Raw genomic sequence first — 60,948 nt, 5'->3', positions numbered from 1 at the left:
TCTTGCAATCTAACACTTGCTAAACCTAGGAAAAGGTCAGAGGGGAAATATCACGGTTTCCCATGGGAATGACTTAGAGGTTTTATTGACAAAGACAACCAATGGTTTTAAGATATCCAATTTCAGTAGAACCAATTAATATACTGATAGAAAAACACATTTACAGATTTTAAAATGATTTCAGATGCAGACCATCAGCAAAAACATTTGCTTCTTTGGCTAGATATCATTTGCTTAGTAATATTATTTGCAAAATTGAATGAAATACCAGTTTATATTTAAAACATTCGATATTTAAACCAAGTTTATCTGGGATTTAAATGGCTGCTACTACATTTTATTTGGTTTTCAAATGAGCTAAATGAATTTTGTTCATTTTAGATAGTATTAAAGCACACAAGTAAGTCTATCTGACCTGTCGAGGTCTGAAATTAAGTATGATGATTTGATGGTTAATTGGTGGAGTTTCTTAATTGTTTTATTTTTTAAATGGCGTCAAAGCAAAAGGAGTGAAATGTGAGAAAAATGTAATTACCACACTCGCCTTAGCTGTTGAACTACATTTAAGCTGAAGTTAAACTTTGTGTATACTTGATTCCCTCTAACAAAAACTATTTCTTTGCCTTGTTAATTGAACGCAATTTTATTTCCTCGAGCAACCACTCACGAGACGTTTTTTTGTAATGAAACAATATTTCCACAACGTTTTAAAAACAGAAAAATAACCAGTTGATTTATACACTTACCAAATAGCAAGTCACCGCGTTCAGTCTTCACGGATTTTACTGAAGGTACTATTCTGACGAGTATCTACAAAATAAAAACCCAGAAACCGAATACTTGTTTCGCAGGTTCGAACTAGCCGAATATTTTTGCACATTGAGAGTCGACTCGCATGTGTGACTCATGTATGTGCATGTGCGCTGGTTTCTTGTCCCCCCCCCATGCCTTTACCAACAATCACAAAGAACGATATGTGAAATGGTTTCATTGAATACATATACAAAAATTAAATAAATAGGCCCAAAATAAAGAAACCAGATTACATGCTTTCACGTCATCTCCTTGAACCGACTCTTTTAGGTTCACACTCACGTAAGAGTTGTTATTCTTTTACTTTCTTTCTTTTTTTGGGAAACCGTTTACATGTTTACTTGGAAACTTGTTTTCAGCACCTGAGCTGTGTGTGTTTAACTTTTAGCTGTGCATTTCTGATTCAGGATAAAGTTTATTTAATTATATTTGATATAATGCAGTGCAAAGTAATGTTATTTTTGTTAATGAGTAGGTGGAGTAGAATTTACCGGAATAATTTTAGTTATATATAGGCATCACTAATCATAACAGGGCAGTGGTAGCTCAGTGGTTAAGACGTTGGTCTACTGATCAGAAGGTCGTGAATTCAAATGCCAGCAAAACCAAGCTGCCACTGCTGGGCCCCTGAGCAAGGCCCTTAACCTTCAACTGCTCAGTTGTATAAATGAAATAAATGTGAGTCGCGCTGGCAAAGGGCGTCTGCCAAATGCCAAAAATGTAAATGCAAATAATTGCATCAGTCACTTGGGAGCCTGAAGAATCGACTCTTGCAAATGAGCCAAATGATCTGACCATCTAATATATTATTGAAATAGCACGCCCTCTAGTGTCCAGAAACCAGCTCGCATGCACATACATGAGTCACATATGCGAGTCGACTCTCAATGTGCAAAAAGCCGACTCCATGGCGAAAGGTATTCGGCTAGTTTGAAACCGCAAAACAAGTATTATTTTATCCTTCCTTTTATTAGTTTATCCTTCCTTCAGGGTCAAGGGGAATCCTGGAGCCTATTCCAGGGAGCATCGGGCACAAGGCAGGGTACACACTGGACAGGGTGCCAATCCATCACAGGGCACACTCACACACCCATTCATACACTACAGACACTTTGGACATGCCAATCAGCCTACCATGCATGTCTTTGGAGTGGGTAGGAAACCCGAGTATCCAGAGCCCCCCCCCCCAGCACGGGGAGAGCATGCAAACTCCATACACACAGGGCCATGGCAGGAATTGAACCCCTGACCCTGGAAGTGTGAGGCAAACTTGCTAACCACTAAGGTGGTGTGTGTGTGAAATTAACTTTTTTTTCCCCCGTTTTTAAAACGTTTAAAATATTGTTTCATTAAAAAAATGTCTCGTGTGGCGTTTTCCTTAATATTATATCTATTACTGCTATTTTATAACTCTGCATCAGCCCGATATTTATTCTATGCATTTTACCCTTACTCATTTTTTCCTTTTATTTGTAAAGCAATTTGAATTGCACCTTGAAATGAAATGAACTATAGAAATCAATTCATTGTAGCACTTATTCAGAATGTCAGTAAATACACACAAAAACACACAATCAATTTTAAATAATTTACAATTCACAGTATGTAATCCCAACTGTCTGGAGCGAGACAGATACCAAAACAAGAAGGGCAATCTGTAGTTAAAAATAAACTAAAATGAAATTCTCACTTGATCTCCACCACCTTTCTTCATCCGATATAATAAAACCTTGGTTAAATTAATTACATAAAATAGGATTCACATTAGGGATTCACTTAGCACTTAGCTCACTTAGTTTTGCATACTTATAACAGCATAAAGCAGAGCATCAACTCTTGGATATTGCGTCTGGATTAGTTTTTGATGTTGCATCGTTTTCACCACGTTTTTGTGAGGTTGTTGAGCTGGATAGAGTCTGAAAGGGATTAACAGATACTTTCCACAGCTCCTGTAAAACAATAAACAAAATACATTACAACATGTGCAAAGAAAGTACACATTCGGTTAGGTTAAAATTATAGAAGGTGGGCGATATTTTTGTCATATCATACCACGATTTTCCAAGCCATGATGCGTGTTACGATATATAGTACAGTAGGTTTGCTCACAAACTCCTAGCAGTACTGTAGTGTTGTATTAAAAAGACCCTTATACTGTAAATAATAAAGTTGTTTCACAATAAGAAATAATTTCTCATAAATTATAATCAAATTATAAAACTTAAGTATTTGTTTAAATATAATATAAATTATTTATAAAATATTTTTCAAATACATTTGAATATTTTCTTTATAAACAATACAAAACACTTAAAGTCAATGCAATAAAAATGAACATTTCACAATTTTAAAGATTAGACTAATTTCAAATACTGAAAAAAAGTCAAAGATATCGCAATATCTCAAGAAAGTGGATTGGGACATAATTTATCATAAATTTTGATATCATATCACCCATCCTTAGTTAAACTTCATATAAAAGTTAGAACTGATCAAGTGAAAAGGAAGTGAAACAGTCATACAAAACAAAAAAAAAATCCACAGCGCCCCATAAAGGAGGGACGGCATCATGTGAGAACCCAGTAACTGCTTTTTAAGCACCGGGCCATGTCTCTACTGGGAGTTAAATATATATATATATATATATATATATATATATATATATATATATATATATATATATATATATATATATATAAATAAAACAAAAAAAAATGAAGACATGAAATTCTTCAGTAAATAAGTTATGTACAGTATTTACTGACATGAATACTGAGATGTGACTGAGGGTTTCACAGATGTTCCTTCATCATCATCAATGTGGTCAAACAAATAAAAAACAAACAAACAAATAAATAAATAAATCAGCTTCGCATCTATGCTTTACTTCCTACAGCTTTCAGAATCTTGGTTCTTTTTAAAAGAATGTCTATTAAATGTTGTTAATTATTATTTTATTTTTTTACTGGCTCTATTTTTATATGGTTCGTTATTCATGTTTTTTTCTTGACAGGTTTGCCACCATTATTTCTCAGCAAGGCCACTTGTTAATCAGCTATTTTAATGGGGGGGGCGAGCATCTCACATCTAACGTTTTGAAACTACGTTCTCTGCAAGAATCATTTAAACTGCAATTCTGTACATTTATAATCTGCAAAGCTGTAAGCTTTGAGCTCTGCTTTCTCTCTCTGTTTTCTCTTTATATTCCAGAGAAATAGGACAGACAGACAGACAGACAGAGTGTGACTTAGCATTAATTTTGGAAATAGTAAAAAAGTTGAGATTTATTTGGAACAAAGGTGTCTGTGTGTGTGGGCGGGGGTTCAAGTGTTTGTTTTTTAAAAAATAGTTAGTTATTTGATGTATAGAAAATGGGGACGTGACATCATGATTGACAGCTGTGATTGACAGGTTCTCTGAGCAATGTAGTCACTGAGGCACCAACAGACTTTTTTCAGGATCTTTGGGAGGAGATTGGAGCTTTAACCTTAATTTCTACATTTCCATAACTGTTTATTTCACACCAACATAACGAGCTGAAAAAGTTCAGGGGCATGTGCTTGTGATTGATTCTGATTCCACAGCTCTACTCCACTCTCACTACCGCGCAGGCCCGGGCTCCAAGATGTCTGCGCCAAATTGGGACATTGGCAGCTTCACTTTTAACACAATGGAACATCGTCCATCGTTTTTTTACAATCTATGATCCACACCGATAGTTTTTCCCAGTTGCATCCGTTGTGGGAGCGGCTGAGAAGGGTCCGCTGTCATTACACAGTATGAGGGTGGCCTCTAGACGCGAAATAAAAACTGACAAATTTTGCAGTGTTATTTGAACTGCTTTTTGGTTCAGTTTGGATGATTTGGATTATTTGCTACTTTTTGGTTCAGTTTGGATGATTTGGATTATTTGCTACTTTTTGGTTCAGTTTGGATGTATATCTTTTAATTACTTTAATATTTATGAACAGCTAACATATATTAATATTTATATCATTTTAAAAAGTACAGTATATTTTAATGGTACAGTCAGCACTGTTTTTTTCCTGCAATATTTTACTCTGAGTGTTATGTTTTCATTCAGTTTTAATTTTAAAAAACTATCGTTTGATTAATCGGTTATCGGCAGCTACCGCCCAACTTAGTTATTGATATACTATCGCTCAACCTGTAGCAAGATTTATAAGAATTATTGTTAAACCTCAATTTTTAGTTATGTAAGCAAACCCACATTTCTAAAGTTTTAAATTGAGCACAGGAAAAATAAACGCGACGCACCAGTTGGTTCACTCGTTCGTACTGGAAGAACTGAGGGAAGGAGCAGGAAACCGGTGACACCGTGAACCTCATTTTCTTCTCTCTCAGCTCCGTGATCTGCTCCAGGCAGTGGCGGAAATGGTCATACGTCTCGCAGGACACGTCCATGTGGCGCAGAGTGAAGTTCAGCCTGTGGGAACATCGTAGACACGAACCAGCAGGAAGACACTCTCATTATCTCTTTACACAAGTCAGGACAGGGCACGTGTCACAACGATTCACACCTCTAGGTCTCCAGGTCATGTGACCCTGATGTCCAAGATGGAAAATCACACACGAGGTTTCAGTGCCATTTCAAAGCACCAGCTGGGTAGCTTTCTATCTGCAATTTTCAACAACTGAAGAAAAGTCTTTGAGATGTAAGATACATGAATGAGAATCAGCATTAATATTCAAGTCCTGCATTTACAACTTAATAACTGACTGCTAGATTAACCCAGGAGTGTTATAATGAGGTGGACCACAGCGCTGGATAATTCTTTAAGCTGATTGGCCAGAAGGCGTTTAATTTTCTGCAAATTACAGGTTCACATTAACACTTTCCAATGTAACACCTCATTCATGGCTGTTGATTCAATATATCAAAGATGTATAATCATTGATATGGTAAGGTTTCTGTAAGGAGATTTTTATTTTCTTTTATCTTTTTAACATCATGAAAGAGAAATAAGACAGGCTGATGAGGAAACAACCGTTTATAGCCGCTATAAAGTAAGTAAGAACAGGAACTAACATGTTTCTCGGATGTTCCACAACATGAAATGCAACTATGAATGGATAAAAAAATACAACGTGGCATTCTTTAATAAACTGTTGACAAACTGCTGTGGTATAAGAGGAATTAAAACACTTTAGGATGTGCTGTTATCGGAAAATAATCACCTTTGGGGTGGTAACAAAAGACATGGCGGTCATCACACCACCCCAGTATCAAAATGGTTCAGTGGTTAAGGCTTTGAACTTCTGATCAGTAGGTCACAAGATCAAACCCCAGTGCTGCCTGTGCTGAATCCTTGAGCAAGACCCTTTAACCTTAAACTGCTCAAACACCTCAATCTGAAAAAGTTTCCCAGAAGCAGACTATTTCATCATTACCTTTTCTCTATGCTGATGTAGGCAGTGCTGGAGTGACGCAGATTACTGGAAATGCGATACAAAGTCCGGAACAGGGCATCGGTGAGGTCGTTGTCATAGCACACTTTGGCGGGGAGGGTTACAACAACAGAAATGTAACAACATTTAAACATCAGGGAAGACTAGATTAGCTCTCTTGCAATTAAAACAAACAAAAAAAAGTTAAAAAGGTCTGTGCTCGTGATCGCTCACCGTCTGCTGCGATGATGACCGTGGTGTTATCGTAGAGGTCCGAGATCTCGTCCTCACTCCAGCCAAATTCTGAATCTGCATCTGAATGTGACATGAGGCAACAAACTCGCTATTAACCCTCGTTTCTTTTTGTTCATAGCAATGCAAGAATGCAGTTTGCATCTTACATACCTGATATAGCTGGTATACATCTCAGTTGTTACTAATATTAACCAAATTTTCAAAACAGATCTGCAACAAAACATTTAATCAGAGGAACTGACCTGTGAGGAAATCGTCTGTGGTCCAGTCCAGCTGTCTCACTTTCACACCGCGCTCGTCTGAGGAATCACATTCAGCAACGAGAAAAAATGGAGTGTTGCAAAAATGCTTCCTGACATTTAACAGTCATTTTATGGATACATAATGTGTGTGTGGGGTTTTTTTTTTTGTATGTTCATTTGAAATTTGTAAAACAATCGTGACTAAACATGACAGATGTTTGTCCTTCTGAGTGCTTCACATTAAATCTATTAGAAGGAAATCTAGTTCAGACTCCATTACCCAATCATAGTTGTTTCTGGCCCCTGAGGCTTGTTCTGATTGGATGCTGGTAGTCAGGGAGGTACACAGTGCACTCAAGAAAAACGAACAGTTAAATCTCAGCTGCAATGAAGTCAAATCTGATGTTAAAAAAAAATCTGATTATTGTAGAGTTCTATTTCATTTCATTAAATTTGATGATGGCATTTCCTGTAATTGTCTTACATGCTGTTTTGATTTACTTACCTATCCACCTATTTACAAGTTGCAACCTTGCCTCTAATGCAACACCATCTACCTACCTAAGCCCTACATAAAGTTGTGCTCATAAATTTACACACCCCTTGCAGAATCTGCAAAATATTAATACGTTAAAAAAAATTTAATTTAGGTTTGTTATTTAGTTCTGCTCTGAATAAGCTGCTTCATATAACAGATATTTACATATAGTCCACAAGACACAATAATAAATTGATTTACACAAATGAACCAGTTCAAAAGTTTACATACGCTTGATTCTTAATACTGTGCATTGTTACCTGGATTGTGTTAATGTTTTGTAAGAGTTGTTCATGAGTCCCTTGTTTGTCCTGAGCAGTTAAACTGCCCACTGTTCTTCAGAATAATCCTCCAGGTCCTGCACATTCTTCTTCTGCATATTTGACCACTTTCCAGCAATGGCTATATGATGTTAAGGTCCATCTTTTCACAATGAAGACAATTGAGGGACTCGTACACAACTATTACAAAAGGTGCAAACATTCACTGATTCTCAAGGCGGCAACACGATACATTAAGAGCCAAGGGGGTGTAAACTTTTGAACAGTATGAACAGTGTAAGTTTTTATTGTTTTGTCTTCTGGAAAACATGAAAATATCTTATGTAACTTCTGAAGGGCAGAACTAAATGAAACAATAAGAACTTTAAACAATATAATAACAATTTACAACAGTATCTACACACTTACCTACACATCTTTTGTGTGCTAATATGTTTTACCTGATGCTGCAATATAATGCTGATTCAAATGCACATTTCTCTGACACATGCTGAGGAGATCTTCACCAACATCTGCAAAACACACACACACAGTAAAGAACTCGATAAACATGAAAGCATTACCACTTTACCACTTATTCCATTCAAACATTAATGATTATGAAGCCATTTATCAAACGGCCTGTGGTTTTCTCTCCAAGAGGTATATAATACCTTTCTTATCATGCTAACGCAACACTGAAGGTAATTTTCACAATTATGGCACAGAAAAGAAAAGAAAAAAACCCCCACACATTTCCCTTCTTTCCCTTACTTCAGGCAGAAGGAGACATCATGATGATTCTTTGGATTACATAATCAAGAGTTTTTAGCTAACGTAAATATAAAAATATACAGAATTGATCAGCAATTAAAATGCACTTTAGCTGATTAATGAGTCTGTGTTTGAAACAACAATGTCTAAAGCATCACACGTCTGGTTCTGGAATGAAATAGGAATAAAATATGAAATGGTCAATGTGATCATTTCCACATTTGAGATGTCTGGAATACTGGTGAATCTCTCTTTTTCTCTGAATTTTTTTGACATTTCCTCATTTAGAGTCATGAAACTTTATGCAAATATTTCTTCTTTACCGTTTACCGTTTTAAGCTGCTCTTTGATGGTTTTTTGTGTGTGTATTTAACCTGTGGAAGTCATTTCGACCCATAATATAATGGACGTAACTTTTATTTACATCATAATAGGAGGGTTAAAAAAAAAAAAGGTTCAGATTTGGTATTGATTGAGGTAAGGGGTGTGTTATGGAGGACAAGGAGAAGACTATTACTTTCAATGACAACAGCTTAAAAAAAAAAAAAAAAAAAAAAAAAAAAACAACTGAAGAACAGTGTGGCTGAAAGCCTAAAGGTGCAGTGTGATTCAAGAACACCTCTTGTCCTCTGTGTGAAAGCCTATTTTCAACCTGTAATACGAACCAAGGTGCTACAAACCCTCTCACGTGCAATCATCTAGCACTTGGAAAGTCCTGAGTAAAAAAAAAAAAACCAAGCAAACACAAAAAAATGAAATCTTAAAGCCGAGCGTCAGACAATTACATACAATCTTGAATGGCAGAACCTCTAGAGCGGCCTCTGCAGTGACGGATGCACAATTTAAAAAAGGAAAAAACAAAAACAAACAAACAAAAAAAACATACGAAGGGATGGAGCAAACAAATGGAGAAAATCACAAATAAAATTCATCCGTAGAATAAAATGACTTCAGCAGGCGTCACTTTATCTGTAATCATCTTTGGAATGACTTGTTCCAGCAGAAGGCGTCATCATTTCAGAGAGGAGTGCAGCTTGAATATGCTGTTTCATTCAAAAAACCTCACACGGTGCAAGAAAAATGTGTTAAAATTTCCATTTCAGATTGTCTTTAAAGCCTGTACTTGAAAAGTTCACGATGAACACTCAGAGGTTTATTGATGAATTAAAATCCTGACTATGAAGTGGTTTGCCATTTCAGTTTAAAATGCTGGTTTCAGTAACTAACTTAAATAAGGAATAAAACACTACGTGCTATGCTGTTATACAAAAATAATCAGTGACAGGGTGGTGTGATGATGCGTTTTTATTGTGATCACCCCATGTCCCGAAGTGTTTATTCCTCTTATACCACAGCGATTTGACATGTCATACTGTTTATCTGTTTATAATTACATTTAATGTTGTGAAACATCCACGAGAAGCAAGTTAGTTCCTGTTTTCAGTTAACAGCAATAAACCGTCGTTCCCTCACCGGTTTCACTTTTTTTTAATAAGTTAATAAGACAAATAAACTGCAACGTGTCATGTTTATGAAAGAAACCGTAAATAAAAAAAACTCCTCTGTTGGTGCATGTCAGAACGATCGTGTTTACTAGTTGAAACGAACATGAACGCCACCACAAAGTCGTAATTACGAGTGGGGAAACTCTGGATTTTCAAATGCGGTCAGAGTTTCCGAGTTGGGGGCGTGTCAGTAAGAAAACATGGCGGAATAATTTGGATGCCGTGTCTGCAGTTGGTGGTAAATTTGTTGAATGAAATTGAATGTAATTGAATGTTTACTCGACGCAGAAGCTGATTTCAGTCATTATGTGTTTGGTTTATGCAGCAAGTCAATGCCAGGCTTTTTCATTTACAATAAAACAAGCTAATTGCCTGCAGAAAATACGATAGCATTGTACAATTACGATATAATATGTAATGATAAAGTTTACAGCGGCTTCATAAAATGATTCAAAACATTAAAAAGCAAAACACACCCGATGCGCATTCTTCGTTGTCCATTTTCTAGAAGCAGAAGTTTAAAAAAAAAAAAAAAAAAAACTTTGCCGTATTTTTTTCTAGTTAATTAAGAGAAGGTACACCGCCATCTTCGTGACTTGACGTCATAATTACGACTTCGCAACTCATAAATACGAAATTCCCAGGAGGACCTGAAAAAAAAAATTATACCTTTATCTCTGACTATTAGAGAGCGGTGACACTGGAGACTCCTATCACAAATATTACATAAACATCTCCTTACAGAAAACTGCACCACATTATACACGTTATAAAATGTCTTCGATTGTCTGGAGCATCCGTCACCATTCTGACCAATCGGAATCCAGAATTCAACAGTGGTGTAAAACTCCTTAAACGAAGTATAATATAATTATTTAAGCAAAAAGAGCACAATTACTTCTAGAACTTCTATCATTTTAACCGCAATCAAAATCAAAAACGAGAACGATCACACAAACCCATACCTGTGCAGTAGACCGTTTTGGCCACACTCGCCACGACGATGCTGGCTAATCCGGTTCCTGCTCCCAGCTCGAGCACAGTCGCTCCTCTGAACGCAGCAGAGCTGGACAGGATGAAGTCGGAGAGCAGGAAAGCTGCTCGCCAGATCTGCCGAGCCAACATACAACATGCGAGATTAATACAGAAAACCGTGGTCATTATATTAGGAGTGCTATGATGTAGATTAAAAGGTGCGCACACCTGCTTTCCGACGTCCTCCAGCGGCGTCGCCATCGTGTGCTCTGAGAAAACCCAACAATGACAGGCTAACCAGTTGGTATCATGTTACGATATATTCTCTATCACAGCAGCACAAACAGTAATACAGGTTTATATTAATGCGCTTGTTAGAATACATTACCGTTTCTATAGTAACGGCTCGTTCACTGGGATGCTCCGCATAAACTGATTAAATAACCTCGTCCGTAATGAGACATTTATGGAAGGAGTCTCCAGTGTCAGTGCTTTTTAACGCTCAGAGGTAAAGCTGTAGCTTTTCCCCGACATGATCAGGATAGATGAGTTTACCCTTTGTGGTTTCTCAGTAACAAACAACAAGCTACGTTTTTGTTCTATTATTGTTTTATACAAGCAAGAGAAATAGAGAGGCTGGTGAGGGAACGACTGTTTATAGCTGCTGTAACACAAGTGATAGCAGGAACTAACTTGTATCCAGGACATTCCATAACATTAAATGTAACTATAAACAGATAAAAAGTACAATGTGTCAATCTTTCATTTTAAAAAAATGTCATTGTTGTAGTGTAAGAGGAACAAAACACTCCTGTGCTGTTATAGGAATCTTAATAAACGTGGGATGGTAACTGTAATTATTGGAATCCCTAACCAATCTTTATGACGTCGGTTATGTCATCTTCCTCCTCCTCTTCACTAATCGCTCCTTCAGCCTGGCTTAGGATGACAGGGTGAGCGGTTTCGCGGCCCTGCGCCGTCTCCGATGGCTTCCTTGCTACGTCCAGATCTCCATCTTCGTCCAGAAGAGAGTATGACTTCTCCTCTGACGGAGAACAAGCCTCCTTCTGCTCCTCCTCACGCAGAATCCTGAACTTCGACAAAAAAACTGGAATTGGAAACCCAGAGACAGAGACAGAGAGAGAGAGAGAGAGAGAGAGAGAGAGAGAGAGAGAGAGAGAAGACCAGGAATTAAAAGTTACAGTTTAATAAAAAAAAGCAGATTGTAGCAGCTCTAAACAACTTCCTCTGGCACACAGATGGCAAGACGAGGGTCTGGAGAGTCATAAGTTGATTATGATGATGTAATATGTCCTTGACAGATGGTGGTTATGTTGTAAAATCAGGACTGTGAGGTTTGTAATGGTATCAAGGAGCAGGTAATAGTATAAAGGAGCATCTATCTGGCATCAGCAGAATCAAATCGTACTCATATTCCTCGTTATTCTTCTACAGCGTCCTAATTTACAGCTTTATATGTAATTACATGGACAACGTTATGGAGTTAATCTTAGCAAGAAACCAAAGTATACAAAAATGTGTGATGTATTCAAACGGATCTCTGTTAAATAATTTAAATGTAAACGCTGAAGTATCTAAAACAATTACATCTCTACACCTTTACACTAAGCAAAAAGACAAGGTCTATGAATATGCATGAATATTCAAATTAGAAACACCCCAATGTTCTCCTACAAGATTTAACCTACCTTCAGTCAAAATATAACGTTACCATAACAAACACAATTAGTCTAGCTAAGCATGAAGATTCTGTTGAAAAATTGTTAAAAAATAATCAGTTACACAATAGACCTGAATGGATCATAGTTAGACAGATGTCTTAAATGTGGCAATTGATTTTATTTAATTTTTTTCTGACTCCACTTTTTTTTGTTGAACCTGAACAAATGTTTTGTTTTTTATTTTAAATGGAAAAAATTATGGCATGAAAAGTTGTTTTAATTAAGTGATCCTTCAATATTTTGGCCCTCCTGATAATGTCTTGGGAATTATTTACAAAAAAAAAAGCCATTTAATTCTAATGTAAAGTCACTAACAGAACAGACAAAATAATAACAAAATGGCAAAATAAAGAATATTGAAAACTGTATACTCAACGATACAAAAACCGTGAATTTTGTCGTAGCAAAGCAAAGCATGCTAAGAGATGCAACAAGGCAATACAGGATATTCCATGCTATCATCATCATCATGAAGTGCTGCTAACTATGTGACCGAAAGCCACTTTAATAATCCTCCAGCCCCCCAATCAGTAAAACGCTGATTTGTTTTGTTGTATTTTTGCTCCAGTAAGAACTGTCAGGAAGTAAAATGGTGGTTATGATATTTTAATAGTCTGTGATCACATTATATTCTCTGAGTCTATAATAATAACTAAATGGGAAGTATCATCTGTTCTTAGACAAACAAATTATACAAAAAAATGGGTACGTTCAAAGATATTCTCTGTGCTCTCAGGATGGGAGGGGCATACTGTTTCTCCTCTATCAATCACAGGCACACCATCCCATCACGGGTGTCTGTAAGCTCAGGTATGCGGAAGAGGGCGGATAGTGCTTTCCTCCGAGTGTGTTACGCTGCCCTCTGATGCAGCATGAGCTGCATTTCGAAAATAAAAGCATTCTCATGCATGTCTGCTAACTGAGGCGTGCAGGCGAGAACCCAGCAATCACGCTCAGGTCCAAGAACGTTTTGAACAATGGTGTCTTGATATGCTTCCCAATGAATCGACTCTGCAGGAAGTGAATCAGACAGGTCATGTGGGTTTTTTTATTTTGGATAATTTCCATGAGATGTAAACTGAGCCAAAGCACAGAGCTTAGAGCTGTAGAAATGCCACTCGTTCGGGAGGAAAGTGAAGAGAACGCTGGGTGGGTGAACCAACAAATTGTTTTTAGGGATGCACCGAAAGCAGGCATCGTGAGTCTTTTTTTTATGATTTCTATACACTTTTCGGTCTAACTCGTTTCTGACTAGTGACTGAAATAGTTTACAATTATTTTGTTAGGCTTCGTGTGTGAAAACCAACCAAACTAAGTAGCTAAACAAACCAAAAGTACACATTTGGATTCAGCAAACAGGCTAATAGAAGCGAACCTGCACTAAGTATATAATTGTAAGCATGTAAATGTATGACATTTATTATCCACAAAGTGAGCTTTAGAATAAAAGTTAGAAAAGCAGCTTTCTAGATAAGAAGATGCACTGTGGAAATGTCAAACAGCCTGACGATATATTATGTGCTGTTGCTATGCACTTCTCAGATGTTCCTTTTCTTTAAACACATGCCTGTATTTGTGCAGCTCTTCACTGTTCTGCGTCAGGAACTCAAATGTATTGGGCTTGTTCAAACAACCTCTTGTACAAATAAAGCATGCTGGATTAAAAGGTCGCTTTATGTTCGACAAGAAGTGGCATCTCATTCGTTCAGTCTATTAAGTCTGAGGCTGCCAGGTCATCAGGCCATCTGTGTCGATGTACACATGTATTACCTCCCCCCACATGTACATTAATGGAACTGGGAATGCTATAGGACTGCTGCTAACAGGATATTACTGGGGCTGAGAGTCATCCACCGCACAAATTATATCCGCTCACTCAGTGGTCCATTTTCGTCAATACGGCGTTAGAAATGATCTCACAATTACTCAAAGCCATTTTTAATGATATATGATGTGTGTGAGGCTGAGGGGATACACACACTACAGCATTTTCGAAAATGTAAACAAACAAAGAAACAAATAAATATTTATGCATTATTCAAAATTTTTAAGTATATAAAAAATAAGGATTTAACAAGAAGAAAACAAAACCTTTGTTAAAATCAATAGATTTTTCTCTACTTAATTTACTTAAGCTTAATTAGACAATTGTTCTTTTTTAAAATTAATTAATTATTTTTCACTGACCAACAATCAGAGTGAACTTGGGATTTATAAGGTGCTTTCACTGGCATCGAAAATGATAAAGATTCAATTAGATCACTGAAATGTCATTAAAATGTTCATTGGTCAGAAGGTGTTCTGATTGGTCAGCCCTGACAGTGGTGCAGCAGCAAAACACAGGTTTATTTTACATTCTAATATGTTATCGTTTCTATAGCAACAGCTCGATCACAGGGACTTACACGGCGTAATCGTTGGTTCTGTGAAGAGGCGTTTATTTAACATTCGTGGAAGGATTCTCCGTGTCAGAGTTCAAGCTGTAATGTATCTCAACATGATCAGGACAGAGGAGGATACGCTTTGCGGGTTCTCTTTAACAAAAAAGCAAAACAACAAGCTGCAAGTCTTATTAACCTGATGATGGAGAGAAAGAGAGAGGCTGGGGACTGCTTATAGCTGCTATAATGCAAGAGAGAACAGGACCTAACTCATTTCACAGATGTTCTGCAACATTAAATGCTTAAAAAGTATGATGTTTCATCCTTTAATAAATTAAAGACGGTTAGTGCTGGTACACTACTGTGCTGTAAGACGAATAAAACTGTTATAGGAAGAATGAGAACAGTGATCCTGTCATTAATTATTTTCCTATAACAGCACACCCCATTGTGTTTTATTCCTTACACACAGACATGCTATGCACCATTTCTCCAGCTTTTTGGCAGTCGGTCCTAGTGCAACAATACACCTCAAAAATAACTCTACAGGACATCTAAACCAGAAGCGCTGAATATTTTCTCTTTATTTTTAGCTTAAAACATACACATTCAAACTCAAATCCAAACAATGAGATTCAGCAATCAATTCTGGTGAAGAAAGAAGTTCATCGTCGTTATATGCTGTATTTGTGCTTGCAGTGTAAATTCTGTAGTTTATTATAACGGAAGTGATGTATTAGTAATGACGCCGTGCTGCTCCTCGGGCGGTGTAGACAGGGTGATAAACAGTGGGAGCGTGAGTAAGATCTGTAATGTCTAATTAAAATGGTACGATCAAAGTAAACATAATTAAAATAATATGTCTAAAGGCAGTGAGTAACAGAAACCACAAGGTGCGGCGAAAGTGAGATTTTAGCATTAATTTAGGACTGTATTTTAATTGTTGGTGCTTTTTCATGCATCCATTAAAATAATGCATGAATATTTATAATATAACCTTATATATAAGTTTATATTATATTTGCATATTTGCATGCATATATATATGCATATATATATATATATATATACATGCATTATATTAATGTATGAATTGTAAGGAAGCTGAAGACCACGGCGTGTTCCACTCCCATCAGCCAAAAACAGGAATCTGAACTGGACAAATTGCATAGGTGAAGATCGTAAAAACATAACCTGGTCCAATTTAGGTGAGTCTGTGCCCAGTGTGGCGTCAGATTCCTGTTCTTGGCTGACAGGAGTGGAACTCCTCTGCGGTGCGGTGATCTGCTGTTGTAGCCCATCCAGTTCGATGAGTTGACCGTTCTGAGATCCGCTCACCATGGTTGTAAAGAGTGATTATTTGAGTTACCGTAGCCTTCCGGGCACTTGCTCGAACCAGTCTGTCTATTTTCTTGTCACCTCCATCATGAATGAAGCGTTTCCACCCACAGAACTTTACGTTTTTTTGATTTCTGCTCCAGTCTGTCTGAGGGAAAATCCCAAGAGATCGGCAGCTTCTGAAATACTCGAACTGCCACCAACCATCATGCCACGCTCAAAGAGACACACCTTTCCCCCCATTCTGAGAGCTTCTGAACATGAAGCTCTTGACTTGTAAGTTGTTACTATAGAAACAATAACATATTATAACAAGCACTTTGATTTGAACCGATGATTTGCAGCTACACTACTGTCAGAGAAAATTAATCAATCAATACCTTCCGACCAATCATATTCGAGAATTCGACACCACTGTGTGAAGTAATAATTTAACAGTCAGAAATCAGAAAAAATGTGTTATGCTCTGGATGTACAGGGCCCGAACTATGCTGTAGAACATCTGCTACTTGTAGAACCATGGATCTGCACACCTGGATCCTCTCACCTGGTTGTCCGACGATATTGAGTCGAGTCATGAGATGATGAGCGTTTGGGAGCAGTAAGTGCACATCAGAGAGCACAGTGTCACTGCGGAAGGTGACCTGGTCCATGACCCGTGCTTCACGTCCCTCTGGATGCTAATAATGACAAGAATGCAAAGTAAAACACTCACATGTACGGAGATGATATGCATGCATTTCCAATACAGACGACTACTGAAAATACAAAATGTAAATTAAAAAAACACTGCATTTGCATTTCCAAGAGAGAACTAATAAAAAGAAAAAAAGAAAACTACAGAGATGTATGCGTTTCTGAAATCGAAAATGTATGCGTTTCTGAAATAGAAAATGTATGCATTTCTGAGATAGAAAACTACTGAAAAGAAAACATAAAACTACTGAGATACAGATGCTTTCAATATAGAGAACAACTGAAAATAAAAACAGATAAAAAAAATACCAAGAGGACATGCATTTCTAATATTGAGAACAACTGAAAGAAGAAAATAACTACTTAAATGTGCGCATTTCCAACAGAGAGAATTTTTGAAAAGATGAAAATAAAACTACTGAGATGCATATGCTTCAGAGACAGAGGACAACTAAAGAGAAAATAAATAAAAAATAAAGAGATGCTTGCATTTCCGATATACAGAAGGGAGAAAATCTACTGAGATGTGTGCAATTACAAAATAAAGAACTACTAAACAGAAAAAAATGTTATACTAGTGAGATGTGTTTCTAATGGAGTACGGAAAAATAAAACTGCAGAGATGTGTGCATTTCCAACAGAGTGAACGACTGTTCACAAAACAAACTACTGACATGCATGCATTTCCAGTTGAGAGAATTACTGAAAAGGAAAAAAATACAGAAGTACAAAGAAGCCAATTTCTGAGAACTACTGAAAAGAAAATAAATTAAAACTAAATAGATGCATTTCTAATGTGCAGAATTACTGGAGAAAAAAAAGTCATTATAAAGAGAACTACTGAAACAAAATAAATATATAACACCAGTGAGATGTGTGCATTTCAAATAGTCATGTATAGCAAAGCAAAAACAAAAACAGAAGGAGCTGCATAAACGTTTTCTTAATTTTCTGTAAACTACCTGCAGTGTTTTGTCCATAACTCTGATCTTGTGGCCAGGCGAAATCACTCAATTTATTTAAAGGTTTATGTAAAATTTTGAACGGAGATTAAGACGAACTGCACACATGCGTGACATAGTCTGCTAAAACTCCTTATCTATTCATTTCAGTACATACATTTATTGACAGAAATTTACTACTCTACATTCGAGCCACTTTAATATTAAGAAAACAACAACCTAACTAGCCATATCTGGCAGAATACTATTATATCCTCCTATTGTACACTTAATGCACTAGATAGGCTGTACAATCCATTATGTCATACCCTACCTAGTGCACTTTTATACACACTGAGATGTAATTTAGGATTCGGCCCGAGTTCAGACCGCGACACCGAGACACAACTCCTTTAATATGTGAAAACGCTAACTAGGCACCATTTTATTTAATTTAGGCTTCTAGCTACAAATTAACTCCCAGCGGCGTACCTTAAAATGACCTCGAAACTGCGTCGAGATTAAAAACCGAGCTAACTAGTATAACTTCCGAGATGTGTGTAACATCAGTAAGTGATCGTGCAGGCATCGAATATCTTTATAATGGTTCCACATTACACGGTCATTACATTACTGTAATTAAGTATCACTTTGTCCTACAAATAAGTATGTTAATAAGATTTATCAGCACAGAAAATGAAATAAATACATTATTGTGTTTTCCATGGCTATATATATATATATATATATATATATATATATATATATATATATATATATATATATATATATATATATATATCCATCCATCCAAAAATACATCCATCTTCTACCACTTACTCCTTTTCAGGCTCATGGGGAACCTGGAGCCTATCCCAGAGAGCATCGGGCACAAGGCGGGGTACACCCTATATATATATATATATATATATATATATATATATATATATATATATATATATATATATATATATATATATATATATATATATATGTAAAATGGCTTATATAGTCAGAGAGATACAAAAAAGAGAGAATGATGGAAGGAGAAAGAAAGAGTGGATGAGCAGTGATGGACAGAGAGAGAGAGAGAGAGAGAGAGAGAGAGAGAGAGAGAGAGAGAGAGAGACGGAAAATAAAGTAGAGGTGCTTTTTTGAGTAAAGTGGTGCATTCTTAATTTCTTTAAAAAAAAAAAAATTATTATTAATTCTCCACATTAAATTTCACACCTCTGAGATAAAATCCTGCAAGCTTTCGAACTTCAACTCAATGCAGCATTATTTAGAGGACACGTGCTCCAGTGTGCACATAAAAAATGCTACTTCTACCAAATTAACATATTTTAAATATACCACAGTTCCGGTCAGTTTAATCACCGTTATGAATGAACACGCTGCCTATAAACAACTGTAATCATAGTAACATGCAGTTAAACTCACAGCTTCATTAGAGACACGGCACAGACACAGGTAATTCACACACGCTCAATCTCTCTCGCTCTTTCTCTAATAACTATTTAGTATAATTTATTCAAATAAACGTAATCTTATTGCACTACTTTATCTAGAATAGGCGGAATTCTACTGGCAACCATTAACCCGTATATAAATAACTAATGAAAATTAACTATTATTTTTGTCTTTTTGGGGCAGTGGTAGCTCAGAGGTAGGACAGTGGTTAAGGTGTTGGTCTACTGCTCAGAAGGTTGTGAGTCCAAACACCAGCACTGCTAAGTTACCATTGTTGGGTTCTTGAACAAGGCCCTTAACCCTCAGTTTCTCAGATGTATGAATGAGATAAGTTTAAGTCGCTCTGTATAAGGGCGTCTGTCAAATACCTTGAATGTAATGTAATGACTTTTCAGTCAAATTTTGCACTGCAAACAGCAATGGCAGCTTTAATTTATCAATGCTGGCACGTGACCATGGTGTAAGCAGGATAATCCATGGCTATGCATTACACAGTTACCCAGTGAAATATACCGAAACTTATAGCTTCTTTAATACATAATTCCTTTAAGGCAGCGTTTCCAAACCTTTTTTTAGTCATGGCACAATTTAAAAAATGTATGGCACTCTACATGAACACTAATGCTAGACAGCGTTAGCTACATGAGGATGAAGTTTATGGTCCAAAAGCTTTTCTTTTAAGAAATCTGTCCATATTCTTTTGCACTACACATGCATCGTCACACGCTAATTACTAGGATAAAACACAGGCATATGTTAGGGTGCATGATGGCTTAGTGGTTAGCATGTTTGCCTTACACTTCCAGAGTCGGTGGTTTGAGTCCCACCGTGGCCCTGTGTGTGAGGAGTTTGCAGGTTTCCTCCGGGTACTCTGGTTTCCTCAGGTTTCCAGTCCAAAGACACGCATGTTAGGCTGAATGGCATGTCAAAAGTGTCTGTAGTGTGTGAGTGTGTGAGTGTGCCCTGTGATGGATTGGCACCTTGTCCAGGGTGTACCCTGCCTTGTGCCCCATGCTCCCTGGGATAGGCTCCAGGGTGACCCTGAAAAGGATAAGCGGTATAGAAGACGGATGGATGTTACGCAGACTGACGATGTGCTGTTGAGGAGGAGGCAATTATTATTATTTTATATATCATTTTTTATTATTATGTAATAAAAAATGTGTGTCTGTCTTATTATTTCTGTGTGTGTTATTATTACAGACATCAGGTATTTATCATATATATTAAATGTTTTATATACATTTTAGAAATGTTTGAAGGATGTTTACACGGCACCCCTGCTCTCATCAGACAGCACCCGGGTTGGGAAACACCGATTTAGATCATTTTAATGCATTTTAAATGTTATGATTCTATTAAATAGAGAGAGATAGAAAAAGAGATAGAAAGAGAGAGAACACGAGAGAGAGAGAGAGCGCGCGCGCGCGAGAGAGAGAGAGAGAGAGAGAGAGAGAGAGATGGAGAAAGAGAGAGAAAGCGAGAGAGTTGGAGAAAGAAAGAGAAAGCGAGAGAGAGAGAGAGAGAGAGAGAGAGAGAGAGAGCGTGTAACAGTACAGCAGTGAATGTAGGTAACATAGTAGTGTGTGTATAAAACAGTACAATAGTGAGTGTATGTAACTATAGTAGTGTGTGTAACAGTACAAGTAAGTAAATAGTAAGTTAGTGTGTGTGTGTGTGTGTGTGTGTGTGTGTGTGTGTGTGTAAGAGTGCATCCTGGCGGTGCTAAACCGCACCCTGCCATGCGCGGGGCTCACACACGGAGTGCTTTGTGCGCAGGACAGGTTACCGTTCTGTCTGCTTCTGAAACCCATCCAGCGCCTCATCATGGAGCTGACTCTGAGCCGCCTGGCTGCTTTTCTCGCTTCTTTCGGTCTTCTCAGCTTTGTGTGTCTCATCGTGGCGATCGGAAGTGATTTCTGGTACATCATAGACACTTCGAGGAGAGAGAGCAACGAATCCACACATCTCAGCTCTCACTCCGGACTCTGGAGGACCTGTAGATGTAAGATGCTTTACTCTTACATTCAGAGACTTACTGCTGTGGAGATCTGAACAGTAGATGGATTTTTAATAAAGCTGAGATGACAGGCCTTATACTTGGAATAAATAATAAAAATACAGTAAAGCTGAATAGTTATTTCTGCAGAAAAAAAATCTGTATAAATCTGTATAGTAGAAAGGATTAATTTATCTATCTATCTATCTATCTATCTATCTATCTATCTATCTATCTATCTATCTATCTATCTATCTATTAAGGATTAAAAGCAAGGATTTAAATTAAATGTTGTTGTTTTTGTGTAGTTCAGGACCAATGCCAGCCTTTAATGAACCCTTTTGGAAATGGAGGAAACTTCACAGATTCACAAAGGCATATATTAAGTAAGATTCTAATACTTCTTTTCTAATATGTTTTAACTTGAGCTTTTTTTGTTTGTTTGTTTGTTTTTTTGCAGTTGCTTGATTTCTTCCTTTATCCAATACACAATGTATTAAGTTTAATAATGCAGTCAGACGGACCCAACGCTGCCAGCACTTAGATTCATGTCTGTGTTTCTTCCTAGTGAAAAGTAATAACATGATAATTGTTATAAAATATCGCACACTAATAAAACCCTCCTGTTACCACGGTGCTGATCTCATGATCCTTCGGTGATAATCAGAAAGCTGAGATGAAAACGTGTTCCTCTTTGTGCTGGGTGTTAAAATGATGGAGACTCTTCTTTTGCTTGATATTTGTTAATTAAATTTGGTGTATAAAGATATTTCTGCACAGGATAAAATGTGATTAAGCAGAAAAACTGGCCTTGTTTCACTCTGTGCAACAAGTTCATGAATTTAGAGTTTTGTCTAATTAGTTATTTCACCAAAGATCTGAAATAATCTCATATCATTACATTCCTGTGTGTTATTGGAAAATAATTGACTTCAGGGGTTGAGCCGCATCACGCCACTCTATCGTTTATTATTTCTCTTCAAGTGTTTTATTCTGTACATGTACTCCAGTTAACTAGGAACAGCTCGGCTCATGGCTTATGCTGTGTTCATCACAAAATTTCTGGAAAAATGCCAATTTGAACATCTTGTAATTCTCATTCAGACAGTCTGATCTGGTAAGGAGATGTCATTTCAGCATGGCGCTTCTAGTAGGACAACGTAAGAACAAGAAACAGTAGTGTGTTTTAATCCTTTTAAGCAGACTTTTGATTTTCTGTTTCTATAGGATATGCTTAAAATCACTACACAGGAGGATTTGTGCAAGGTTTGCTTCTTTTTCTTCTTCTTTAAATAAATGAAACAGGGCAGCAAAGTGGCACAGGGGATAATGGTGTTGTTGCAGAGTTTCACGGTCCAGGGTTTGATACTGAGCTTGGGTTTCTGTCTGGGAGGAGTGTGTAATGTTCTCCCTGTGTCTGTGTGGGTTTCCTCTGGGTTTTCTGGTTTCCTCCAACTGTCCAAAAACATGCAGGTAGATGGATTGGCTGCGCTAAATTGACCCTATGTGTGAATGGACTGATGTCCCGTCTGGGGTGAATTCTCTCGCTTTGCACCCAGTGTTTCTGGGATAGACTCAGGACCCACCATGACTCCATCATAACAAAATCAGCATCTGTTTTGATTGTGGGTAGGCTTTTAGGTGCAAAATAGGAAGCTGCCTTGAAGGTGAAATTACTAGTCCAGTGTGATGGATTAGGACTGTGATTAGACTGGGATTTGACTAAAATCTTGTACTGCTTCCCTCCTTTTTATTTATTTATTTATTTTTAAAATTTGAGCACCTGCCCAAATATCACTTCATGTCCTCGGTCCCCAATGTAAAAATGGTAAAGCACTGAAGCCCACTTCAGTCTCAGCCAATAAACGCAGGCAAACACTCCACTGAGTGGAGATGAATAGTAATAAAGTGCTAGAGTAATTCAGAGATTCTAGAGATGCAGCAGTGTCCTCCAAGGTTTAAGTCTGGGACCTGGAGCACCTGAAGGACGTTGTAGCAGGAGATACACACTCCGCCTGATCCGAATCTACTCCTAGGAAAAAAAGATGGCAACTCAATAAGCAAGATGAGTAAATAACAAAATTATTTAATCTAAAATACAGTATTCAAGTATTTAATTACAATAAAATATATTTATTTCAAGAAGGGTACATAATGTAATATTTAATCTTTAAAAAACCCACCACATTCTTCTCACAAGATAATTTTGTCTAGCGATGTAACAGTGTCGAAACATGCACTTGTAACAGTTTTAAGAAAATCTATGCTACAAAACTGCCCCAACGTCACCGTTTAGGCTAACAATTGCAAGTCTTTCTTTCACAATCACATATAGAAAATTCCAATGTAAAGATTAAGCAATAACCATGTTGTAAGGTGTAACTCAAATTCAATAGATAAATGTCAAATATTTGAGGTTGTTGTTGAAACCATACCCACAATGCTTCATATTTTGTTTTAATAAAAGTAACGATTTAATAGTGTTGGGTCCGAGTCCACCTTTGTCGAGTTCAAGTCTAGACCAAGTCCTTAACCAATCGAGACAGAGTCTGAGTCCAAAAGGGGCCGAGTTGAGTTTGGCCAAGTCCAGAAAGTAATTAAATTGAAAAAAGATTTAAAATTGCAATTGTAAACTAAACCCTGAGCTGTTAAATTAATATTTTAACCTTCACAAACCAATGATAACATAAATATAACAAAAGAATACCTAAATTACATCTTGCCATTGCCAATTAAAATTTTTATTTCATGTCATCAGCAGCTCAACTACTTTCCTATCAAAAAATGGTTTCATTGAAAAAAAGGGATATAGAGGTATATGTAGAGCTTTTATTACATTACAAGAGTGTACAGAGTAGAGGTACATTTAGCAGCATGTCATAACAACAAGCTTCATTCTTTATTACTGCTTTTAATCTGTCTATGAATCACAACAAACTCATTTCAGAACACAGCTCTGTTCTTGTAACTTTTTTTTTCATTTTAAATCCTAAAATATAAAAAAATCGCTATCAACAGGGTTTTATTATATTTAGTACATTAAGAAATTGTACATTTCACGTGAAATTCAAGACTGGAATCACCAAATGCTAATGTTTGGGGACGGGCGATATGACTACGATGTTATTTCACGATAATGATACGTTTTCTTCATATATACATGACATATACATCTATGACATATACAGTGATTCTAATTAAATTTACTGTTATTCAGTCAAATGAGTGAGTGAGTGATTTCCTCTTAGTCTTTTGTTACTGGATTAACATTAATGACACAGACAGCAGCAGGTTTATTAGACTGCTGTCACTTTAAGATCTAATGCACAGATCCAATATACTGTACGACACACCTCCGATTTTACCCCCAACTGTTTACATTCACTTAAGACATAACCCACTGTGTTTGCATGAATACTCGGCTAGACCTGCATTTTTACATGATGTGTTTGTGTTTATTTGACCATCCAAGCATAATAAGCGCTAAAGAGAACTCAATTCAGGACTCGCACAATGATGTGGCTTTCTGTACGCGCTTCAAGTGTGTGTGCACAGAAAACCCCTGGTTAGGCAGGGAAACAGTCAGTAATTTCTTGTTATCTTAATTTTATGCTGACATCCCACCTGCAAAATCCCTAGGTAGCTCCACCACCCCTGCAACCCAATCTCACCCATACATATATTAGAGCTGCGACTAACAATTAATTTCATAATCGATTAGTTGGCCGATTATTTTTTCGCTTAATTGATTAATCGGATGTGGTTTCTGTTACTCGCTGCCTTTAGACATTATTTTAGTTATGTTTACTTTGATCATAGTGTTTTAATTAGACATTACAGATCTTACTCACGCTCCTATTGGGTGTCTACACTGCGCGTGATCAGCACCGTGGCCTCGTTACTAACACATCAGTTCCGTTATAATAAACGACAGAATTTACACTGCAAGCATGCAAATACAGCATATAATGACAATAAACTTAAATTAAACTAAATCTATTAAGCAACTCGCACCAGTTTCCCCCAAGCCCTTACACGCAGTGGAGCATTTTGAATAAAAACATAAGTTGGTGCTCGTGCAGCACTCTTTGATCTCTGCAATGTTTAATATAAAATGATCTCCTGCCTTAGAGGACTTTCTTCCTCAGTCACTTGATGATTTCACCTCCATCTGATGGAGACTGAGGTCATGTTGGCAATAAAAGTTAACGCTGACAGCAACAGTAAACTGAAGAAGGTCATTGTCGGTGACTCGGGTGTCTGCTAATGCTAGCGTGTGTATGACTTCATGCACCGTCGACTAGGAAGCTTATACTTCCGGTTAGTAAAAAAACTCGCTAGTGTTATATTTGAGATGATATTACCTTTCGAAAATCCACACACTAGACAGTAGAGTATACAGTGCATAGTGTAAGTGTATAGTACTTCATTTGGGACACAACTTTAGTATTTACTCTCCGAAGCATATTTTCGGAACAGAAATAGCATAATGAGTATATCTCCCCTGTGCCGCGCGCAGACCAACTAATCAATAATGAGATTCGTTGACAACGATTTTCATAAGCGATTTTAGTGATTAGTTGTTGCAGCTCAAATATATCTATCTATCTATCTATCTATCTACCTATATATATATATATATATATATATATATATATATATATATATATAGAGAGAGAGAGAGAGAGAGAGAGAGAGAGAGTATCTCACAAAAGTGAGTACACCCCTCACAATTTTGTAAATATTTGATTATATCTTTTCATGTGACAATACTGAAGAAAGGACACTTTGCTACAATGTAAAGTAGTGAGTGTACAGCTTGTGTAAGAGTGTAAATTTGCTGTCCCCTCAAAATAACTCAACACACAGCCATTAATGTCTAAACCGCTGGCAACAAAAGTGAGTACACCCCTAACTGAAAATGTCCAAATTGGGCCCCAAGTGTCAATATTTTGTGTGTCCACCATTATTGGACACACAAATAATTTATAAGCTCAGTTATGAGCTTATAAAACTACTTGAATAATTACAAAAGAACTAAAAATAATTACTATATGATGTAATGTAATAATACTGTTCACAGGGTACTGGAGTTTTCACATGCAATTATGTTTTACAACAGTAAAATGTTAGACAACGTTTTAAACAATTAATAAATAATTTTATGTTTCCATCTGTTAAATATACAATCTGTTCCTGTTTTCAACGACACTACAGACCAGGCAGACTTTCTTTTTAAGCTGTTTTTATAATATTTAAAAGCTGTGTTGTAAAGTACAGGATAGCTTTATACGGCTAAAATTAGCCGTTATATTTTTATACTAAAAGGGTCACACAGTGACGTAGCGATAATCTATTTTTCACACATCCTCATGTGATACTATTACGCAGGTCAGAGTTCACAAAATTTGAACTTTCCTCACGCAGTGTAGAACGAAAATTCTACACATGAGCTTGTGTTTCCAGTCTGCCGTTGTCAGATGCATTTGAAAGGAAGTCAATGGAGCGCTAAAGCCTAGTGTGACCGCCACTTTACCTACTATATAGTAGCTGAAATACATGTATTTCGCCCACTATATAGTAGGTAAGTATATGGTTTCAGACGCAGCCTTGTTCTCCGATCCTACTGGTTTCTCGCTTGCTCTCAAAAAATTCGATTTCCGGTATATTGTATATAACTTGCGGCCATCGGGGAGCCGCTATCGGTATACGGGAGACTCCCAGAACTTCTGGGTGAGGTGGGATGCCTGTTTATGTTGTTATTTATTTTCTGTCTTTTTTTTTCATTTTACCCATGACCGGACATGACTGTACTCGGGAAAATTACAAAGAGTCCAAAATGTCCAAGTCTGTATCAAGTTTGAGTACAAATTTACCCGAGTGCATGACAAGTCTGAGTTTGTTCATAATTGGACTTGAGTTTGGACTCGAATCCGAGTCCGGGATAGAGTACCCCAACTCTACGATTTAGTAACTTGGAATAATTTTGATTTTGGGTCACCAACTCTGATATTATAGTCAGTTAGGGATGTAGTGGAAGTCACCATCTTGCCGTTGAACCTCCTTGTGGAGGAGTAATCAGCTGATTCCAGGGTAGGGTAGGGTCTGCTAGGGTACATGAGCCGTTCTGCTTCAGAAGGGCTTATCTCTGGCTAACCTCACCTGGTTTAGCCCGACTGTCGAGGCATTTACATGTACCTGACACCTTTATTTTTATACAAAGCGACTTACAGTTGAGACAGGATACAGCTGAGCTGTTGAGAGTTAAAGGTCTTGCTCAAGGACATCACAGTGACAGCTAGGTGGTGCTGGGATTTGAAGTGAGAGCACGGTGTTGATGGGGAGTCGGCTGCTCTGAAAAGGACATGATAAGCTATCACTCCCAGAGGTGCTACCCCTCCCAACACTGTTCCCTCAAATCTGATTGCACACTTCTGATGATGCATCCGTGAAGAAAACCCCCCACAAATGTTAGTCAGTAGACCTTTTTCACACTTCTGTGCTATGAATGCCGAAGAATAGGAAGTTGTGTTTCAGTATTTACTGCCATTGTTCACTATCTATCATACTAACGTATTTCTGCTTAAATGACAAAAAGCTCTAACCCATAGAAAAAGGCTTTGCTCAATAAGAAAAAAGATTTGCGGGAACATTGCCACCCAATACATGACTTCAAAAATAATGAAATGAAACATTTCCACATTTAAAAAACTGACTATAAAGAGCAATGAACAGCAATAAACTAAAAAAAGGAAGCAAGATGGGACACAAGTGTTTAAAAAAAAATTAAGATGCATTTTTAGTGTTCAAATTAATGGTTTTATTCTTCTTGTCTAATTTTGTTTGTTATAAAAAGAAATTCCGGTTACTTTACACGTTCCTGAAGGTTTTGTCATATCCATACGCTATCAGAGCCTTTCCTCTGGAAAAAGTAGTTCCATCTCTGAAAGGATGAATTCTACAGATTTAGCACTTCATTTATATGCAAACAGTTTAAAAGGATTGATCTAATTGTTCTACAAAAATACATTGCACATAAAAAAGCTGTTTAATCCAACAGCTGCCCTTAGACTTTTAATAGACACTATTAATGTATAAGTGATCTTGGCGTTACCAGGTTTTCTGTTCATTTCTCAGTGAAGGGAATCAAAATATTTGTCTGTAATAATCACACACACAATTTAGATACTGAAGATAGAGATTAATGTTGGAGTATCCATTTAAGTGCACTTAAGCACCTCTACATTTTGATACAAATTTGCTAGTAGTGCGTAGGAATATGTAATTATTTTGCAATGCTAACTTTCAGGCAGTATAAAAGCCTCTACAGAGATTGATGTAGACAAGATTCACAAATATACAAGAAAGAAATTAACTAAACGTTTTATTACACTCACATTAACACAACCATCAAACGCAAGCAGCTCTATGACACCATGGCTGATATTACTTTCAGTCCAATGCAGTGTGGCTTGTACTTTTGGAGAAATGCCACATTCCAGCTGTCTTAGTGTGAGTGCACATAAAATAGACATCAAAGACACACACAAACACAGAGTTTTTTGTTATCATGGAAACAAGACACAAGTGCACATAAATGCATCAAGCGCATAAGCACACACATCAGGCAATCAAGAGTGGGTCAAGTATTTAATGGAACAGGCCGGTTAACGACGCCAACAAGTAAACACACCAGTAAAGAAAAAAGAAATCGCAGACATGAGCACTGGGAGGACAACACAGTTAACCCCTTAAACTCCCAGGAGCAATCACTTACAATCCTCACTCTAACTACAAACCTTACTGAATAATTACTGAATAACTCTTAGTAATTACCGAAGGAATATAACAATCTATGTCATGCTATAACTGGAAATTAATCAACGGCAGGGTGTGATGAATCAGAGTTACTGTTACCGCTCCAAAGTGTTTTATTTCTCGTATACCAGAGCAATTTGGCAACTATTACAAATTTTATTTATAAAAACACCCTCGCATATATTATCCATTTATAGTATACATTTAATGTTGTGGAATGTTACTTAGCAGTTATAAACAGTTATTCCCTCATAAGCTTCTCGTTTTCCTCTCTCTTGAGGTTAATAAGAATAAGAATAAGAATAAGAAGTAAAGCTGTAAGCTGCATTTTCGCGGGACAAGCGCGCAGACTCGGTGAGCCGCACATTCACATATGCACTACCATTGTTGCATAAGCAATCACAGGAAAGCAGAGTCAAGAATAGGAATCAAGAATGATTTATAGTTTCAAGCATTTGAAAGTCTGTTACAGGAGAATGGTTTTGAATATCAGAGTTCCTTTGATAACTTTTATTTAGACAGATCTCAAGATGGTGTGGGCAAAATTTAGCGATTATTGGACAAAATTTTATGACTATTGGTCATATGTAAGAATTTTTAGCATGGTATTGTTACTTTTGACCAGTAGGCTGGAATGAAATTTGTTGTAAAGCCTCGGGTCATGGTCCTGAAGTTGCCTACCAAGATTTGTGCCAGTGCTCAAAGATGTTGCTAAAATACAGCCTCACTACCTGTTTGGCTGCTTCACTGTCAGATTCGTTGGCCCATTACAGGCAAAACATTTGGAGTATTCAAAATTATTTTGTTAGCTTTTGTGAGGCTTTCTCTGAATATGGTGTGTGCCAAATCTGGTGATATTGGACATAATTTGTAGGAGGAGTAGTGAAAAACATTTTTTTGATATAAAATCCAAGATGGTCAACAGAAAGTACAATCGAATTTCAGATGTTGGTTTGCTATCATTTCAGCACACTCCAGGGAATTATAGAAAAAATGAATTCTTCATATGATATAATAAAAAAAATTTAAGTTGTTACAGTTCTTGACCACAAGGTGATGTACATTCAGAGCATGGTCCTAGAGACACTTGTCTAGTTTCATGATTATAAATAGATGCATTGCTGAGATTCACCCTCAAATCCTGTTTTTTTTTTTTTTTGCATTTGTCAGCGTGTTACAGGAGAATGGTTTTGAATATCAAGATTCCTTTGATAACTTTTGTTCAGACAGGTCTCACGATTATGTGAGACAAATTTGGTAAAGATTGGGCAACATTTGAATGAGTACCAAAAATGGCAGTTACATGTAAGCATTTTTTAGCACGTTATTATTACTTTTGGCCAGTAGGTGGCGCTGTCATGAAATTTGTTGCATAGCCTCATGTCATGGTCCTGAAGCTACCTACCAAGATTTTTTTTTTCCAAAATATTTTTATTGAGAAAAAACAAACCTCCTGTCACATAGCAACAATACATGGCTAACCAATATCTATACCTGGTTATGTATATATTGCAAAACCCAGCAACAGGCACAAAAATTTAAATGGGAAGTGTCTGTAACTCCATAAAATATTAAATAAACGGTTGCCATTTATAAAAACAAAAAACAAAACAAACTTGTCAGTACAACCCCTCAGCGTATACTTTATTTTCTAGAGTTTTTTTAAAAAAAACATCATGTCCTTTAGCCACTGGGAGATGGATGGATATTTAGCAGACTTCCAATGCAACAATAGGGAAATCTTGCTATTAGGGATGTGAAAGCAATAATATCCTTTTGTACCGAGCATAATGGAACTGAGGCATCAAGAATCCCAAATATAGCAATGAATGGGCAAGGTTTTAAATCTACTCCGAGAATAGTGGACATGATAGTACAGAAACCAGTCCAATAACCATAGAGACCAGGAGAAACGAAAAACATATGGCCAAGATGACAGGGAGAGCCATGGCATTTATCACACTTGTCCTTTACTTCTGGATATATTACAGAAAGTCTCGATTTAGACAAATGGACCCTATGTAAAATTTGAACTGGATGAGTCCAAGACGAGCACAGGAAGTGGTAGACTGTATCCTACTTATAGCACGTTCACAACACTCTTCACTTATCTGTACTCTTAACTCCATTTCCCACGCATTCCTAATTTTGGGACTCGACTCACTACCTAACGACAGAATAAAATCATATATACTTGAAATTATTCCTCTGTGATGTGGATTATTAGAAAACAAGCTTTCCCAAGACTGTTCAGGAGGCGCGGAGGGGAAATTAGGAAAACACCTAGAAACGAAATTTCGAATTTGAAAATAACGAAACAGATGCGTCACAGGAAGGTCATAAATAGATGACAGATTGGCAAAGCTATTAAAGACACCATCAGCATACAGATTTTTTAATTGTTTAATGCCCTTGTCATACCACACTGAAAATGCAGAGTCCAAACAAGATGGAGACCTACCAAGATTTGTGTCAGTGTGCAAAGACGTTGCTGAGATATAGCCTCACTTCATATTTGGTAGATTTGCCGTCAGATTCATTGGCCCATTACAGGCAAACTGTTTGGAGTATTCAAAATTCTTTTATTAACTTTTGTTAGGCTTACTTTGAAGATGATATGTGACAAATTTGTTGATGATTGGACATAATTTACAGGAGGAGTAGTGAAAAAACAGTTGTTCATCTTGACGTCATTGGTGGGTTGAACTTCTCACAATCCAAGGAATCCAGGGACACCTTTAAATTTCATATTTAAATAATGCTTTTAATTTTAGAGACATGGTTAAAAAGTTACGACCATAAACGTACTTCCAAATTAGGCCCAAATTTGACCCGATGAAGGCAATAGAGCGTTGGTAGCACTCAGCCCAAATTTGGTCAGAATGTTCCTTAGATCCTCTTCAATCAATGTGCTAAATTTAACAACTTTTTGCCAAACAGTTCTATGGGCCATAGCCACCCTAGCCAGAAGTAAAAGAAGATGATGATGAAGAAGAAAACATAGAAAAACAATAGGGTGCCTACACATCTCCAGTGTTTGGCGCCCTAATAATAATAAAAAACAAGAACAGTTTGTAATGTTACAGAGAAATTACAAAGCTTAAATGCCTCTGTCCTGAATACTTACAGGTTTACATCAGACTGTTACAAAATGCGGACGCTGGAGACTCCTTCCATAAAAGATAAATACAGAAAATGCCACCATATAAACTATTTAACAACCACTTATGTGAAGTTTCAACTGTACACATCCCTGTGAATGAGCTGTTACTATAGAAACAATAACATATTAGAACAAGCACATTAATCAAAACCTGTGTTCTGCAGCTGCACTACTGTCAGAGCTGCTGGTATAGAAAAATAACCAACACTAACATGCTTTAATGAGTAATACGGCACCTTGAACATGAATAATTAATTAACAATAAGCCAAAAGGTTTCAAAGCAACAGATGGGCTATACTATAGGTGGATTAGTGTAGCTACAAGGAACTCAGGTCTAAAAAACTGACCTGTAGATATGATACAACTAAACAAGGCATCTTCATCTCCACACAGTGAGACTCATGATTGCATAAGAGACTGAATAGGGTTATAGCAGACTGGTGCCCACCCACCATACTTATGCACAAGAGTCAAGCTGTGTAACACACACAAACACACACACACTTCATCAATTTAAAAGCGCCTCTAAACATGGTGATAAGCAACTGGAGCGTCTTCCTTTAATCCCCATGGATGCATGACTCTCTCGTCCTGCAGCAGCGTGCTGTGATTCTCACATTAGTTGGGCCACATAACAGCACTATCCTCAACACCATCCTCTCTGTCTTTCACTAAAAAGCAGAGGTTCCTGCTGAGCTCAGCCTGTATTAATGCGTTCAATCAATTCTAAACGGTTGCAACGTCTCATCTGACCTCATGCAGTTCTGAGACAATTGCTGGAATTGCTTTTTATTCTGAAAACAGAGCAATCAAATGCAGCTCTGCATCGCGACTGCTGTTCTGCAGACTTTAAATTTGTTATTGATTGCTCTGTCATGCCAACAAGTTAACAAATGAGTGATCACACACACACACACACACACACACACTAATGAACAAATATTAATCACGTGAAAATACTTACAATACTCATTGTAATTACACATCATTCTGTTAGCTTCACTTTAATTACTGAATAATTTAATAATAATAAGCCAAGAACTTGCACGCCTAATCATTTTTGCATTTTAGCAGTAGTTGGACACAAAAAAGCAACAGATGTGCACATTAAATGGTAGGTGAAACAATATACCTACAAGAGCATATATTCATAGTTGTCCTAAATATTTGTAGGGAAACTTACACATATTCAGAGCTGGGTTACGCACATTATTAAGTTGATTTTCTGTATGCATCATTCATCATTCTAAATAAATCTAATAGTAATTTAGTCTATTATATTGCTGCAAAAACAGTCCTATTTGTAATTATCACAAATTAAAAACATTTTGGCTTAATTTAACAAAATGGCTTCCATTATTCAGCAGCTTATATAATAGCACACATCCAATTATTATTATTATTATTATTATTATTATTATTATTATTATTTGCATTTTATGTTTTATATAGTGCTCTGATAGTTACTCGAGCACACAACTTAATGAAGTCATGAAATTGCAATATGAGTACGAAATTAAAGTTAGTTTATCATGCTTTTAATTTGCCAGTTTGAATTAATAAAGCAATGCTAATTTTTGCTCATTTGTTGCCAATGTTTATTCTAGTTCTATTGCGTAAACCAGAAAAAACCTAGAATAAGCGCAGAGTGTTTTTTGCTGACAGGAAATTTCCCTGGCTGCGCTGGCGATTACCGGTTTCAGCCATATTTTTTTTTCCAAACACATAGATTATGGGTGGAGTGAAGGAGTGTTGGGGGAGGGTCTATAAATGACTGACATATGGCCACCAAACACCAACAAGCAGGACATCACGGAGTCTTTAAGGAAGGCAACGCATTTAATTTGGTCTCCTTTGACCCCCTCATACTACTACACTAATACTAATAAATTCATTTTGTAACTTAACAGATAAATGAGCCATCTAAATTTCCACATGCGGTATGACGAGAGACTGACCAGGTTTAAAGCAGACTTATTCAAGAATCTTTAAACATAATAATAACTGACTGGAGTGTCTTCCTTGAGTCCCCATAGATACATCTTTCAGCAGAGTGCCATGATTCTCATATTTATCAGTAATTTAGCTAGGTCATCTAACAGTGCTCCTCAACACCTTCCTCTCTTTCTTTCACTAAAAAGCCAAGGTGCCTGCTGAGCTCAGCCCGTATTAATGTGTTCAATCAATTCCAGCCGATTACAATGCTTCATCAGACGTCACATAATTGTACACATTTGCTGGAATGTCTTTCCTTCTGAAAAAGAACGCAATCAAATGCAGCACAACTGCTATTCTGCAGACTTTAAATTTGTTACTGATTGCTCTTTTTTTTCCTTCTTCATGTCACTCGGTTTATTCTTACAGAAACATTTCTCCTTTTGAGGTTTCTTCTTTTTCATCTCATACATCAAACGACTAGAAATTAAATCACTCCTGGTCCAAACAGGGGACACACTTTATCCACAGGCTGAAACATCAGAAACAGCACAGAGACTTTTGCAGAGCTGAGTGAAAAACCTCAAGGCTACTTCGATATCGAAGTTTTGCTTTTGATCAATGTCTACAATAAGCAGTGGGTCCGGCTTTAATCATGATGCTTTTTAGCGGGGAACCTGAAAGGTCTACAGTGACGGCAGGAGGAAAAACAAAACTAAATCTAAGTCAGTAGAACATAAACCTCAGAAACACACTGTTTCACATCTAATCCAAATGACTCTGGAGAAGAAATAAATCATTATAGTATTTTATCCTGATTTAAAGGTGGAAAAAATTCACCTTATTAATTTCAATTACAGAACATATTTCAATCCGTTTATGCGGTGTGTCCGTTGTACAAGTCCCTGCGAGTGAGCTGTTACTATAGATATGATAACGTATTATGTATCTATAATCTGATTGAAATGTTAGCTTTTCTGTCTGTTCATGTTATATTTATTAATCCACCCTGAGGATACAGGATCTTCATTTCCACTTATCTGCCTCATTTCAAAAACCACAGCTAATCCAGTTTGGTTATTATTCCACTGCTCTCTGTTGTGGCGTCAGTTTAATAAGATGTCCCGCAGAGTGATAAAGTGTAGACGGTGAGATTGAGTCATTCACTGGAGAATTTTAAAGAAATGGTGCAATGATATTTCACAGATCTCACTGTTATAGCAAATGTAGTACAGGAAATGGGTACATGATGACATTTATGATCATTATGTGGGTACTAAATGCTAGAAATACTGGCGTATACTGTATAGAAGTAAAAATTCAGAGGCAACTTTATTAGGTGTACTTCTCTTGTAGCTACATTAATCCACCTACATTGTCCATCTGTTGCTATGAAAGTCTTTTTTTGTGTCCAAACAGTTTTAATTGGACAGAAAATGATTGTTGGCGTAGTTAACATGCCAGTTCTATTATACACTTTACCCACATAAATGTTTCCCAAATAACACAAAGCAATCAGTGTTTGTGTGTGTGTATAATCTCTGCTTTATGTATGTATGGACAGCTGGAACAAAGTGTGGTGTTTCAGTAAATGGAAGACCCACACTGCATTAGACTTATAGCAACGCCAACCATGGTGTCATGGAGCTGCTGGCTTCGTAAAAAAACAAAACAAAATGAAATAAACAACAACAACAACAAAAAAAACATCATAATGGTGGTGTTAATGTGAGTGAATTTGTGAATTTAGTCCATGCCTAACACTGTAGAGGTTTTTAAGTTGAGCAAAACTGAGCACTGCTGGACACTATTGACAATTTTATATACACTATTTGGCCAGAAGTATGTGAACACCTGACCAGCACACTTGTATGTGCTTGTTGAATATCAGATTCCAGGTTTATTCGCCCCTTTGCTGTTATAATAAACAACACTCTACAGGGAAGGCTTTCCACTGGATTTTGGGGTGGGGCTTTAACTCTAACCTCATGTCTTCATGGAGCTTGCTTTGTGCACATGGGAATTGTCATGCTGGAACAGGTTTAGACCTCTTAATTCCAGTGAAGGGAAATTGTAATACTACAGTGTACAAAGACATTCTATAAAATTATGTGCTTCCAATTTCGTGGAAACAGTTTGGGGAAGAACCACATGTTGGTGTGATGGTCAGGTGTCCACATACCTTTGGCCATATAGTGTAAAAATGGGGAGGTACACAAGTGCATTTAAAGGGATACTCCAGCATTTTTCAGCTTTATTGCTATGTACAGCATCTAAAGTGCAGGTGTCAGTATTACAGACAAAAATTTCGACATGTTTCCCTGCAATGAGAAAAGACAGATATTCAGTCTAATTCATGCAAAATCAATTATAATCCAAGTCTAATGCCAGCTGTTTAGTTCTGTCAATAGACATGTATTCGAATTGTATTGTTGTTGAATACTTTGATGAATTCTTTCAAGACATTTGATACTTTCCGAGATGTAACTAATGGCGTATGGATACTGCAAACCCTTCAGAAAAGTCTAAAGTAACCAGAACTTTTTACTGTGTTGCTCTATTACTGGAAAGTTGATAGAAGTCCATAAGAACACGTTTAATAAGAGATCTATCTCCTCACAACTTTCGCATTCCAGTTTGCAAGCTTTGAGCACATACTGTTAACATTTACTAATGGAATTCTGCAGTTGCCACTAGACTTCCATTAGACTTCCATTAGTGCAGGGAAATGTGTTAAAATGTTCTTCTGTGGTAAACAGGCTTAAAATACAAATACAGTAGATTTGGTTGGAAATACATATTCCTTTAATCAAACATCTCTCACATTCTCTGTCTTACTCAGTCACATTATTGAAGCATATAATTGGATGTTCTGAGATCCCAAAAGACATTCTGCACTCTCAAAATTATTATTATGAAAACATATGCGGCAGTTTGCCAGGGCAGACAAGCACTTTAATCCTGTTTTAATTAACTCTGAATTTCGTTACACACAGTAGAGAAGATCAAAAAGGTGAAGAAGTGAAAATTAAATATATATCATAAAATTAACCAAGAGCACAAGCATGGCAAAAATTATGTGCTAATTGTTCCATCCAGATCCTGGCCCTTCATCAAATTTGGCATTAGTGTTTACTTACTAAGTAAACGTATTACCTATTTAAGCAATAGAACATGAGCTGGAGTGTGTTACTCATCGATAACGTACAACCATGAATTTACAATTGAAAGAATAAACATAAGTAAAGTAATGCAAAGAAACAATGATAATTGTGTCAAATATCTGTTTAAAAATACAAAAAAGCAATCACACCACATGTGTTTTCACTGCTGTGCTTTTCAGCTGATGAATATTAACAAACAAATGGGTCTGCTTATGAATATTAATGATTAGTGGGTGGTCTGAGTGAAATTGTGCTACATGCTGAGGCAGAAAATTTTTAAAAAATGAGACAAAAATAAGACAAATTGCAGCTTGTCATGTTAATAAGAAACCTGGTAATGTCACGAAATCCATGTAATGGAGGTGAGGACAGAAGCAAAAACAGATAAGAGTTTATTTAGAGAGAGACAGGCAGAGAAATCCAAAACATGAGACAATAGCGAGGTCAAGAAACAGGCAATGGGTCAGGTGATTGGCAAGCAGGCATAAACCTAGCAAGGCAAGAATCGAGAACGAGAAACAAGAAGCAAGATCAATGAACATGAAACAAAATGAGGAATAGGGTACAAACTCTTGGTATGGTGATAACACTCAATATTTCACAAAGCACCATTGTGTTCAATCAGTCTCTTTATACTGTAAGTGCTGTGAATTTGATGCAGGTGTGCATGATTAGAATGAATGAGTGTTCTAGGAATTGCAGTCCATGGCGGCCATGTTTGTAGGCCACAGTGCAGGATGGGAAATGTAGTCACTCGTTTGCTGTGACATGACAGTTACAAAGTGCTGACACTGGAGACTCCTTCCATAAATATTACATAAATGTTTCCTTGCAGAAAAGTCCACCATATCAACACTTATATTTAAAACATTTTTTAAAAAAAATCTATTTATGTGGTGCTTCTGCCATAAAAAGTCCCTGGACGAGCTGTTACTATAGAAATAATACGGTATTAGAACATTATTATAAACCTGCGATTTGCAGCTCCAATTCTGTCAGAGCTGCTGCTGTTATAGATAATCAACACCTTCTGACCAATCAGAATCCAAAATTCAACAGTGCCACAGACAATTATGTTTTTCCCCCTCCATTTGTGTCTAGTATAGTACAAAGACAGTCCCTAATGAAAGGAGACTGCTGAAAACATGTTTTCTGCTATTATTTCTGTTATTATTTTGCATCTCCATAACAGCATTTGGACATCTTTTGGCTTGTTTGCACAATGACATTGAAAGCCACAGAAAGGATTTATATGTATAATAATTGCAAGTTGGCATGGTTGAGTTGTAATAGCTTAACCATTAAATGTATCGCTTGGGTCACCATGACCTTCTCTCTACCTCATTATTTATTAATTAAATTTTTTCTGTTTCGATCTCTACTGCTTTAGTAGACTTCCGTTTTATTTTTTACTTTGCACAAGTTCCAAAGTTTGAAATACTACAATTATCCTGATTTTTTAAAAACAAAATAACAATATTTCTGAGAATCCTAAGGCGGCAGCACAATTCTGCAAGACGTCTTGAAGTTCATTATTTGGAGCCTCAACGCACTTTCACATGCTGATAATGTTTTAATGTCTGACTACTTGCCAAATACAAAGCTCTTCCCTCCTTTTTTTCATCTCCTATTCTCTCAATATGTGACATAATTGGCAAATCATGCACAATGTATCTGACTGCACACACATTAGCTTCTTCATTTGATATCTATGTAAATCAAGGCCTTATTGTCAGTCAAAGTATTACACCTCACAAAAAAGAACAAGCTGGAAAACACAGCAATCGCACTGTTTGATTAGGACAGCTGGAGGATGTTTGCTGAAAGGAACATCATTTAAGACACAAAATAAGGTGCAAATTATTGCAGTGAGCACTCTAACCTAACATTAGCTACTTGTTACACTCTGACTAGACTTAAAAGAATCACGTTGTCATGGTAACATTAACAGTAAATGTTACTCTGTGTCTGAGGATGATTGTGGTTCAGATTGCATAAAATAGATTACAAAACCCAACAGAAAACTAATTGAACTGGTGAAATCACAATTGCACGAATCTTTTACAGGGATGTTTTTTGGTAATTGAGACCTTTTAGCTATACTCATGTTCGAGGCACGATAATTGAAGAGTGCTTTGGGTGAATGTGTGTTGTGATGATGCCACATAATGCATCTTGCCCCAAATCTGCGGTAATTTTGAAAAATTGCAAGCTTCTCTGATTATTGCAGAGTTTCCTTGATTTTGTGTTAATTTCTACAGTCGTAAAATCCTGGAGGGATTGAAATATGTTCCAGCGGCTCATTAAACTACATGAGAATGAATTGTGTAAAAAAAAAAAAAAAAAAAATCACATAAGGAAATAAATGACTCATGTAAGAAATTACACTTGAATATAAACTATTCATTAAAAAATATATGAAAATATATTAATCATGTGAAAACAAAAAAAAAATCACATAAAAATGAATTGGGTAAAAATCATATGTGAGAATAAATTAATCAAGTATAAAAAAAATCACATGTGAAAGTAAAAGAATCAAGTGAAAGAATCATATGTGAAAAATGAATCATGTAAATAAATCCCATGAATCACATATTTAAAGAAAACTGTGAAAAAAATAACACGTGAAAATAAATTAATCATGTGGGGGGAAAATCACACATGAATATAAAAACACATGCACATGTGAAAAATGTGAAATGTTAAAAAGTGCAGCCTAAACCCCGTGTGTAAAACCAGATATAAATTTGAATTTCATGTGACATTTCTGTAAGGGTGGGAATGTCAAACACGTGTGCTAATTAGAATATTACACGCCCACCTGGACAGCTATGGGTTTGAACAGTGAATGATATGGCATTTGTGTTTATTCGTGTTTATCTTACATTTCTTTACACAATATTCCCTGTGACTCTAGCAAGTGGAATTATAAGGAAAAAAGTATTTATAAATGAATAATGGTAGAAAAATGTTTATTATTCACACCAAATGGAGATGGAATTGTTGGGTCTTTGATGAAAAGCAGGGATGCACAAAGCAGGGCCTTGATTCTCAGTAATCTAGTTTTAAGTCCCTAATGAGCTGGATAATTGGGAAGTTCATTTGTTGTGGTGGGGTTAAAATTACCCAGGATAATAATTGGAGTTGGAATGGGGCTTTCACATCACTTCATTTGCTCAAATTGCTCAGCAAGCTGCTGCCGAGTGCCATGTGTGCCTACTGGCTTTCAGTGAGCATTTTAGAGCAGACAGTCTGTGTTCCTGCTTCCTGATGAAACACTGTAATGGGCTTTCTGGCTTTCTTCAGGGAAACACAAAAACATTTTTTCCAGACTTTATCTGACTGTCAGCACATGCTGAGTTTCTTGATGTGCAGATATGTAGGAATTAATCTGGATTCCAGATGTTATGTGTTTTTAAAGGGTTGAAAAAGGTCTGAAAAGGCAAAAATAGAGGGCATACTATAGTACTATTCGGACAAGGTTAGTTTTCTGGACATATGTCTGTTCAATAATGTTGCTTCAGGATGTCTGTAGTAATAATGATTGATTCGTATGGGATAAATCACAGCGATGGACATGTCACACTAAAAATTCTATGCATACTATATAAAGCTCAATTTAATACAATCTGACTGCTTTGTCTTTCATTATAAATGCTTGTTGTAGGGGGTATTGTACAAGTTGTGCTTAATCATCAGTAGATAATGTGACATAACATGGAACTCAATAACCTAACCTAGGCTCTCCCCATCATACGACAGCTACCAACCAGGGAGAGTGAAGGCTAACATGTGCTTCCTCTAAGACACATGAAGAACTGAAGAATATTTTAAACTGCTGCTCATAAGCTCGCAGACTCCCACAACTGGCTAGTTTTGCTGTGATTGACAGGAGAGAGAGTGTATGCCATCCCTCTCAGGAAGAAAGCACAGCCAGTTTTGCTCTCTTGGACTCCTGGTCACGAATGGCTGTGGCATTGTCAGGATTCAAACTTGAGATCTCTGGACAATAGAACAAATACTATTCCCTTTGGTCTGGATACATGTTATCTGTGGTTTTTCTACTTGCCTTTTTTAAATGGTAAAATACGGTGTAATCTTCCGAAACGTGTGCGTGAGCAGTTTGCAAACAATGACTGCCATGACTGATTCTGATGGAACTACAATCCCAGAGATACTCTTGTAATATTTGCATTCCCCCAACTCCACAGTTTGAATAGACTGCAGTTTACTCAAATTCTTAAACAGGTTCAGCCTTCCAATCATTTTGTTCAGTCTGCTGTCATCACATACCCTCATGCCCACATTGGAGCTCACCACCACCAACTGCCTAGCCTCCTGTTGCATACACTGAAAGTCCCGAGCTTCCGCAAAATTTAAATTCTGCTCAGCCATTTAAGTCCACCATTAAACATATATAGCGCATACATGAGGGCATATCTTTGATGTCGAGAGCTGTATCATTGCACATGGATCTTGAGGTTCCTTATGAAACCAGCATTTTTACAACACAATATCCATTATCGATGGCCAGATGGAAGAAGAGCAGGCTTTTAAAGGATGTTCAAACTCTCAATATACCACTTCTGCTCTTTGCTGGATGGCTTTATTGTGGTGAGTAGGAAGGACTATAATTTTGGAAGTAGCTGCAATCTTGGTGCATTTTCCCCCATTAGTGGTTAGAATGCGTTATGGTTTTGTGCAGTGATTGCTCAGCCTTTGCTGATGGCATTTGTGTGCTGACCAAAATAGACGTTGTTGTCCTGAGCCCGAGATATCACCATCAACTTGTTCATGTTGAATGTCTGTTAGCGAAGCGATCAGCACAAAGTAATTAAAGATGGCAGTCGAAATCGATATCAGAGGTTTGTAGCGGTTTAGACACTTTGTGGATTGCTATTATGCAGAAAACCGGTTTCACTTTCCCAGGGTGAAAGCAACAGGACTTATTGGGCTTTCAAAACAAGTTCTTGATTACATGCTCAGAGTTCTCCTGGGATGTGTGAGGCAGCACTCAATGCACAGTCTTGTACCAGTAATCTAAAATATTAAGCAATTAATGAGCAGGTGTAAAGCTTGTTTTCTTCTGTGTTCTTCGTCACTCATAAACTCACCTCCAGTGGAGAAAGGAAACAGTTGTGTTGTAATCACTTACTTTGCTCAATTTGCTAGCTGTTGCATGTGTGTTCCCTGCAGAGCAGCACACAAACACAAACCATCAGCTTCCAATTGAATCACCTACAGGCTACAGGCATGTTTTGTCCGGTCAGGTCAGAGTCTTGATCTTATTCCAAATGAAATGCTGTGGCATGACGTGAAGAGGGAGAAAGCAATGGTTTTAAATTCCTCTCTCGCTGTTGTGGAACTTTGATCATCAACTGGAAATGTTTAGTGGAGTTTATAGCTGATAAAAGAGGTTCGACCAGTTATAAAGTACAAGGGTATACATACTCCAGCATGGATTGTCAGTGTGAGTTAATTAGCACATTTGAGTAATTAAAAACTATGTTTTGCAAATTGTTGTTATTACAAATAGATTACATATTCAAAACATCTTAAACATGCAATTTTATTTAATTAGAAATTTAAGTAAAAGTACCTGTTTGCTTGGGGATTTAATGTTTAATTATTTGATTCTTAGTTTTAAAAAAATCGATTTTCATTTTGTATTCTATATTTATGTACTTACTTTATGTTTATTTTTGGACTTATAATTTTATGTCATCCTTTATTTAATTTTGCATATGAAACGCATTCTAGAAATAAAGTTATTATTATTATTATTATTATTATTATTATTATTATTATTATTATTATTATTAATGTCTTACAGACATGCAAGCGATGTTCTTCGTGCTGCTGCCCCTCAGCGTGATCGTTCTCTTTATTGGAGGGATGATGGGTGTCATAAGCATTCTTGCTCGAGCCCATCGTCTTCTTCTCGCCACTGGATTGCTTCTCCTCAGCGGCAGTGAGCTTCCTCACAATCACAGTCTCTTAAAACACTATAGAGCACCATTATGACTCAATGGTGCTTTATACTCACAGTCCACGTTAAAAACACACATACCACTAATCAAAGCCTCTTTGTACATAGAAAAAGCAGTGCTCTGGTCACAATCGCAGAAATAGCTAACAGCTAGAGAAATATGAATCAGTGACTGAATGGATAAAGAAGTATACATGAATATGCAAATTGGAATCATGCCAGCTCTGCCATCCCAGAATATTCCATTTGCATTGATATATTTCTAGTGATTTATTTCACAGCAGCCAAACCTGTTAAAATATAACACTACGATTTTCTTGAGTGGTTCAAAGCCATGTTTTTTGTGTGCGTGCGACATCACAAAATGAGCTCAGTTTTATACACAAGTGCTGTTTTAAATGAATAAATCCAAACTGAAAACTATATAATTGGAATCGGCCACAGAGGGCATGTTTTTATTGTCAATATTTTAATTTAGAAGTACTTCAGTATTCCAAATCTAGAAGCATGAATAAATGTTCATCATAATTGATGCTTTCATGATTCAATTCTTATATTTGTAGGATAATAGCATAAAACCCTTCTGCTTTTATCCGTATCTAGGTGTGATCTCAGTGGCTGGGGTATTCAGTTGTATACTTGTATTTTGCAACATATTTGGGCCAAAACTGTTGTCTGATTAGTTATAGTGGTATTTTAGACCATACTGCCACTCTTTTTGGTTACAGTGGTATTTTGAGATGCATTTTGGGACATAATTGTGGTCCAATTCATTATAGTGGTATTTTAGGACATGTTTTCAGAACATAACTGTGAGTCTGGTTGATTATAGTGATATTTTGGGATGGATGCAACTGCAGATAAGAGTTTTATTATAGGAGATATAGGCAGACAAATCCAAATCTTGAAACAGTAGAATGGTCAGAACAGGCAAATGGTCAGGCGATCAGCAAACAGAATAAACTAGACAAAGATAAGACTCAATTAACGAGGACAAGAACCAGATCAAAACCATGAAACATAAAGGTATGAATTAGGCTTGGTACACGATAGAGACTATGGCAACTGAGCGTAATACTTCGAAAAGACATTGTTTGAAAATAGTCTCTATATACTGTGTAGTGAGTGTGTGAGATTGGATGCAGGTGTGCATGTTTACAATGAATGTGAATGTTCTGGGAGTCGCAGTCCATGGTGGCCAAGTTTGTAGGCCGCAGTGCAGGATGGGAAATGTAGTCAATGGTTTGCTGTGATATGACAGAACTCCCTCCCCCGGCGGTCCTGGCCCTCTGGGCAAAATTTCTCCACAACCCCTCAGGTTCCAATACAGGCATTGTCCAATAAGTAGCAGGTTCCTTGAGGTGCCGAGGAGCAGACATGAGGCTGGGGCTGGCTCGCTGAGGTCATCAGGCAAGACCCAGGCTTGGGAAGTTGTGTTGTCAGCTTTAGACAGGTGCTTGACTTGGTGGGCCATCTCGTCGGCCCTTCTTGAGTGTGGAGCGACGTTCTCAGCGGATCAGGAAGGCGGAGCGTCATCCTCAGCGGAGCAGGAAGGTGGAGCGTCGTCCTCCATCGACTCTGCAGGCTGAACTTGGTTGGCTGTGTCAGCAGACTCAGGTGTGAGCAGAACGTGGTTGGTTGTGTCAGCAAACTCGGGTGTGAGCAGAACTTGGTTGGCCATGTGAGCAGACTCAGGCATGAGCAGAACTTGGTTGGCCGTGTCAGCAAACTTTGGAGTGAGCAGGACTTGGTTGGTCGTGTTAATAGACTCTTTCTTAAGCATAACTTGGTTGGTCGTGACGTCGGTTTCAGGCGTGAGCAGAACCTGGTTGGTCGTGATGTGAGTTTCAGGCATAAGGAGAAGTTAGTTGGTCGTATCAACAGACTCTGGCGTGAGCATAACTTGGTTGGTCGTGACATCGACTTCAGGCGTGAGCAGAACCTGGTTGGTCGTGATGTCGGTTTCAGGTATGAGGAGAACTTGGTTGGTCGTGACAACACAATCTGGCGTGAACATAACTTGGTTGGTCGTGACCTCGGTCTCAGACTGGAACATGGCGTGGAAGGTTACATTATCGATCTCAGACTGGAACGTGGCATGGACGGTCACATCATCAATCTCAGACTGGAACATGGCGTGGAAGGTCACATCATTGATCTCAGACTGGAACTTGGCGTGGGAGGTCACTTTGTCGACCTTTACCTGGAACTTGGCGTGGGAGGTCATCTTGTCGACCTCAGACAGAAACGTGTCTTGGGAGGCAATCTCTTCGACCTCAGACAGAAACGTGTCTTGGGAGGCCGTCTCTTCAACCTCGGACAGGAACTTGGCGTGAGAGGCCGCCTGTTTGAACTCGGACAGGAACTAGGCATGAGAGGCCATCTCTTCGACCTCGGAGAAAAACTTGGCTTGGGAGGCCCTCTTTTTGACCTCAGATAGGAACTTGGCTTAAGAGGTCGTCTTTTCGACCTTGAACAGGAACTTGGCTTGAGAGGTTGTCTCTTCGACCTTGGACAGGAACTTGGCTTGAGAGGTTGTCTCTTCGACCTCGGAGAGGAACTTGGCTTGAGAGGTTGTTACTTCGACCTCGGAGGAGAACTGGGCTTGAGAGGTCATCTCTTTGACCTCGGACAGGAACATGGCTTGAGAGGTTGTCTCTTCGACCTCGGACAGGAACTTGGCTTGAGAGGTTGTTACTTCGACCTCGGATGGGAACTGGGCTTGAGAGGTCATCTCTTCGACCTCGGACAGGAACATGGCTTGAGAGGTTGTCTCTTCGACCTCAGACAGGAACATGGCGTGGGAGGTCACCTCGTTGACCTCTTATGGGAGCGTGGCTTTGGAGGTCACCTTGTCGACCTCAGATGGGAACGTGGCTTGGGAGGTCGCCTCATCGACCTCGGACATGAACTTGGCAGGAGAGATCCTCTCTTCGACCTCAGACAGGAACATGGCTTGAGAGGTCACCTCGTTGAACTCTAGCAGGAACTTTACTTTATGCTGGAGCTCTGGAGATGAGACAACCTTGTGGGTCTCAGGCTGGAGCTCTGGGGAGGAGGTCACCACGTTGACCTCCAACTGTATCTCGTCAGATGAGACCACCATGTGGGTCTCAGGTTGGAGCTCTGGGGAGGAGGTCACCACGTTGACCTCTGGCTGGAGCTCAGCAGTTGAGACCAACTTGTGGGTCTCAGGTGGGAGTTCTGCTCTTGCTTTCTTATGGAGCCATTTGTGGGCATGCCAGCTACCCTGGAAACATTCCTAAGAGCAGAAATGTAATACAGGTATCCCAAGTTTACTACAGGTGGGACATTGTAGCTGGGCTTCTTTACAGCAGCCCTTGGTCTTGCAGCTCTGCGTCACCTCCACCACTGCCCTGTTGGCTGGGGGCTGAAGTTGAGCTGTGGAGGCCACCCTGTCGATCCACTCGTAGTAAGTGTGGAAAGGCAGATAATGCTGGCCCGCTACACTGACTCCTTTCAACAGTTCATCCAGGTTGTAGTTCGGCCCTGGATTCCCAAACTCCTTTAAAAATAGTTTCGCCAACTGAGTTACTTGGGTGAGGGCACTGGACCCTGTACTGGCCAGATGCTGTGCCCATTGGTAATCCAGGCAATAAAACCGGGACACAAGGAAGCCGAGCCACTGCGCTTTGTCCAGCTTGGGGTTCGCCAGACTTGAAAAGACATTTGGCATTGGAACAGGACCTGCCTCGGGTAGTCTCGTAATACTTCTTCAAAGACATTGTTTGAAAACAGTATTTATATACTGTGGAGGGAGTGTGTGAGGATGTAGGTGTGCATGATTAGAATGAATGTGAATGTTCTTGGAGTTGCAGTCCATGGTGGCCATGTTTGTAGGCCACAGTACAGGATGGGAAATGTAGTCACTAGTTTGCTGTGATATGACAGCGATGTATTTTGGGCCATAAACTGGTTTTGCTCAGTTATAGTAGTGTTTTGGGCCATATTTTAGGCCATAACTGTAGTCTGATTAATTATACAGGTGGTGTGTTACATATTTTAGGCCATAACTGTGGTCTGATAGATTAAATTGGTATTTTGGGACATATTTTCAGAACATAACTGTGGGTCCGATTGATTATAGTGGCATTTAGGGAAGTATTTAAAATGTACACAATTGATACAAAAGTTTTTAATCTCCAATTAATTACCTTTTAGTGAATAACAATGGAGTTATGAAAGCATTGATACCTAACGATAATGGCGATATTTTAAAAAAGTGTATTATGTTGTCATATCACACTGTTGATATATCTTATATTGGCTCAGCTCTAGTAGAAAATACTCCAGATCTGTTCCAACTTTAATGACCATTTTCTTTTTCTAGCTGTAATTACATTAACAGGCATCTGCGTGTACGTGGCCTACTCTGCAGCTGCCTTCCGAGAGGCTGTGCATATCTCTGGACAAAAGACTCTGGAAGACCTTGACATCTATTTTGGTTGGTCTCTGGCCTTCGCAGCCATATCCTTCATTACTGAGCTCATCACGGCTATCACATTTCTGCTCACTTCTGCTCGCTTGGGTCAGCTCATGCGTCGAGACCAGGACAGGTTCTTAGCAGAATGAGGTGTGAAAGATGTATAACTGCCCTGTCGGCATTATTATCTGTCAGTTATGTGGGGCACAGCATTTCTTTTTAAGTGTGTAAATAAATCTTTTATATGATTGTTTTCTGGAACTAAAGAGTATAAGCTGTATACAGCCGATGGGAATAAAGGTTTAAATTCTCAGAGGACGGCTGTAATTGTTCTGTCACAAAGAGGATAACGATATTAATACACTGTAATGTAATCAACGTCTGCTAAATAAAGTCTCTATAACGTCACTTCATAAAATTTCAGGCTAATTACTGATTGACTGGTGCCTCCTAGCATTTCAAAATCTTTACAAATTCATTATGAACTGAATAAATAAATGATTTTAATACTGTTTTAATAAGTGAGTCCATGTTTACAAATCCAGCCTATTTATCTAATTTAATAATATTTAAAACAGACAATTTTCAGCAGGAAACCTACCCCACCTGCCACTTCAAAGATGTGTATGATGACAAGGTATCAGATAAAACATATCGCTATGTTAATGTTATGTTATACCAGTGTACATATACAGTAAATAATTTTGGTAATTTCTACAATACAATACTGTGTATACTGTGTTTTACAGTTTGATACAGCAGTCAGTGTGGAAGCCTGGGAAAATATTTACAGTACTTATAATGTAGATTATACTGTATTAAAGACCTTACCTTGTCTGGCTAGTCCTACTATTTTTCACTTCTTCAATTACTTTGTCATCCTAAGTTTTGGTGAAAAGGATAGAGTCAGTTATTTTATCAGAGAAGAGTAAGCGCAATGAGTTTAAACTAGAATGTTAACCTAGCTAAATACCTAATGTTTGCTACCTACACAGCCTTATATTCTTTATTTTTTTGTATTCAACTGTTGTATTCAAACTGTGGCTCACTGTTTACGTCTCTGTTGGGTTGATTTTCTAGCAAGTTTGTGTAATCTTTCATTTGATCTGGATTTGCAACTGGATTGTCCATTATAGAAGTTTATTATATGTGAATTTATAAAAAATAATAATTATTGTGTAACCTGATATATTGTGTTTCTTCTGTGTGTGGACTAAAATGAAATTATTGCTAGAAAACATTTTTATCGGGTTTGTTTGTTAGAATTTTGGACTCAGATTCATTTAAGTATTTATGTATATTTGACAATAAAAGAGTTAAAACAGTATAACTATGTATAAATGTGTGTTTTTTTTTCTTACACATAATAATCTATTGTTAATAATAAATCGTTGTGCTGTACAAATACAGGACGAGCTGAATATGAGTTTTGAGCTCTATTGAAAATAAGTCCAATGTGCCACTGTACTCATTTTTAACAGAGCAAACAGAAGAGAAGGAATAATTTGGCATTTTAACAGATGCCTCAGCATTACACAGCATTTGATAGCATCCCTTTTATTTCTTTTTATTTCTTTTATTAATAACAATATATTTCCACCCCTCACTGTTTGAAATAAAGAAATTTAATTAAATTCTGACAGAACATCAATCTTCCCACGGTGGCCATTTTTCCAGGTGCTGCTGCTGAACGTAAGTTAAAGGTGCATGACTGATTTTAGTCCTTACTAGCTCTGAGCCGTGTTGCAGTATACATATTTTTCTTTTCTGTCACCTTTTCAATAAGTCAATGTGGTTTCATGACTGGGAAAAAAGAAATAGCTTTAAATACTTTATAAATGATAATATTCTTAAGCATAGTGTTCATAGAGCTATGTGACACACTCTGACTGTGTTTACACGGACAGCAATAATCTAATTATTGACCTTATTCTGAGTAAGACAATATTCTATAGAACATAGATCGATTAACAGCACACATCATTATGTCCCCACGCCACACTGTCCGTCGTTCCCTCCAGAATTTCACGTATCAACATACAGTTCATCTTCGTTATGGTACCATATACAGTTTTGGGTGTTTTTATTTTTAATTTTACGGAAGCTTCAAGTGCAGTTAATTATTTGTCATGCTATACGTGCAATTAGAAGCTACTGCTTGAAGCCATGGGCTGCATCTGAAACCGTGTACTTACCTACAATATAGTATATAGAAATACGTGTATTAAATACGCCTATTATATAGTAGGTAAGTACGCAGTTTCGAACGCAACGTGCTCTCTTGTTTGTCATCAAACGGTTGAGCACTGCCATGTGTATATGTGTCCTGTTGCAAAATGCGGTGAAAATTCCCACACAACGTTAATAGTGTGATTAAGGTGTTTACATGTCTATAATGCACTTCGATAATGCGACTAAAAAAGGAATACTCCACATGTCTTAATTCAATTTGTGTTTACTTCTAGTATGACTTTAGTCGGATTAAGATCATCAATAATTGCCGTTTACATGGTAGTTTCTTAATCAGAGTATCGTCTTAATAGGATTAATATTGGATTATTGTTGTCCATGTAAACGTACTGAATGAGATGTTATGAAGACGAACATAAACCTGTGTAAACTGTTTATTCCAATGGGTGTTAGCTAATCATTTTACGCTGGATGTCACAGAGACTGGATCAGGAAGAGAAGCAGCTCTCTGGTGAAGTTTCCTTCTGATTAGTACAGTAATGAATACCGATGAGTCATGCATATAAACACATGACAAAACCTCTGCCTCATGAACTGCAAACTGTAAATCTGTTTATGGGGTTTTACTGGAAGCCATCATCACGATTATTTTTAGCTTTGAGTTTGCTTTACTGTAATTTGAGATGGCACTGATCCAATACCAGCATAAAATAGTGGATCGGACAGTGGAGAAAACATATCATATATTGTATATATTGGCAAATAGCAAAGAATTGGTTTTGGAAAAGAAATGTATTTTTGGAACTGGAAATGTTTATATGTAAAGAGATCTGACAGTTTTTTTTACTTTTGTTGCGATTGATTTTATTATATTTACACATGATTGTATTTGTAACATAAGGGATTTTTGTGTGAAAGAGTTGAACTGTGAAGTACGTCATAATTAAAAAACCTTTTTACAGCTTAGTAGTTTTTAAAGAAAACATTATCAGATGGGTCTCGAGGTTTCCATATCGGTATCAGAAAAGAAAATGTGCCATGTAAATGTATTTTTTGTCAGAGACATATTTTTAAAAATGTAACTTTTATTTAACTTTACTAAACTATAAAACTAAAATTAATTTGGGTGTCAGATTACTTATCTTCAGGATCAGTGGTCACTTCCGAGGCAGAGTCTCAGAACCACTGGGATTTCTGTTGTGCTGATTCAGGTCATTGCATTATGTCAGGGTTATACATAAATCGGCCCTGGACTACATCGCACATCACATGACCCCATCACATGTCCTAATCACGATCACCTGAGTCTCGTCTCACCCCTATATATATTAGCACCCCTATATGAGTTTCAGTGTTTCTACACCTGATTGTCAAGGTTTTGTTGTTGTTGTTCAAGCTTTTGTTGTTGCCTTGTTCTTTGTCTGAGAGTTTTGCCTAGTTTCCATAATGTAAGTGTGTGATTCTTGTTTTCAATGTTTTGTTGTTTGTTTTGCACTTTTTTTTATACAGTTAATATCTGCACATGCATCTGAAAGGATTAGGTTGTTCAACAATAAAGACATTTTTTCACAGCCTTCTTTGCTCATATTTACCAAGGGTGCCAATATTAGTAGAGGGCACTGTGTGTAAATAGGCAAAGTCTCCAAAAGAACTGTGGCTCGTTCTGCAAGATGCTCAATAAAACTTACAGCTCATTTCCTTATAAAACTACACTAATTCTACGTGAGACTACTTTTTTAAGCAAATGGTCGTCACACCAAATGTTGACTTTGTTTAATTTATTACTGTTAACTGCTCTTTACAGTATTTTTTATAAATGTATAAATATTTAATTTGGAGAGCCATGTCTCCCTGCAGTTCTTACCTGGTTTCCCACTGAAGCTAAGCAGGGTTGAGCCTGGCTAGTATGTGGATGGGAGACCTCCTGGTGAAAACTAAGGTTGGTGCTGGGTGTGGTATTAGGGAGGCCAGCAGGGGTTGCTCACCCTGTGGTCTGTGTGGGGCCTAATGCCCCAATATAGTGACAGAGATAATGTATAAAAAACACCGTCTTTCACATGAGACGTTAAACCGAGGTCCTGACTCTCTGTGGTCATTAAAATTCCCAGGACACATCTTGTAAAAGAGTAGGGGTATAGCCTGGCGTCCTGGCGAAATTCCCTCATTGGCCCTTATCTATCATTGCCCCCTAATAATCTCTATTCCTGGCTCTATAATTGGCTACATCACTCTCCTCTCCACCAATAGCTGATGTGTGGTGGGTGTTATGGTGCACTATGGCTGATGTCGCATCATCCAGGTGGATGTTACACACTAGTGGTGGTTGAGGAGATAACCCCCTACCCCATATTATGTAAAGCGCTTTGAGTGTCTAGAAAAGCGCTATATAAATGTAACTGTAACTAACAGTAACTAATTTAATTAGTTTTTAAGGCTTCTTTGCTGTGTATGTGTGTGTGTGTGTATATATATATATAAATATAAATATATATATATATATATATAAATATATATATATATATATATATATATATATATATATATATATATATATATACATACATATTGTAGGGAAATTAGGCAGCGATGGGTGGAGCACAGACACACGGGAGGCCATTGTAACGTTGCCAAGTGAGATTTTTTTATTTATGGCATTCTGGAGGGTGTGAGTGAGTGTGAGTGTGTATGTGTGTGCTCGCGTGTGCTTGCATTTGGGCGTGACAGCGTGTGGTGAGGGGTCAGTGGTTTGCAGGGTTGCCGGAGTCGCGCCGGGGCTTTCCGGAGAAACAGGGGCTCTTCTCGGCCGTCCGGCAACGCCGCATTTGTAGCCAGGGAGCGGAGGCTTTGCTCGGGTCCGAGTCATCTGAAAGAAAACAAACACACACAATGCCGATTAGACAACACACGCAATGCCAACAATACTGATAGCTGGCAAGAAGCCTCGCGCACATGTAATGTGAGAGGACTCTCCCCTGTCAAGCGGAAGGGCGGCCTTTTGTACTCTCCTCTCGTCTGCTGGATGGTCGATTATTCCTGTGCGGCACGCCATTCATTCACTGAGGGTGTGTCAGCGGCTCCACCCCACCGCCACGTGCTTCCCAACTTCCCAACGAAGTGGGGCCGTCTCTTCAGTGCCAGCGCGGCAGTCGGAGGAGGAGCAATTTTAGTTTCTTGTGCTCCGGCTGTCGGTCCGTCGCAACAGTACCCCACACTCCAGCTCCAAGCCTACTGCCTCTGCGTGTCGGGCCCACAGTGCATCCTGTCGCGAGAGCCCATCTGCATTCCCATGGTGGGCTCCCACCCAGTGCTGGACCTGGAAAGAGAAGTCCTGTAATGCCAGGAACAATCGGGTTACCCGGATGTTAGTGTCTTTGGCCTTGGCCATCCACTGGAGTGGGGTGTGGTATGTCACCAGGACGAAGTGCCGACCAGCCAGGTAATATTGTAACTCCTTGGTGGCCCATTTTATCGCCAGGGCCTCTCTTTCCATGGCTGCATATTTCTTCTCAGCGGGGGACAACTTCCGACCGATGTAGAGGACCGGGTGTTCCTCTCCGTCGAAAGTCTGTGAAAGAACTGTGCCCAGCCCGGTTTCAGATGCATCTGTGTGCACAGTAAATGGAAAGGTGAAGTCTGGGTTGTCGTGGCACTGGAGCGCTGGTGAGGGCGTCTTTCAGAGCTTGGAAGGCCCTCTCCGCTTTGGCTGACCACTTTACCTGCTCTAGCTGGCCCTTTTTCATGAGATCTGAGAAGGGGGAGGCTACAGAGGAGAAGTTAGGTACAAATCGGAGATAGTACCCCGCCAACCCAAAAAAGACACGTACCTGTTTTTTTGATGTAGGCCGGGGATAGTCTTTTACTGCCTCAATTTTCTTCATCTGGGAATTTAGTAGGCTCCGGCCGATACGGTACCTGAGGTAATGTGCCTCCGTTAGCCCCAAGTGGCAGTTTATGGGGTTGGCTGTCAGCCCGGCCTTCCGGAGCTCCTTCTGGACCTCCCCCTGATGGAATAGGTGGTCCGACCACGTGGAGGAATGAATAACCACATTGTCCAGGTATGCAGTGGTGAAGGGACGATGTGGACGCAGGATAATGTCCATTAGTCGCTGGAACGTTGTGGGCGCCCCGTGGAGCCCGAAGGGGAGAACCCAGTACTGCCAGTGGCCGTTCGCCGTGCTGAAGGCCATCTTCGGTCTTGCCTCTGGGGCCAGGGCCACTTGCCAGTATCCCTTGGTTAGACCCAGGGTGGATATGAACTGGGCCCTCCCCAGTTGCTCCACTAGGTCGTCCACCCGGGGGATGGGATAGCTGTCAAATTCTGAGACCTGGTTGAGCTTCCGGAAGTCATTGCATAGCTGCATACTTCTGTCGGGTTTTGGTATGACCACGATGGGGCTGTACCAGGAGCTATTGGATTCCTCGATAATATTGTCTTGCAGAATTTGGCCGGTCTCCTCCTCGATAGTCTGGCGGCGGGCCTCCGGGACACGATAGGGCCGCTGTCGCACCACCACTCCCGGCCAGGTCTTGATTTCATGGTGGACCAGTTGCGTCATCCCTGGGGAGGTAGAGAACACCTCCGTGAATTAACCCACCAACTCTGTTAATTCCTGTCTTTGCCCGGGAGTGAGGTCTTCACCACCTGGACCAAGGTACCTTCATCATGACTTGTGTCTCGGGTTGCGAACGTGGACACTACTGATGTTGGCTCTACCCATTTCTTTACTAGGTTTATGTGGTATGTTTGTGTTTCCGCTCACTTACCGGGCTGTTGCAGGTGATAGTTTATGCCCCCCTTCCGCTCGAAGACTGTGTATGGCCCTTGCCATCGGGCTAGGAACTTGCAGGAACTGTTCGGCACCAGTAGGAGCACCTGATCGCCAGGTTGGAACTCTCGGGGTTGTGTTGGGTGGTCGTACACTCGTTTCTGCTCCTCATGGGCGGCTCTCATATGCTCCTGGACGATTGGGGCCACTCGGTCAATCTTCTCCTGCATTTCTTGCACGTACTCAATGACTGAGCGGAATGGGGAGGGCTGTTCCTCCCAGGCTTCCCGGGCCACGTCCAGCAGCCCTCAAGGTCACCGTCCGAAGAGGAGTTCGAAGGGGGTAAAACCTGTGGAGGCTTGGGGGCACCCCCGGACAGTGAAGATAAAGTAGGCTAGGAGGAGGTCCCAATTTCTCCCTTCCTTGTTTACCACCCTCCCTAGCATCTGCTTCAAGGTTTGGTTGAATCTCTCGATGAGCCCGTCGGTCTGGGGGTGGTAGATGGATGCCTTTATGTGCTTAACCTGCAACAGCCGACACAGATCAGACATTAGTTTGGAGACAAAAGGCATACTTTGGTTGGTTAAAATGTCCGTCGGTATCCCCACACGACTGAAGAGGAGCATCAGCTCTTTCTCAATATTACGGGAGGTGGCTTTGCGGGTATCTGGGTATCGGGTGGCATAATCCAGGATGATGAGTATGAACTCGTGACCCCGGGTGGATTTGGGAAGTGGCCCCATGAGGTCCATGCTAACCCACTCGAAGGGGACGCCTATGATGGGCAAAGGAAGAAGAGGAGCTGGCGGGGGCTTTCGTGGGGCGGTGCGCTGGCACTGGGGGCACTGTTCGCAGAAGCCCCAGACTTCTGCATCCATCCCCAGCCATACAAAGTGATCCTTTAGCTTTTCCAGGGTGTTTCAGGCTCTGAAGTGGCCACTGAGTGGATGAGTGTGGGCCAGGTGCATCAGTGTCTGTGTCTTGGTCTTGGGGACTACCAGGAGGTCCATGATCTCCCCTAGGCGGCAGGCCCATTGGTATAGGAGACTACCCCAAACGAGGAAGTAGGAGGAGGGGAGCCTCTGGTTAGGGTTCTGGTCGACCCCTTCTATCTGCCGCACCTGGGCCCAGCAGTGTTTCAGGTGGTCATCCTCCTTCTGTTCACACCCAAAATTCCCCTGCCGGTTCACCTGTTGGAACACAGATGATATCATGTTAGTGTGTGTGTGTGGCTTACCTTCTGCTGTGGCATCCCCCTCGTCTTGCACCAAGTAGGCCTGCCAGGCTCGTGTCTCCTTCGTGCGCTGAGGCGCCCTGCTAGATTTTGGAGCTGGGCTGGCCTGGAATCCTGGGCAGTCTCTTCCGAGGAGCAGAAGCACCGGAAGGTTGGGGATAATGCTGACTAGGAGTGGCCAGGTGCCTGCTTTACCTTGGATCTGGACCTCAGTCACTGGGATTTCCCTGGTATCCTCATGGACGCAGATTACGGTGATGATCCCATCCCGGCCGTGTTCTCTTGGCAGGATTGAAGGCCGGGCGAGGGTCACGGTACTCCTGGAGTCCACCAGGGCGGTGACCGGGCTCCCATCGACCCACATCTTCAGGGTAGGGGCTCTTGGCGGGTTCGGCATGTGGAGGGTGCACCCCGCCAACCAGGGTTTTTGGGCCTTCTTGGGTGGCCCCAGGTCCGGCTCCATTGGCATGGGCTCGTCTCTGGGCTTCCCATAGGCGGGTGGGCTTTGGAGGGTCCTCCAACCCCCAAAGGTAGCGCTGGTGGTCGGGCTCCAGGGTGGCCAAAGCACGCTCCAGGGTGGCTAGGAGTTCCTTGGGTGTCCCTGGCACGTGCACCCCCATGACCTGGTGTTCTGTTGGTGGCAGAGCCCTTAAAAATCGGTCCATGGCCACCTTTTCTGCCACCTCGGTGGCGGTGTATATGTCGGGTTGAAGCCACCTCTTGGTTATGCGCAGAAGGGTGTTCATCTGCCCGTGTGGTCTGCCCGCCGCCGCCTGGTGGGGCATTCGCCCACACCATGCCAGGATCTCCTTCTTCACTTCTTGTCCAAAACATTGAAGCGGGGCCGTCTCTTCAGTTCCAGCGCGGCAGTTGGAGGAGGAGCGATTTTAGTTTCTTGTGCACCGGCTGTTGGTCTGTCGGAACAATATACACACAGTAGGGGAAATAAGTATTGAACGCGTCAACATTTTTTTCAGTAAATATATTTCCAATGAAGTTATTCACATTCCAATTTTCACTAGACATCAGTAGTAACTCAAGAAATCCACAACTATGAAGAATTCACAACATTAAAGTCCATAAACAAAGTTATGTGTAGAAGAAGAAATTAATCGGTCACAGTATTCATATGAGATTTTGGCCCATTCTTGTAAATATATTGTCTTTAAATCTTGTTCAACCGGATTCAAGTCAGGTGATTGACTGGGCCATTCTAACACCTTGCTTTTTCTATGAAACCAATTGAGAGTTTCCTTTGCTGTATGCTTTGACTCATTGTCCTGCTGGAAGGTCCACCCACATCTCATCTTCATCATCCTGGTGGATGGAAGCAGATTCTTCTCAAGAATCACCCGGTAAAGGGCTCCATTCATCGTTCCTTCATTTACATGAAGTCTGCCAGTACAATGTGATGAAAAACTGCCCCACACCATGATGCTTCCACCTCCAAGCACTGTTGATATGGTGTTTTTAGGGTGATGTGCAGTGCCATTTCTTCTCCAACCATGGTGTGTAGTATGACAGCCAAAAGTTCAGTTTTGCTCTCATCTGACCAGACTACACTCTCTCAGTATTTCATATGCTTGTCCAAATGAGTTGTAGCAAACTTTGAACGAGCTTTGACATGCCTTTTCTTTTAGTGAGCAGTGAAGTGCATTGCCCATTGTTTTCTCTGTGACAATGGCACCTGCTGCCTCCAACTGTTTCTGGAGCTCTTTTCAATTGGTCCTTGGCTCTTATACTACTACTGGCTACTCTACTGACTCCCTGGTCAGAAATCTTGCAAGGAGCTCCTGTGCATGGCCAGTTGATGACGGAGTGATGTTGCTTCCATTTGCGGATAATTACTGGAAGATTCAGATTTTTTGAAATACGTTTGAAATTCCATCGATATGCTTCGCAATAATAAGGTTGTGAAGGTCTTGGGAGAGCTCTTTGCTGTTCCCCATCATGAGATGTTTCTTGTGTGACACCTTGGTAACAAAAAGCCTTTTTTTATATCACCAATTTACTAACCCAGCTGATATTAATTTGCACAGATAGGGGGTATAATTACTTACGGTTCAGCTGGTTCCTTAGCACAAGCATTGAAAACTCCCATTTCCACCATCAGGGAAATAATTAAGACGTTCTAGTGAACTGGGAATGTTATGAATCAACCAGGAATTGGACGTGTGTCAATATTGTCTCAATGCACTGTGAAGAGGATGGTTCGAGTGGCCAAAAAATCTCCAGTTGCAGAAGTTAGTTGCGTCTTGGGGTCACAAAGTCTCCAAAACTACAATCCGAAGTCACCTACATCACCACAAGTTGTTTGGAAGGTTTTAAAGAAAAAAGCCTCTACTCTCATCCTAAAACAAACTCAAGCGTCTTCAATTTGCCAGACACTACTGGAACTTCAAATGGGATCAGGTTCTGTGGTCAGATGAAACCAAAATAAAGCTTTTTGACAATAAACGCCAGGGACGTAGCCATATGGAAACGTACTTCATGCCCACGGTTAAATATGATGGTGGCTCTGTAATGTTTAAGGGCTGAGGGGGTGGAGAATTAGTGACAGTGTAAGCAGGTAATGTTCAAATTTGATATATATATATATATATATATATATATATATATATATATATATATATATATATATATATATAGTTTTAAGAATATTTTTGGTTCTAAAAATAGATTTTTTAAATAAATATTTTTTAAATATTTAAAAAAAAAAATACATTACTAGCAACAAATATTATTTATAGCATTTTTAAAAAATGTAACACTGTATCGGTAAACAGTCATTCACAGGCGAGCTAACATCTCTGCAAAGGTTATTTTCTGTCCAAACTGTTTTCCAAGACAATTTTAACTTACTAAATAGATAGATAGATAGACAGACAGGCAGACAACAATTATTTTACACAAGATAAAATATTAACGTTTGTGCATGATAGAGTGAAGAATTAGGGAAGGACTTTGTGTGCCATCTTGTGGCTCCATGAAAAAGAACAACTCTAAAGCAAATTTATATTTGCCTTCAAAACCCATTTATTCATTCTTTAAAAAAAAAAAAAAAAAAAAAAAAAAAAATTTTTTAAACAACTCCCTGTTTAAAATGTTTTATGTTTATAAAATAGAGTGTTATAAGGATGAGGTATTTTTGTAGGCTAACCAGGCAGTTAGCATCACCCTGGTTACCTCGACAAATATCCAATAAGATTTTTCCACTGGCTTTTAGATTATTGTAGAAAATAAGCTCTGTGGCTGATAAACGTTCATGATTCTTACATGATTCTTACAGTTTTGTTCATCAAGATAATCTTCACAGCTAAACACACTTTATTTATTTTTAAGCTAAATACAATCACCAGAAGTAAAAAGCTAAAGTTAGGCTATAAGAAACTACACCATAGTCACATGATTTCAACGTCACCACCGCTACACTTTCAACAACTCTTTCAATCTTTGTTTAAAAAAACACTTCAATTGGAAAATACTATAAATTGATAAATGTACAAGTTGGAAAATTTGAGTTGGAATAGTTTGCAAAAGCACAAGTATAAACACAACAAGGATTATTATGTTATAGATGAGATGTCTCTGTAGTACCATTTAGCCACTTCATGACACATAAAAGATTAACAAAACCACGAGTGGGGTATTACTGATGTATTTTATTCTGTAGAATAAAATGTGAAAATATCTCGAGCTTGTGTTAACCACAGACCATAAGTCAGGCATTTAACCAAAAACCCATTCAAAAAACCCACTGACTTTGGGATGATGGAATGCTAACTCATTGCAGGGTTATAGGACTCGTTCTTGCATCACTCTATTGATTTAACTAAACACTACAACCTGTTGATGAGCTGCAGCAATTTTAATTCTGAGCTGTTGCACATCCGAGTGTACATTGTCAAAAAAGTCACTCAAAAAACAAGTGAAGAAGTACAGACTACAGGGACGGTGCTGTATTTCAGTGATCAAGTCAAGGGGTCTCCAGTGTCAGCGCTCTGTTACAGTCAGAGGTAAAGCTGTAACTTCATGTTTTCTGACATCTTCAGGACAGAGGAGCTTACACATTGTGGTTTCTGTGACAAGTCTTAATAACTTCAAGAATGAGAACTTCAAGAATGAGGTTGGCAAGGGGAAGACTGTTTATAGCTGCCATAACGTAAGTGAGAGCAAGTTTTGTGTATGTTCTAAACATTAAATGTAACTATAAATGCATAAAAAGCACAATGTGGCAATCTTTCTACAAAAAATGAGTATTACATAAGGAATAAAAGACTCAAGTGCTATGCTGTTGTAGGAAAATATTCAGATTTGTGTGATGAAGCGGAGTTAGTGTTACAACACCGATTATCTTCATATGTTGCCCCAACATGTATTATTCCTCTTATATACCTTTTCCGGGCTTTTAAAAAGTCATACTTTATTAAAAATCCATTTTATAGTTGCAGGTAATGTGGAACATCCACGAAAAAAGTTATAACTTACATTGTCGCAGCTATAAACAACAACTCCCTCACCAACCTCTGTTCTTCTCTCTAGTGTAGTTAACACACACACCTCTGACTGGTACAAAGCACAGACACTGGAGACTTCTTCTATGAACGTTAAACAAATGCCTGCTCACAGAATCAACAATTACACACAGTTTTAAAATTTGTTTATGTGTAGTGTTTGCTGTACAAGTCCCTGTGAATAAGCTGTTACTGTAGAAACGATAACATATTAGCTTTAATGTAAACCCACACCTTCTGACCAATCAGAGCTGAGAATTCAACAGTGCAGTGGTATAAACAAACACATATTAAGGCACAATTTTCAAAATAAGAATCACAAAGTAAGATACATTTCTAGGACACTAATAATAAAAAAATAATACTGAAAAATAAATAAATAAAACAAA

At 38.7% G+C, this 60,948-nt stretch overlaps 2 protein-coding genes across 4 annotated transcripts; one reads left to right on the top strand and one right to left on the bottom strand.

Moving 5' to 3' along the window:
* Nucleotides 1-460: 460 nt before the first annotated feature.
* On the bottom strand, nucleotides 461-18,450 carry mettl22 (methyltransferase 22, Kin17 lysine). Of its 3 annotated transcripts, none has more exons than XM_017491770.2 (11): nucleotides 18,362-18,450; nucleotides 16,780-16,912; nucleotides 11,646-11,879; nucleotides 11,000-11,040; nucleotides 10,762-10,906; nucleotides 7,979-8,050; nucleotides 6,720-6,776; nucleotides 6,457-6,537; nucleotides 6,226-6,328; nucleotides 5,092-5,260; nucleotides 461-2,762 (listed from the first exon to the last, which is right to left on the bottom strand). In XM_017491770.2, exons 2-11 carry the CDS (start codon nucleotides 16,883-16,885, stop codon nucleotides 2,643-2,645), a joined length of 1,128 nt encoding a protein of 375 aa, XP_017347259.1. In that variant the 5' UTR covers nucleotides 16,886-16,912; nucleotides 18,362-18,450; the 3' UTR covers nucleotides 461-2,642. The 3 variants fall into 3 exon arrangements, with proteins under 3 accessions (XP_017347259.1, XP_017347256.1, XP_047006990.1); XM_017491767.3 differs by having other exon boundaries at nucleotides 17,891-18,438; XM_047151034.2 differs by lacking the exons at nucleotides 10,762-10,906; nucleotides 11,000-11,040 and having other exon boundaries at nucleotides 17,891-18,430.
* A 2,405-nt stretch (nucleotides 18,451-20,855) lies between these two features.
* Nucleotides 20,856-49,179, top strand: LOC108274786 (transmembrane protein 114). The gene is made up of 4 exons (XM_017485139.3): nucleotides 20,856-21,344; nucleotides 21,647-21,724; nucleotides 43,256-43,393; nucleotides 47,763-49,179. Exons 1-4 carry the CDS (start codon nucleotides 21,167-21,169, stop codon nucleotides 48,002-48,004), a joined length of 636 nt encoding a protein of 211 aa, XP_017340628.1. The 5' UTR covers nucleotides 20,856-21,166; the 3' UTR covers nucleotides 48,005-49,179.
* Nucleotides 49,180-60,948: the final 11,769 nt, after the last annotated feature.

The sequence above is a fragment of the Ictalurus punctatus genome, chromosome 2 (assembly GCF_001660625.3).
Source record: "Ictalurus punctatus breed USDA103 chromosome 2, Coco_2.0, whole genome shotgun sequence".
Classification (NCBI taxonomy): Eukaryota; Metazoa; Chordata; class Actinopteri; order Siluriformes; family Ictaluridae; genus Ictalurus; species Ictalurus punctatus.
This window is presented reverse-complemented; position numbering and strand designations above follow the sequence as displayed.

What these genes read in the sequence shown, in the direction of transcription:
- LOC108274786 (XM_017485139.3), top strand. Translation starts at nt 21,167, where the DNA reads ATGGAGCTGACTCTGAGCCGCCTGGCTGCTTTTCTCGCTTCTTTCGGT. An exon ending in ACTCTGGAGGACCTGTAGAT is followed by an intron (nt 21,345 to 21,646) that starts GTAAGATGCTTT and finishes GTTTTTGTGTAG; the next exon opens with TTCAGGACCAATGCCAGCCT. An exon ending in TTCACAAAGGCATATATTAA is followed by an intron (nt 21,725 to 43,255) that starts GTAAGATTCTAA and finishes AATGTCTTACAG; the next exon opens with ACATGCAAGCGATGTTCTTC.
- mettl22 (XM_017491767.3), bottom strand. An exon ending in CAATATCGTCGGACAACCAG is followed by an intron (nt 11,880 to 16,779) that starts GTGAGAGGATCC and finishes TTCCAATTCCAG; the next exon opens with TTTTTTTGTCGAAGTTCAGG. An exon ending in AACCGACGTCATAAAGATTG is followed by an intron (nt 11,041 to 11,645) that starts GTTAGGGATTCC and finishes GGGTTTTCTCAG; the next exon opens with AGCACACGATGGCGACGCCG.